Genomic DNA, 67176 nt, shown 5'->3' with positions numbered 1-67176 from the left:
AGCTGCCCCCAGGCTGCAGTGTCTGAGTGGAGGAGGGGGGGGGGGGGCGAGTGCTGCACCCCCCCAACGAGGAGGTGACCAGATAGGAGAGGAGCTGCTGGAGGGGAAGGGCCACGATGCCTTGGCCGAGCAGGTGGCTGATCGGGTGAGGAGGGGAGTGCTGGGCCGCCGGGCACCCCCGCCCGACAGGGGCTCATACACATGCACAGAGGCTGGGGGGTTGGGGAGCGAAGGTCCGACGGCGGCCGGAGATCAGGGAGACGACAGGGCGTGTCCTGAGGGTCAGGCCAGTGCCAGCACTGCAGGGAGGAGACAGAGGGTCAGACCACAGGTACACGGCTCTCAGCCCCCAAGAACACCCCCACCTCCCCGGGCTAAAATCCTAGAGCCCAGCTGGGGGGGAGGGCAAAGCAGCCCCTTGGGAGCCCAGCAGCCCCTCCCCCCCAACACAGCCCTAGACTTGCCTGCCATGGGGGGGCAGAGCCCACTCAGTGGGGGGCAGACACTGGTGGGAGGAGAGAGCATCCAGAACCTCCCCTTTGAACTCTGACCCCTTGGGGTCTCCCCTGCTCTGGTCACCCCACCGTGCACAGCAGAGGGGGCCTTTGACCGAGACACCCCCGAACAGCATCACCCGCCCAGCAGACGTGAGTCCCCCCACAGCTGGGGGAGAGAATCGCTCCAGACCTCAGCTACCACCCCCACCCCAGACCGGGCCCGAGCTGGATCAGCCGGGCAGGGCCCAGTGAGCCCCCCCAGCAGGGAGCCCCCAACCCCGTCCCAGCCTCTCCCCGTACCAGTCAGGGCCTCCTGTGCGAAGTATTTGACGTCAACGTCCTGGTCCTGCGTGAGCTTCTCCAGCACCGGCTTCACCTCGTTCTGCAGGGTGCTGCGGGGGGCAGGGGGTTAGCGGGACCCACGAAGGGGGCAGGAGCAGAAGAGACTGGAGCCCTGGCCCAGGGAACCCCTTCTCCCCCCCCCTTCACAGCTGCTCGGGTGGGGACAGCTGCAACTGGGAGCCCCACCTCCCTCTGCCCCGCCCCCAGGACTCCAGCCTCCTCCCAAGCTCAGCCCCGCCCCTTGGCAGTACCTGTTGTCCAGGATTGGTCCTATTTTCTGCAGGGACTTGGCCACGTTGAAGCGGACGTTGGCCACGGCGTCGCCCGCCATGCGCAGCACAGTGGGCAGCATGTGCTTGGTGGTGATCTCCTGCCCGCACACCTCCGAAAGCACCTGGGGGAGGCGGGGAGGGGACGTTACGCCGGCGCTGAACCTGAGCCCACGGCGCAAATCAGGACCCAGGCGTCCTGGCTCCCAGCCCCCACCCCTACGCCCCCGCCACGCCCAGAGCCACGGCAGAGCCCAGCCCCCACCCCTATAGCACCCGCCACGCCTAGAGCCACGGCAGAGCCCAGCCCCCACCCCTACGCCCCCGCCATGCCTAGAGCCACGGCAGAGCCCAGCCCCCACCCCTACGGCCCCGCCACGCCCAGAGCCACGGCAGAGCCCAGCCCCCACCCCTACGGCCCCCGCCACGCCCAGAGCCACGGCAGAGCCCAGCCCCCACCCCTACGCCCCCGCCACGCCCAGAGCCACGGCAGAGCCCAGCCCCCACCCCTACGGCCCCGCCACGCCCAGAGCCACGGCAGAGCCCAGCCCCCACCCCTACGCCCCCACCATGCCCAGAGCCACAGCAGAGCCCAGCCCCCACCCCTATGGCCCCCACCACGCCCAGAGCCACAGCAGAGCCCAGCCCCCACCCCTATGGCCGCCGCCACGCCCAGAGCCACGGCAGAGCCCAGCCCCCACCCCTATGGCCGCCGCCACGCCCAGAGCCACGGCAGAGCCCAGCCCCCACCCCTATGGCCCCCGCCACGGCCAGAGCCACGGCAGAGCCCAGCCCCCACCCCTACGCCCCCGCCACGCCCAGAGCCGCAACAGAGCCCAGCCCCCACCCCTACGCCCCCGCCACACCCAGAGCCACAGCAGAGCCCAGCCCCCACTGCTCCCACCCCTACGCCCCCGCCACGCCCAGAGCCGCAACAGAGCCCAGCCCCCTCTGCTCCCACCCCTACGCCCCCGCCACGCCCAGAGCCACGGCACAGCCCAGGCCCACTCACGTTGATGCAGAAGAGCGTGGTCATGCGGTGCAGGTAGTTGGGGTCGTTGGACATGGCCAGCACTTTGGGGATGATGGTGGCGTGGGCCCAATCTTTGCCGAATTTCTCCACCAGTTTCTTCAGGTTGCTGGTGGCTGCCTCCCGGATGGCGTAGACTGGGGAGGGGGAGAAAACACATCGCCGGGGTCACCGGGGCTCCGTGCCAGCCCTGACTGACCCCCCCACTCTCCACCCTGGGAGCTGGGCCAGGTGCTGTCACCCTCCGGATTCTGAGCCTTCAGAGACTCCTGCCCCTCCCCAGCCCCTTTAGAGAGATCCCGGTCAGTCCCCTCAGGGCTTTGCTCCCCCAAAGGGCCCGTTCTCAGCGGCGCTCGTCGGGCGCCCCACAAAGCACTGGAGGAACACACAGTGCGGGTCAGGATTTTGCCCTGATGCTTTTGGGAATTAACACGCAGGTGCCTACTGCCGCGGTGACTTGCTGATTGTCCATAATAGCCCATCAGACACTATTAAAAATCCCCACCAGCCCCAGGGGTCGGGTTTGCGGCCAAGAGGGCTTGGAACTGGCTGCTCATTTCAACAAGAGCTGAGCAATTTACACCGTCGGCATCCAGAAGGGTCCAATTAGATCCCCAGCGCGGCCTCGGCTCAGCACAGGCTGTTCCATGTCCTCCAGCTCCCCCTGGACTGAGCCCGGCCACTGGAGGGAGGCTGGGACTCTGCCTGCTGCTCCCTCTGCCTGCTGGCCCAGCGCTCTGCAACCTTGGGGTGCGTGTGGAGCCCCGACGAGTTTCAAATGCAGGCGCAGAGCCCCTGGGAAATCTACGACGCGGGCGGCAGACCCACCAGGCCACCGGGCTAGACTGAAACGCCCTTTGCTCATCAAGACTGGCGCCCCGCAGATGCTCCAGGCCCCCATTGGCTTTGCCTCTAAGCCCTCCGCCTCCCCGGGAGTGGGAAACATGGGCGCATTAACCACCCACCTGGGGGAAACAGGGCTGGGGAGGCGAGAGGGGAGCGCGGCAAAGTCCTATGTAATGCCACACCCACAAGGGGGTGCCCCCCCATTTCCAACCCTGCTCCGGAAAAGCAAAGGCAGGTCTAATGCTACTCTCTAGCCCTCTTTCCCACCCGCTGTGGGGGGGAATCCTCACCCCTGCCCCCAGTCACACCTTCCAGGAGCATTTTCCCCCACAAACTGGCCCCCTCTCCAGCACAGCGGCAGACAAACAGACAAGGTTTGGGGCCCACAGCACTGAGCCAGACACAGAGCTGAAGAGGCTAGTCAATTGCAAAGCTGCCCTGAAACTGACCAGCTTCTTGTGAACCGGATGCCCTGGGAGAAGGGATCTAGATCGTCCTGGCCATGACAACGAGGACCAATTGGAAGGGGCCATAAAGCCCCAAGCGGAGGATCTGGGAGCCCTTCTGCTTGGACAGGCCAAAGGGTGATCACTGGCAATCAGTTACAGCTAAATGGCTTGTATTAGAGTAGGAGCCAGCCTCTGTAGTGCCAGGCCCTGTCCAGCCGGGGTCAGGGCCCATTCGGCCGGGTGCTGCAGTCAGCGAGGCAGGCCTAGCCCTGAAGAGCACAGTCTAAAGGGAGGAGTCGGAGCCCCGATTTCTAAGCACAGACCCACACGGGGTCACAGCCAGCCACAGAACCCAGGCCTCCTGCACCCTTAGAGCCCACGTCCCGCCACGGCTCAGAGGGGGCAGCTCTGCCCGCTGGTCACTTGGGACGGCTCCACCCTGCAGCCCCCCACGGCTCCATTCCTGCTCAAACCCAGGCGCCCTGAGCCACTCACCGTGATCCACCAGCCACGCCATGCACAGGGAGTTCAGCTTCTCGTCAAAGAACTCCACGCCCTGCCAAGGAAGAGCCGGTCAGTCTGGGCCCTGGGAAACCAGCTCCAGCCTCGTTCGGAGCCCAGGGCTCCCTGCAGCCCAGCGTCCCACAGGGCCACCTTGGCCCGCTCTGACCTGGCAGGAAGCCTGGATTCTCTCACCGAGCCCTCCCCAGACCCGTCCCTGCTTAGCGAGACAGGTCGTCACCCTCTGGGCCTGCCCCCAAGCCTGGCTCCCAAAGCCGGCGCGCTGCCCACAGCCCCTTACCAGCTGCCCGGCCAGCAGGGGCATGTACTCGATGATGGCCAGCCGCACGCGCCACTTGGCGTCCTCGGCCAGCTCCACGATGGCCGGCAGCAGGGACTGCGAGAGCTGCCGGATGCCGATCACCTCGTTGACGCAGTCCAGGTTGGAGATGATGTTGAGCCGAACCTCGGGGCACTGCGGGGGGAGCAGAGCTGAGTGAGGGAACCCGGAGCCCCCACCGGAAACGGCCCCCCCCTCCCCGAGACAGGCCCGGCAGGCAGCCCACAGCTGCAGCTGGCTCTGGGGCGGGGCGCTCACCTCGTCCTTGAGCTGGGCCAGGAAGAGCGGCAGCAGGTGCTCAATGGTGTTGTCCTTGCCCAGGATGGGCGAGAGCCCCATGATGACGGAGGCCAGCGCCGACTTGACGTGCTGATTGGCGTCCGACACCAGCTCCTGTTGGGGGGGGGGGGTGTTAACGCCGACGGGCCGATGCCTCCCTCAAACCCCCAGCCCAGCTGGTCTCTTCACCCCCGTTCCCCCTCCAGCCATCTCCTTACTCCCCGGCCCAGCCTCCTGAACCACCCCCGGCCTCCCAGGTCACCCCCATGTACCCCTGCCCTTGCCCCCAACCTGTGCGCCTCCCCCGTTCTCACACCCTGCCCCCACCCCGCCATGCCCTACACGGCCCCACCCTTCCCAGAGCTCCTACCCCCTCGCCCCACCCCAAACACACTCACTGCCCCGGCCAGCAGCAAGCGCTCCACGCTGAGCCCCGCCCCGCCCCACCCCGCTGCCCCCAGGCCATACCTTGATGCAGGGCAGGATCTGGGTCATGATGACGTTCTCGCGGCAGTCGGCCGAGAGGTTCTCGCAGAACTCTGGGGAGGGCAGATGGTTAATGGGCCGTGGGGTTAACGAGGCAGGAGCAGCTCCCGGGGGGCTGGGCCAGCTGCTTCCAAAGCACGACGCAGGGCACAGGGGACCCGAGTTCTGACATGCGGCAAGGGACCTGGGCTCCCCCCGCCACTCCCCTCCAGCAGCGGAGAGGGCAGGTCCTACCCCCTATTTATACCCCTCCCCCAACACTCCTCCACGGGCCAGGGCCAGGCTCAGAGACCGACACCCCACCCAGCATGGCAGGACCCTCCCCCATCTATTCCATCCACCAGCCAATCACCCAGGGCTCTGGGCACGGGGAGCCCAGCCAGTGCCCACCCCCCCCCAGACGCACAGCTACGTGTCCTCCCCCCCCCCCCCCCCAAGAGTCCAGCTCCTGCTGTGGGGACCGTCCTGATCCTTCCCAATCCCCCACTTGGACCCAGGACCCAGGGCTGACCTTTGACCTTGTGGGAGGCTGCAGCCCGCACCTCCGCCTCGCAGTCCTTCATGAGGTTCTGGAAAGCCGGCACCAGGTCTGTCTTGGTGATCTCAGGCCCCACGGCTTTCTGGAGCTGTGGGGGGGGGGGGGGGGGGGGGCAGGGGGTCAGTAGGTCAGAGTTCAGATCAATAACCAGTCAATTTCAGCACAGGACAAACCGGCAGGCACCCCCCCGCCCCACTGCCCCCCCAGCCCTGTCAGTGCCCCTCACTCCCGCCCCACAGCCCCTGCCCCCCCGTCCCCCCAGTGCCCCTCACTCCCGACCCACAGCCCCTGCCCCCCCCGTCCCCCCAGTGCCCCTCACTCCCGACCCACAGCCCCTGCCAACCCAGCCCTGCCGGTGCCCCTCACTCCCGCCCCACAGCCCCTGCCCCCCCCGTCCCCCCAGTGCCCCTCACTCCCGACCCACAGCCCCTGCCAACCCAGCCCTGCCGGTGCCCCTCACTCCCGCCCCGCAGCCCCAGCTGCTCCCCCAGCCCTGCCCGTGCCCCTCACTCCCGCCCTGCAGCCCCTGCTGCTCCCCCAGCCCTGCCCGTGCCCCTCACTCCCGCCCTGCAGCCCCTGCAAGATTAGGTCACCACAGATGGCTGACCTGAGGAGGAAGCAGCATTTACCTCTGTGAATTTATCAGCCACCATGTACCGGACCCGCCACGATTTGTCCTCGGCCGCTTGCCGTAGCGTGGGCATCACCAAGGACTCCAGGTCCTCCTGGGGCAGGAGCTGAGCGATATTGACGCAAGCCTCCACGGCCAGCAAGCGCACTGAGTCCTGCGGGAGAGCGGCAGGGACGGGGTTAATACCAGACCTGGCTCCCCTCCCAGAGCCAGGGAGAGAACCCAGGAGCTCCGGGCCCCAGCCCCCGTGGCTCACCTGCTCGTCCGAGGCCAGGTTGGAGAACATGGGGATAATCTCGCCCTTCACGTGCTCCAGCTCCAGGACCTTGGCGAACTCGCCCAGCTTGGAGGCCGCCGCCCGCCTCACCATGGGGGTGTCGTCGGAGCACAGGTTCCGGAAGTACCTGTCGGGGACGGGGAGTGAGATGCCTGTAGGGGCCCCTCCCTGCTGCCCCGCCTCACTCCCTTGGGCCCATCAAACCTGGGATCCCGCCCTCTCTGCCGCACTGGGGCATCGCCACGAGCCCTGCTAGCCCCATGTCCCGCCCCCTCCTTCTCTCCACCCCCTGGGACCACCTCACCCAGCACCCCGCCCCTCAGATGGCACCCAGCACAGGTGGGTGAATCTCAGATGCCTCCAATAAGAAGATGGAGATTGATCCATTTATGGAGACGGATTATGACATAACGGGAGTTAGTCCCAAAGAGCCGACAAACAGAGCCCCGCATGGATACAAAATCTGTACCCACACCTACGAAAGCGACCCGCGGATATCCATGGGCAGGGCTTGCCAAGCCGCAGCGAGCCCCGCTCACCAGCCGCGCGATTCAGCACGCTGTGCATGCGCAGACCACGCTGTGCAAGCGCTGATCACGCTGCGGTGCTGTGCCAGGCTATAATCTACTTGCCTGTGACGAGTAGATTACCTAAATCAGTGGTTCCCAACCTTTCGTGGCTGCCCAGGAGCAGGGCCGCTCACATGCCAGCCGTCCGGGGGCAGGGCTGCTCAGGCGCTGCACTTCTGGGGTTAGGGCTACGCACGTGCGGCACGCCCAGGGATGGGGGCCACCCACGCACCCTGGGCCCAGGGCCGGCACCACGCACGTGCCACGGACAGGGGCGGGGCCAGCCCAGATGTTTCGGCGGGCGCACATAAGTGTCCCGGCAGGCACCGCGTTGGGGACCACTGACCTAAAACGTCAAGCCGTATCCATGGGTATAAAGCAAGGATCTGCAAATCAGCAGGGCTCTAGCTACAGAAGTCGCATCCACGTCCACAACCACAAAAGCGACCTGCGGCTACCGGGGGACGTCCACAGATTTGCAGGGGTCTGCCTCCCAGCCCCACCCGCCCCAGGGCTCTCAGCCCCACAACCCTCCCTCCAACCCAGGCACTCCCCCTCCCAGCCCCACAAGGCCTCACTCACTGCCGCAGCTCCGCCTTGACCGAGCTGGACACGCGAGGGTAGCAGACGCTGAAGAGGCCGCAGGCCGAGGTGCGGGAGGTGAACCAGTCCCCCCCTGCCAGGCGCTTCACCAGGGGCACGAAGTGGCCTTCCAGGTCCGAGGGCGAGTGCTCGTGGGAGATGGCGCGCAGCGACTCCACCGCCTTGTCCCGCACAACCGTCTCCTCCACCGTGGCCAGGCTCTCCAGGGGGGGCTGCGGGGTAGGGAGAGGGAGGCTGGAATGATTCCCCTTCCTGTTTGGGAGGGGGAGAATCCCAGAGTCCTAGCCCCCAGCCCCTCCCATCCAAACCCACTGGACCCCACTGAGAGCTGGGGAGAGAATCCTAGAACACCAGGCTCAGTGTTTCTCAATGGGTGCTCTGCAGAACCCCGGGTTTCCACAAAACGAAAGTAAGGGTTCCGCGAGAACCCAGCACTCCCCCGCCCCCTTCTTAAAGAGACAGACAACTTGTGGCAGGACTCGGCGTGGGGGATTTTTTTTTTTTGCTCGACAAATCATGGTGGGTCGTATTTTGGCTCGGAACCTTGAAATTCTTACAAGCTAAAAAGGGTTTCGCAGCCAAATAAAATTGGGAAACACTGGACTAGCTCACCCCTGACAGATTCAGAGAAGGGCAACTAAAATGATTAAGGGTTTCGAACGGGTCCCATATGAGGAGAGATTAAAAAGACGGGGATTTTTCAGCTTGGAAAAGGGGAGACTAAGGGGGACAGGACAGAGGTCTATAAAATCATGAGTGGGGTGGAGAAAGTGAATAAGGAAACGTTATTTACTTGTTCCCGTCATAGAAAAACTAGGGGCCACCAAATGAAACTAATGGGCAGCATATTTCAAACAAATAAAAAGAAGTTTTATTTGAGCATCGTTAATCTGCGGAACTCCTTGCCTGAGGAGGTTGTGAAGGCTATGACTATCGCAGGATTTAAGAGAGAACTAGATAAATTCATGGAGGTTAGGTCCATAAATGGCTATTAACCAGTCTGGGGAAGAAACCGTGTCCCTGGCCACTGTTTGTCAGAGGATGGAGATGGATGGCAGGAGAGAGATCGCTTGATCATTACCTGTTCGATCCACTCCGTCTGGGACACCTGGCATTGGCCACTGTGGGCAGACAGGGTACTGGGCTGGATTGACCTTTGGTCTGACCCAGCCTGGCCGTTCTTATCTAACCTGCTCTTAAATATCTCCAGGGATGGAGATCCCAACCGCCCCCGTCCCCCCCAGACAACTTACTCCAGTGTTTAACCACCCGACCAGCAGGAAGCTTTTCCTAATGTCCAACCTCAAGCTCCCTTGCTGCAGTTTAAGCCCATTGCTTCTTATCCTGGTTTTTCTTGTCCACCCAGGTGTCCTGACCCCCAGTCCCCTATAACGAGGCCCCATGCCCTAGGGGGCAGGGATCTGACCTACCAGTAGGCAATGCACATATTCGGGCCCCCCGACCAGAGTGGTGAAGGTCCCCAGCTGTTCAGCCAAAGCCAGCAGCACCTCGTCCTCATCGTAAATCGTATCTGCAAGAGACATGGCGAGTGAGCAGGGAGAGGAAGGGGCAACAGACGCCCTGGAAAGGGGCCGGGCCAGACGCCTGGGTTAGAGGGGAACCGAGAGCTGGCAGGTGCCTCCAGACTCACCAGGGCGCAGGGATCACCAGTAACATTCCAGAGCCTGCTCTTGTCCTGACGGGGGCAGAGCCCCCCCTCCTGCCCCGCCCATAGCCCTGCTCTCTGCCACCAATACTGGCTATTGCTATGCTCTTCTTAAGCAGCACAGATCAGCTGTGCTTTACTGAAGGGCAAAGTGAAGGGGGAACCCAGAAGTCCCGGATCCCAGAGCCCCCTGATCCAACCTACTTGCCCGACTGCCCTCCCAGCCCCGAGGGGAGAACCCAGGAGTCTGGGAGCCCTCTGGCTACCTGTGAGGAAAGGCAGGAGCTCGCTCCGGGTCCTCTCCACGCCGAGGGCCAAGGCGATGGTCGAGAGTTTCTTGATGCTGTTGAGACGTAGCTGTGGAGAGGGGAGAGTGGGTGAGACCCAGGCGACCGGCGCGGATGGGGAAGGGGGCGCTAGGCTAAAACCTAAGTCAGACCCCAGAACACGGCGATTTCAACCAATATTTAAATCCCCAAGCAGGAAGCCTCCATTTCAACCACCAAATTAAAGCAACTTTCCACGTGGACTGCTGGCACTTTCTAAAGAAAGGTGCCTTCTCGCTGGGCCATTAAAACACAGATTGCAGCTTAATGGATCTTTTTGCTGCTTCAGAGGGGACGTCAGCCATATACACGGATATCAGCAACTCCAGAGCACAGTATTTTCAGAAACTTATTAATTGCACATGCAATGTGTTAGAAAAGGTGACTGAGCAAGGCACATTCACCAGCTAAGCCACTTCTGGCTGCATCAGGATGGCGCCTGGAATTTAATTACTCACACAAAACAGCATGTGCATTTGTATTAAATAATCCCTCACACAGAAGTGCAAGTTCTCCGTCCCCGCAGCAGCCAGTCCTTAATACAGTACGTGACCTACTGAGGCATATTTCCAGAGCTTAACCTCAGATGTTAGATTTTTTTTTTCCTCCTGATTTTTTTTTCTTTGCAGGGACAAGCAGCCTCTTAGTCAAAGTTTGAAATAGAACACAAAAGCTGAATCTGTCAAAGTTTTCAGAAACTCCTAAGTGCAGGCCTGAACACACCGTATTCAACTCAGCTTTCCTTTTAAACGGGCTATTCAAAAAGCACTTGGGAACCCAACCACTCAACCTGTAAGAAGCCTCCAATTACTCTTCTGGACAAATGTTTCCCCCTTGTCTCCCTTTGCTTCCCTTATCAATTTTCTACAGTTCACTTTTCATCCTCCAACGTGTAATTTTCATTTTTGATAGCTGCCTTCATTTTCCTTTTACACCACATGAGGTTTTATGTGTTTAAACAAATACGGCCTTCTTCCTTTATTGGGGCTTTTGAGGCATCAAAGAGTTCTTAAACAGTGCCCAATTATCAGTTACATTTCCCGATTTAATCCCCCCCTCCCCCCCCCAGTTGATTTGGCTTGTTATTGTTTTCAGCTTTGTGAAACCGGCTCTCAAAGCACCAAGTAAAACCCGTCTCTCAGTGACGTGGGTTTTATTCTGTCTGTAGACTATAAATGTGGCCAAGTCACGATCACCAGCACTTAAGTTACAAATAGTTTTCAGGTCTGTGATCAGTTCCCCTTGAATGAGAAGGGCTAATACAGAATCCCCCCACGTTCGATGCAACCCGTTTTGAGTTAGAAAGCTGCCTCTAGCACTTCAATTCCAGCGATGCTTTAGACCCAGCAGCCTGAATGACGCAGCGTATAATCGAACTGAAGCCCCCGTGGGAAAGCAATGTCTTTTCCCCTGGACATTCCAGATTCTGTTCACCAGTGTGGTCTGGTGGCCAACAGCCAACCTCAACTACTTTCCTATCTTGCACTGCCTCTGCTGATCCCTTCAAGAGCTTTTTCTTACAGTGACTCTGAACAGGCAATGGCATTTCTGAGTGCCCTTCTGATCCTTCCTAAATCATTTATAAATGAGGTTTTCAGCCTCTTTCATTCGCAGACCCCTAAACAATTTCACACGGAGGTGAAAAATCTGAGCTGTTGTCTGGGGGACCTCATGGACCTGTGGAGCACAAGCTGGAAACCATCATTCTGTGGTAACCACCGCTTTCTGCAGATCTTTCATACAGTGTGGGGACTCCAGCAGCGCAAGGGCCTGTCACATTACCGAATTGGAGGGAAGCAGCCAGATCGCTGCTGCACCCCTAGGTGGGGGTGCTGGCCCCAGAAATCTGTATGAAAGGGAGCCATGTGGGGTATTGAATGGGAGCTTGTTGTTTTCTGATCCTGTGTACACTGTTTATGTGAGTATATAATGTCTGTGTGTGTAGATCTGTAATCTGTGTGGAAACTGAAGATTTCCCTGCATGTGGTTAAGCATTGGGCAGGGCCGAGCCTGTGGAGCCTGTGAACATGCTAATTACCTGTGGAACAATGGTTCTCAATGGGCCAAAGACACACCCAAAGAATGGGGGCTGTCCTGAGAGCAGCCAGCAGGGAACACAGAGAGGCTGAGGACCAGGTGACCTGCTACATACTAGAAGAGGCCAGGAAGGAGTATAAAGAGGCCATGCGGTCGATGCCATTTTGTTCTCAGCTCAGCACTTCATCCCAGAGGCAGCACTGCAGGGATTGAAGAGCCCGGAAGACCTGTGAACCCATCCTGGTCGCAGGATGTGCAATAAGAACTTTTAAACCAGCAGCTGCAACATCTCTGCTAGAGCCTGCATCGAGAACTGGGAGATTCGGTGCATGTAACGTACTGTACTTTAATAACCTTACTCTCATGCTTTTCTTTCTTGTAATAATAAACCTTTAGATATAGATTCTAAAGGATTGGCCCAGCGTGATTTGTGGGTAAGGTCCAGAGGGTAAATTGACCAGGGATCTGTGGCTGGTTTCTTGGAACCGGACAGAACTTGTTCGGGGTAGGTGGGATTGGGTGCTAGGACCCCTCACCTGTGTATGAGGCCCGGGGCCATCTGGGGCACGGATATTGCTGGGGTGTCGGAGGGATTTTGCTCGGGAGGCTTCAAGCAGGTTGCTGAAGCGCTCTGTGAAACTGGTTTTTGGCCTGTGTGGAGAGGTCGCCAGTCGGGGGCTGTAAGGAGCCCCGGATTTGAGCAATTCGCCCTGAGCGGACGCACTCAGCTGTGCCCAGACACGGCCCGGTCCGCCACAGGGCCTCAGGCTGAGAAATACTGGGTTGTGACATTCCAGGTGTGCAACTCATCCCGGGGGGTTTCAGTAATCGAGTGTATGCTCAGAAACGCGTCATTCCAGCTCCCTTGGTTTGTAACCCGAGCACCTGGAGTTAGAGCAACGACAAGTCAAGAATTTCTTCGCTTCACATCCTTTCGTTCCTCGATTTTGTTCTCAGCATCTCAAGTCTGGGCTCAGTGCCTGTATCTTCCCTCTTTCTATCCGCCCCTTTCCTTGTTAATTTAACGCCCTCCTGCCTACTCCAGAGAAGGTTGGGCTCTCTTCCAAGCTACGCAGCCAACAAGCCCATAGACAGTGGACAAATGTTTGCATTCAGAAGGGAAAAGAACTGGAGTCCTCTGCTCTAATGCCCAACACCCTATCCCCCTCCCAAAGCTGTAGCTAGAACCCAGGAGTCCCAGCTCCCAGTTTGTCCTAATCTACCATCTAGACCCACACAACCAATGATCCCTTAGAGGGAAAAAAATGGTGCACATGACAAAATGTATTCTGCACAAGGCATGTGCAGATATGCACCACCAGTAGAAACACACGCTGGCGGCTGTGGGCGCTCTGCTACTCAGCTGCATGGCATCTGAATCTGTTCTTGAGCTTACAGGGAATACTGTTCACAACCTTTCCCAGCATTGGGAAGGGAACCCAGGAATCCTGCACTTTGGGTCTCCTTCTTCTCTAACCAATAAATCATACTCCCTATCCCAATCCTACATGCAGCCCAGAGGCCTTCCCCTTTGCAGGGTGTACTCCCACTCCCTTTCACTATGTCACCACCGGGGCATCCTGTCTGGCCAGTTCTGATCTTCCTGACACACCCACCCTGGGAGTGACTCCCTGGAGATAGCCAGGGAGAGAAGGGATTGGGAGAAGACAGACTGCTCGCCCCTAGGTATGTGCTTAAACCCTCAATGAGGTCCTAAAAAGTCATATGTGGATCTAACACCCTCCCCCATTAGCTCCACTCACCCAACAGGCAACCCCCTTCCCTACTGGGAAACTTCTGCTCTGCTCCCATGTCCTCCATCTCCCACCACCCTCAGCCTCAGCTCACAAACTACCTGATCCCACAGGCACCCCCTGCAACAAGCCCCTAGTCTGGAACCCAAGCCCCCTCTCCCCCAAACAGGAAGTGACCACAGGACTGTGCCCTCTCCATATGTACCATGGTTATAAAGCAGAAACTTTTCCAATCAGGCAGCTACTTACGGGCTAGTCCCAGGACATGTTCCCGCGGGGGAAGTGCCCTCATCACACCAAAGCCTTCCCCAGCCAATTGACCGCAGCAGCTCACCAGTGGCGGGGGGGGGGGGGGGAGGAGAGCGCGGGGCACAGGTTTTTGCAAACTTGGGACACAAGTCATGGTGGCACGTAGTAAGGTGCTGATGGGGAGGACGCCCCTGCGATTGGCTATAGGGAGCCAACCTGTCCTGGGGTGCGCCAGCACCAGCCACATTCAGCATCTCCTTGAGGAGACCCGGGATTGGCTCCCACAGGGACAGGCGCCTCGTGACAGACACTTCCCCCAGCCAATCACAGAGTGTGCAAGGATGAGTGCCCCCCCCCCCACTAGACCACAGGGAGCCCCCCAGGGAGAACCCCATTTGTCAGGGTACACCCTGCAGCGGTCTCTGTGATTGGCCAGACTTGGGGCGGGGCATGGTATATTGTGGGGTCAGGGAGCCAATTATCAACCTCCTGCCACCCACCCAACCCTGGAGGGGAGGAGTCAGAGCCTGTGATTGGCTAGGTTGGGAGAATATACCCGGGAAGGGGCCAATCAGACACCCCCTCGCGCCACACCCTAGGTCACGTGAACCAAGGACCAGGAGTGATTCCACCCCCCCCCCCCCCCCCGACACCGCGCGGCCAATCAGGGCTCAGCGATCCGGGGTAAATGAAAAGAGCCTGGAATGAAAGGAGCAGCTCAGCCAATCACGGGGCTTCTCTCATCTGACCCTTGGAGCTGGGGGGGATCAGACGCCCCCCTCATTGGCCCCCCCATGCAGCGCGATGCGACGCTCCCACCCAATCAGGCGCCGCCTCTCAAGGCGCAGAGCGGGGCATGGGAGGCGGACAGTGATTGGGCGCCGGCCGCGCGCTCCGCTCGCCCCGCGGCTGCCCGCCGCCTCCCCCGCCTCGGCTGGCACCTGCACGTCCTCGTTGCGCAGCTCGTCGATCAGCACCGCGATGGGGTAGAGTGAGTCGTCTCCGTCGGCGGCCGCCATCTTAGCTCCCGGCTCTAGCTCTAAGGACGGCGCGGGGTGGCCTCGGCCGCTTTGCAGGGGCGGCTGCGCACTCATTGGCTGACGGCGACTGTAGTCCCGCCTGCCTCTCAGCTCATTGGCTATTCCGGCACCAGCCTCGCCTGTCGTATCATGCCATTGGTTGGTACCTGTATTGGAGCTGGAATCCCATTGGTAGAGTGAGCTGAACCATCTGAATTATTATTGGCTATTGCTGTGTCTTTCTCCCGCCCACTTTCCGTACTCATTGACTCTAGATGCGCTAACCCCGCGCCTCCCGGAACCCCATTGGCTAAAACCCCAACATAATCCCACCCTAGCTAATACCCAATCAGCGGAGTAGAATCCAGCGCCGCCTTCACTACACTTCAATTGGGTAAAGCGCCTGTCAATCATACCGTCTTCTAAGCTATTATTCATGAACAGTTCCTTAAACCCGCCTCCTCCCTTAAACTATTGGCTGCGGCCTCCAGTCGTCCCGCAACTTCTCGCAGTTTATTGGCTGCTTTTCCTGAGTGACAAGGAGCAAGAACCTTCGCGATGAATGGGCAGGAGGGCAACTAAACTTGATGTTGAGGGCGGGACCCCGAGGGGCTTGCAGATGTGTTGCCCAGAGCAACAGTGGCGTCGGCCATCTTGGATTCGTCCCCATGGCAACAGCACTCACCGTACAAACACAACAATGAGGTCGGCCAATTGGAGTGTGCTAAGGCCCCCCACAGTGATGTCACAGAGCTGCTGAGATGTCACAACACCCATTGTGATGTCACAACACAATAATACCACAGCTTGCACCATAACGTCATGCCTCACCTATGAAGTCATGGAAATGTAGCCGTGTTAGTCTGGTGTAGCTGAAACAAAAGACAGGACTATGTAGCACTATAAAGACTAACAAGATGGTTTATTAGATGATGAGCTTTCGTGGGCCAGACCCACTTCCTCAGATCAAATAGTGGAAGAAAATTGTCACAACCATATATACCAAAGGATACAGTTAAAAAAATGAACACATATGAAAAGGACAAATCACATTTCAGAACAGAAGGGGGATGTAGGGGGGGGGGGGAAGGAAGGTGAATGCCAGTGAGTTAATGATATTAGAGGTGGGGAAGGGTAGATGATTGTGAGTTAATAGTATTAGAGGTGATAATTGGGGAAGCTATCTTTGTAATGGGTAAGATAGCTTGAGTGTTTGTTAAGTCCCCTGCGGAGAGTGTCGAATTTTAGCATGAATGCCAGTTCAGAGGATTCCCTTTCAAGTGCAGATTTGAATGTCTTCTGAAGTAGGAAGCAGGTTAGCTTCCCCAAACCTCCTCTGCACCCCAATCTCCTGCCCCAGCCCAGAAATGTTTGGGTCACAATGAGGTGTGGGGTAAATCAACTTGTGTTAAACCGAAAACAAAACAATGTCAACATTTTCAAAGATCCAAAAACTTGGGGGAAAATTGTTTTGGCTCAAAGTAAATGTTTCATTTAATTGTTAAGCACTTTTAAAAACATTTTGCCAGGCCTTAAAAATAAATTACATTTCCGAGCAAAAAGCAGCTTCACACAGAAACATCAAAACATTTCTATTGGCAAACGTTGTAATGGAACATTTTGACTCTTTCCCAGAATTTGAGGAGGTTTTTTTCCTTCAACGTTTAAACAATTCAGAAAAATCAGCACAAATTCAGGAAAGTTTTCGTGTCATTTTGAACTGGTGTTTTTCAACTGAACAAAGATTTTCCCAGTGCTAGGTGGGAACGATCTTCAAAGTTATTGGGTTTTGAGGTCTGTTGTGAAGATCGGAAAATACGGGTATTATAGTCAATTGTGTACTCTCTATGACCTAATACCATGTTCGTCCTTGGAGTGTCAGAGCTCCTATCAGTCATCATAAACATAAAGCAAACAACATCATAACTATCAGAAAAACACACACAATCTATAATAAAATCTCAGAAGGGGAGTTGTGTTTGTTTTTAAAGTTACAGACTATGAGCAGTCCTGTGGCACTGTAAAGACTAACAACTATATTATATCATGAGCTTACTAACTGATCTGATGAAGTGGATTTTATCCATGAAAGCTCATGATTTATTTGTTAGTCTCTACGGTGCCACAGAACTGTTAGCTGTTTCCCAATATATAATAGTCATCAAAATATTACAAGCAGCTTCCATGTGCTTCCAGGTGCATGTGACAGATCTGGGGCAGCAGGGAGGCAGCTGCGCATTCAGCTATATGGGCCCATAGGTAGTGCCCTGCAAATCTGTAGCTATCCGTCTCCTAGACACTAATGCAGATGTGGATACAAATTCCATATCCATGTAGGGCTGTGCCCATGGGTCTGATGCAGGACGGCTGTCCAGCAGATGAAGTCTCGGTTCTCATTTCCCCATTCCAGTGAGAGTCTTTGTTTTCCTCTGCTCTTCCCGCAGCAGAGCAACAGCCCCATCTACATGCCTGAGTTAGTAACCACAGATTTCCTGGCATCTGGTCTGTCCTTCCATTTGCTTCCACCACAGGAGTAGGGTGATCTGGGTGAGAGAGACAAATAGAGCTAGAGAGGGCATTTGGGGATAGATAGAATCATAGAACTCTAGAACTGGAAGGGACTTCGAGAGGTCATCGACTCCAGTCCCCTGCCCTCAAAGCAGGACCCAGCACCGTCTAGACCAGGGGCTGCCAACCCATTTAACAAAGAGAACCGAAACAACGGCGGAAGAAATGCGAAAAGCCGCACCAGAATTGTCAAGCACAAAGAAAAAAAAGGAGGCTGCTTCTTTAAGAAACAAGCTTGGGCTTTTTGGCCATACCAGGCTCCCGTGGATGGAGGCCGGAGCCATTGCAGGAGGCGCAGGAGCGGCTTTGCAAGCTGCGCCTTTGGGGGAGAAGAGCCGCATGCGGCTCATGAGCCGTGGGTTGGCCACCCCTGGTCTACACCATCCCTGATAGCTGTCTGTCGAACGTACGCTTAAATATCTCCAGTGATGGAGAGTCCACAACCTCCCTAGGCAACTTATTCCAGTGTTTTATCACCCTGACAGTTAGGAAGTTTTTCCAAATGTCCAACCTAAACCTCCCTGGCTGCAGTTTAAGCCCATTGCTTCTTGTCCTATCCTCAGAGGCCAAGGAGAACAATTTTTCTCCCTCATCCTCGTGACGCCCTTTTAGATAACTGAAAACTGCCATCATGTCCCCTCTCAGTCTTCTGCTTTCCAAACTAAAGAAGCCCAGTTCTTTCAGTCTTCCCTCATAGGTCATGTTCTCTAGACCTTTAATCTAGACCTCTAATCCTTCTCCAATTTCTCCACATCTTCCTTGAAATGTGGTGCCCAGAACTGGACACAATACTCCAACTGCGGCCTAATCAGCGCAGAGCAGAGCGCAAGAATGACTGCTCGTGTCTTGCTCACAACACTCCTGTTAATGCAGCCCACAATCATGTTTTCTTTTTTTGCAACAGCGTCACACTGTTGAATCATATTTAGCTTGTGGTTCACTATAACCCTAGATCCCTTTCTGCAGGACTCCTTCGACAGTCGCTTCCCATTCTGTGTGTGTGAAACTGATGGTTCCTTCCTAAGTGGAGCACTTTGCATTTCTCCTTATTCAACTTCATCCTATTTACCTCAGACTATTTCTCCACATTGTCCACATCATTTTGCATCATGGATGCTGTAGGTATAATACTGTTACAGGTAGCGGGCAAAGGAACATTTCTCCCTGTATCATAGCCCACAAGAGCAGCAAACTATTTTTCCATTGCAACTAAGAAATAACCTCAGCTCATTTAGCATTTAGCAAGGGGAAGAATCGCTGTCCTGTTGAAACTGCAGAGGGGAAGCACAGGGAGGCCAGAAAGAAACGCCCAGTAACAGAATTCAGCTGGAGTACCAGGGCTTGCAGCTGATTCTTGGGGGAAGTACCATTGGCTCTACCATCAGCTTGAGCAGTCAAGGCCTCTTACCCTAATTGTCCCTCTATGGACGCAGAGCTGTACTGGAGCGTTGGGGTTTACACCGATCTGGAGGGGAAAGGACCCTCTACTGCACCCCCTAGCACAGGCACTGGCTATGAGGTGGGGACACCCCTGATAAGTCACCCAACCGGCTGCCTGCATCACAGCACCCCCTAGCACTGCTCAGGCATAACCACCCATAAAGAATCAAACCCCAGATCCCAAAGTGCTCTGGGCTAGTGATGTTAAATATCAGTCAATTGAATAGTCGAGTAACCCTTTCCCCCCCCTTCCTCTTCCCACTAGGCACCCAGGCTCCTGGCAGGACGGGAAGAGGCTTCGCACAGCTCCCGCACTCCCAGGCTAAATAGGGCTTGGGGGCAAGGCAGCGTGCAAAGCCTCCTCCAGCCCCACCCCCACCAGAAGCACGCGGTACTTCCATGCTCCTTGCAGGGCGGGAGGAGGCTTTCCGCGCTCCCCTGCCCCCAGGCCAATCGGAGCCTGGGGAGCTGCACGAAGCATCCTTCGCCCTTCTCCCACCCTGCGCAAGCGTACGGCACTTTGAAGTGCCACGGGCGCCTCACAGGGTGGGGGGAGGAAACTTCGCGCAGCTCCCCCGCCCCCAGGCCAATCAAGCTAATCAGACCTCGGGGGCGGAGGAGTGCGTGACATCTCCTCCTGCCCCGCGAGCAGCACATGGCCGCATGCTCTTGGCACGGCAGGAAGAAGCTTTGCATGCTCCCCCACCTCCAGACCCTAATTGGCCTGGAGGTTGGGGGAGCGGCAGGGCCTCCTTGGCCGAGATCAACCCGCCTGGCAGGCCGGATCCTGCCCACGGATGCCCTTTTCCCAACCCCTGCCCTAAGGCCAGATTCACAGACAGACTTCCCCTTCCTGTCTTGAAATCTCACCCCAGCCCTCGCCCTCACACCCATGTCTGCTGCCTGCCAGGCTGGACTCCAGACACACCCAGCTACCTATCCTCACCTGGCCCTGACTGTTCCAGTGCACTGTTCCCAGCTGCCACACCCCAGCCGCGGACGCATCTCAGTGCCAAGTGGACCAACCTCTGGGCTGCGTCGCTGTGAGGCTGTTTCCAGCTGCCCAGCCCCAGAGGCATCTCAGCTCAGGGTGAGTGATTGGTGTCTGCAGCATGTACAAAAGCAAAAGAGGTTACTGGAAAAGCCATTAATAAAGAGAGCAGGGGTGGGAGGGAGCTGGGAGCAAGGAATCCTGGGCTCCATCCCCAGCTCTGGGAGGGAAGTGGAGTCTAGTGGTCAGAGTGGGGAGACAGGCATTCAGGACTGCTCTGGGGAAAGAGTGGGGCGCACAGGAGCTCAGAGCCAGGATACCTGGGTTCTGACCCTGCCTCTGGGAGGGGAGAAGGGTCTTGTGGCTTTGAGTGGGTGAAGGAGGCAGGACTCCTGGTTTCTGTCCCAGAGCGGGAGGTGAGTGGGGTGTCGAGGGGCTGAGAGCCAGGACTCCTCAGTTCTCTTTCCAGCCCCACAAGCAAGCTACAGCCTGCCCCCATTGCAGGGAAGCTTCAGGCAGCCTGGCGAGAGGAAGGAGAAGTTGGCAGGATGCTGGTGTTGAGGTTTCTGAGACAGCATCTTTGCTCCCCGGACGCCAGCACCCACTTCTGCTTTCGGGTTCCTGTGCATTCTGCTTTACCAGACTCCGAGGAGTCTGACTCTGAGGAGCCCGGCTGCAGGGTCGCAGGCCAGGGCTGGGCCCCTCGCTGCAGCGACAGGGATGAGTGGGTCTGCAGAGACTGGGTGCCCCTCAATCCCGACCCGCAGCCCCCTCCGAGCCCAGATCCCTACAGCTCTGCCAGGGCCCCTCCAGCCTGAGCCAGGCCCCGACTTGAGGTGTTGGGTCAGGGGCCGAGGAGGGCAGGGAGCTCCCCAGGTTTCCTCTCCAATGGGGGTGGCACTTCCACAGGGGGTAGGTTTGGGAGGGGCAGGCACTGGTTGGGGGCTGGTTCATGGGCTATGGGGGATCTGGGCTGAGGACCACCTAGCTACTGCCAAGGCATGTCACAGTTGCCCACTCCCCGGGGGGGGGGGGTCTCTGGGGGAACGGGAGCAAAGCAGGCCCTGAGCAACATTGCCAGCCCACCAACTTCCTGCACCTCCTCCGGGTCCCGCCGAGATCATGAGTCAGAGAAAGTCTCTGGAGTTTCGCCAACTGAAAGATTTTTTTTATAGCCCATGATCTGTGGGGACCGTTGGGGATCTGGGGGGTCACTGCCAGCAGTCCTAGAGCAGCCCCTGCAGAGCTCAGCTGCACTGACAGTCCCCAAAGCAGAGCTGGGCCCCAAAACAGCCTCCGCTCTCACACTGCACTCCGTCTGTCCCTAGGTCCAGGACAGCCCCGCGCCCAAGCACAGCAGGACACCAAGGACTGGGAGCTGATGGCTCAGGGGCGCCCCCAGAGAGCAGGGAGTCCTGCCCCCCCTGTGGCCATGCTAAGGGCCCTGATCCTCGCTCTGCTCTGGAGGGGTAAGTAGGCAGCACCTGCCGCCCCAGCCAGGGGGAGGGGCAGAACCCCCAGCTGGAGAGAAGTAGGGGGCTTAGTGAATGGATGGAAATGGAGTGCAATTGGGTTGGGGACCTGGGCTGGAAGGGGATGCAGGGCAGGAGTGAGGGGAATCGGCAGGGCTGGGGGGACAGAACTCTGTTCCCCATGGCGGTGGTTCCCAATCTTTTATACCGGGCACCAGCAAACCCATTCACAAACTTTTGGCACACTGATAACACTCTATTTGCGTATTTAATTATGCAAATAATGAACATGCAAATATGTAAATAAAACATTACCCGTCTGCCAAAAGCACAGCCCCCAGGGCCAGCCCCACCCCCTGGAGCCCTCGACCCCTCCATGCACCCCACTGCCAGCCCTGACCCCTGGAGCCCCCACCCCTCCATGAACCCCAGTGCCAGCCCCACCCCCTGGAGCCCTCTACCCCTCCATGAACCCCAGTGCCAGCCCCACCCCCTGGAGCCCTCTACCCCTCCATGAACCCCAGTGCCAGCTGCTGACCCCAGAGTCCCCTGCACACAACCCCCCAGTGCCAGCTCCCAACCCCTTAGAGCCTCCCCCAACCAGACCCCCAGAGCCCCACTGCTCCCACGCCCCCCAGAGCCAGGCCCCCATCCCAAATATCTCAGTGTCAGTCCCCCCAACAGATCCCCAGTACCAGCCTCCTGTCTGTGAGCCCCACTGCACCCACTCCCCCCAATGCCAGCCCCAGCCCCGCTCCCAGCGCCTCCCTAACCCGCCTACGCCTAGCTCAGCCTCAGAGCCCCCCGCACTAGCCCCGCCCCTCACCTGCCCTGCGCTGCGCTGCGCTGCTACCAGCGCCGCGGGGCTGTGGGGGTGGGCTGGAGCACTCCGCTCTCGCCGCTCCTGTTGGGAGAGGCGTGTACTGCCCCTGTTCTCAGCCAATCAGCGCCGTGCAGGGGCGGGGCTTCCCTGTGTTCTCTCCGCCCCCTGCAGGGTCCCTGTCCCAGCCGCCCGGATTCGAGCTGAAGGCGCTGCGGTCGGTGTCGGTGCAGGCGGGTCTGTGCGCGCTGGTCCCCTGCAGCTTCACCTTCAGCTACCCGGCCGGGTTCGCTGGGGATCGGTCGGCCCCGCTCTACGGACACTGGTTCAGGGCTGGTGCATATCCGGACAATGCCCCGCCCGTGGCCAGCAGTGACCCCCGCCGGCCGGTGTCGCCGGACACTCGGGGCCGGTTCCGGCTGGCGGGGGATCCAGCGCGGGGCGACTGCTCCCTGCAAATCAGCGACGCCCGAGGGGCGGACACAGGGAGATATTTCTTTAGAATGGAGAAAGGGGATTTGAAATACAGTTACACCTACAACAGCGATGGCACCGACGCTCTGCTCAGCATCTCCGAGCCAGGTAATCGCAGCGCACGCACCGCCCTGCAGCCCCTGCTATTTACCCTGCCCCTGCCCAGCCAGCCCCTGCCCGACCCCCGGTGACTCTCTCCCCTGTCGCAGACCTGACGGCGCAGCCAGAGATCCGGACCTCGCCGGCGGGGGGGCGGCCAGAGGAGCTGCTGGCCGGGGAGCTGGTGAACGTGACCTGCACAGCCCCCGGGCGCTGCGCCGGGACCCCGCCTCGCATCACCTGGACGGGGCCGTTCAGCGACACGGCCAGGGACGTCTCCGCCCGGCTGGAGAACGGCTCCTGGGCCCACGGCTCCGCGCTCAGCTTCACACCCGCCCCGGGGGACGATGGCAAAGAGCTCGGCTGCACCGTGACGTACCCTGCAGCCGGGGTGTCCACCCGCCGAGTCCTCCGGCTCCACGTTGTCTGTGAGTGACCCCGGCCCTCCACCGATCCCCAGGTTCCTCCCGGTCCCCAGCCCTGCCCCAGCCCCTCCACTGCTCTCCACCCAGCACTGAGCCTCGGCCACAGGACTGACAGCGGCCAGGAGGGACCCTGCCAGGCCCAGCCAGCGGGTACCAGCATCAGGCTGCTCTGGGTGTTGCTTTTGGCTGCCCTTGTGGTGCAGACGTGTCCCTGCTGCACAGCACATGGGCCTGGCCCGTGGAGCCTGGGACAAGAGAGGAGGGCCTGCGAGAAAGGGACCAAGGCGGGAGGCCATGGAGCTCGGAGACGGTGTCTGGCATCCCTAGCAGGAGCTGCCGTTCAGCTGGAGCTGGCACGGGGGGAGGGGTTAGACTAGAGGACCCAGGACATGTTTGGGGAGCAAGCTGCTGGTTTGGTCCCTTGGGCTGGGTTTCCCATTGTTCTGGTTCCTGGTGTGACCCCGTCACGTCAGGCGCCTCTCGGGCCAGGCACAGGCGGGTCTGTCGCTGCCCTTTGCCGCCCATGGGGCTGTGCATGTAGAGAACGGTCCCTGCCTAGCAGAGCTTGTGTGAGTGGGGTTTACCCCTGGGACTCCCTGAAACTGGGTGTGAATGGGGTTAGCCCATGGGATTCCCTGCCACAGGTAGCTGGATGGGTTTACCCACAAGATCCCCTGTGGGTGCAGTAAGCCTGTGGGGCAGCCTGCGACAAGCTACTAGTAGGGTTAACCAGCAGAACTCTCTGCAACAGGGTATTAATTTAGTTAACCCATGGGACTCCCTGCCCTTGGGAATCTCTCTGACTATTGTCACTGTGACTCCTGTTCTCCCCAGATGGCCCCCAGCTTGGGACTGGCCAGAAGTCATTCTGTCAGCACCGGGGGCCCAACATCACCTGCACCTGCTCCCTGCGCTCCCGGCCCCTGCCCCAGCTTCAGTGGCAGGTGGACGAGCAGCCCTTGGCTGGGAACGGCTCATGGGGGGCCCTGCAGGTCAGCTCCTGGGCCCAGGGGGACGAGGCCGTCAGCACCCTAACCTGGGCGGGGAGTAGGGGTGGGGGACCCCAGATCTTCTGCCTTGGCTCCAACCACCACGGGATGTACGCCGCCCTGCTGAGCTCACCGAAGACAGGTGAGAGCCCAGCCCTGGGGGTTGCTGGCTGTGAGCCGGCTCCAGGCGGGGGCTGGCTGGCTCGGGGCAGGGGTCCCAGAGTCTCAGAGGGTTCCTGTTCCCACAGGTGACCACACTCGGACACTGACCGAAATCATCTGCAAATTCATCTTCATGGTGACTGGATTGTTCCTGGCCTATTACCTCACCTGGCTCTATTACAGACGGTAAATCCGCCGCTGGCCCCTTCCGACCTATCGACCCATCAGCCCACCCCTCTATCCAAACACCCAGTTCCCTACACACCTACGTGCTCACTCATCTACCCACCCACTGATCCACCCACCCACTGATCCACCCACCTACCTAGCCACCTCCCTATCATCTATCTACGCACCTACCCCACCAACGATCTAACCCAGCCCTGTACGGGCCATCCCCAGACACCCACCTCTCTCTGTCCACACTGCCCGCCACATACATACCCCGGAATCTCTTTCTCTCCCAGGACACCCTGCTGCTGTCATGGAAGCAGGAGGAAGGACAGGCCGGCGGGCAGAGGATCCCCAGTGCACAGGTCCAGTGTGTAGCTCCGGCAGATCCTCAGACATCAAAGAGCCAACAAGGAATCGGAATCTCACCGCTCTGAGGAACAAGACCTCAGCTGGGGGACTGCTGCTCGGGGTGAGGACAATGGGCCCATCTAGCCTGGTATCCCGCCTACTCCTGGCCCCTCGAGAACAAAACGTTTATGGGCCCATCTAGCCTAGTATCTTGCCTCTCCCTCTCCCCCCACCTCAGAGCCATGGCCCACGATGCACATGGGCGCTGCCTGCCCTATTTTATGATTAGCAGATGATCTGTTTGTTGCCCTGATGCTTGTGACTTTGCTCTGTGATGCCTGCAAGGGCCCAGCTACCCCCATGGCGAGCGCAGGGCCAGACCCTCTAGAACAGACCAGACCAGCTGATGCTACTCACCGACCCCTGCCAGACGCCATCCAGTCCAGCGGCTCTAAGGCCCCTTCCCAGCCACCTCGGGGCCAAAGTGTCACAGAAGCGTTTTTGTGGTGCAAAATCAGCAACACCAAAACTTTGTGTGAGTCCCGCTTGACTTCACTCAGTTGTTCATTTGGCGACAAACAATCCCCAAATTCCACAAACCAGGAACCCCGATGTTTCCTTTAGGGATTTCCAAAAAGGAAATGTTTCACTTTATTGATCCAATGCCGTGCTATGGTTTGACATTTTCCCTTTACCTTTTGAATTAAAAACTGTTTAAAATGCTTGACAGAAACCAAATTTATTTCTGACTTTCTGGTTCCCTGAACCTTTTCATAATGACATGATATAATTTCAGCCCTCACCCCACCTTCCAGTTTCCCCAAAGTATTTTCAAGTTGTATTTTCAGATTGACCCCACACTATTTTTTTCAAATATTTGGTTCACCAAAAAAACAACCATTTCTCTTTTGTTTCAACCCAAAATTACTGGTTTTTTTTCTTTTCGCTTCACTGAAATTTTCAGAAAACTGTATATTTGGTTTGACTGCAAGAGATTTTTTCTTCTACTTTTAAGGTGAAAATGTTCATTTTTGGCTTTACCTCCAATTTAAAAAAATCTTTTTCATGAGCTAAATATTTTGGCAAGTTCTTGGTTTTCTAACCCGGGTGAATGAGACACTGGGGCCTTTTCCCTTCGGGGGCGATCACTCTGACCCAGCTCCGGAGTAGAGGACTGGCTGACTCTGGTGTTAGCAGTAGGATACTTGTGAAGAGGAGTGCAGGCTGTGTTCCTTGTTAGCTGTGTCAGAACAAATTTCCCATGGCTATGTGCAGATAAGAGATGTGCCCATCCTCTGGTCTCATGTCCACCAGATGGCGCAGTTACACAAAGACAGCAAGATGTTAACATGTGAGCAAGTGTTCAGTCTTTGGAGAAATGCTTAATCGATGGTGGTCAATATTTGTATGTAGCTATAAACCTAACTCTGTGGGTTCATCTGTATGTATATTTATTGTTGTGTTGTTATATATTGACACCTATAGATACACGTTGTATAGAGAGTCGTTTTGACAGATCAGATTATGCTCACTTTTATTAAATGTCTAGCAACTGTTACACAAATTAATTGTTGATTATTGACATGATGAATTGCACTATTGAACAACAGAGTAGTGTTTCTTTCAATATTTTGGATGTTTTCTACATTTTCATCTATATTGATTTCAGTAACAACACAGGATACAAAGTCTACAATACTCACTTTATAGTGATTTTAAATCACAAATATTTCCACTGTAAAAAACCACAGAAGTCGAATATTTCAGTTCAGCTCATACACCAAAATGCAATCTCTCTAGCAAGAAAGTCGAGGTTAAAAATGTAGAATGATGTACAGAAAGGAACTGCATTCAGAAATGAAACTCCGTTAAAATTTAGAGCCCACTCAGTCCTTCATTTTGTTCAGCCAATTGCTCCGAAACACCAGTCTGGTTATATTGACAGGAGATAATGCTGTCTGTGTCTTATCTACAATGGCACCTAAAAGTGAGGATGGGCATTCGCATGGTACTTTTCTTGCTGGCATCACAAGGTCCAGATCTGCTACACATTAGTATACCCTTTTCTGCTTCGACCACTGTTCCAGAGGACGTGGTTCCATGCTGATGACAGGTTCTGCTTGATAACAACCCAAAGCAGAGAGGCTGCATCATCTGAGTCTGATACCGCCAGCAGAAGATGGATCTTTTCTGAACGGTTTAGGTTCTGTAGTTTCTGCATTGGAGTCCTGCTCCTTTAAGACATCTGACAGCATGTTCTATACCCCCTCCCTCCCCAACGAAGGACAGCGAGGGACCGGGGACACAGCACATACACTGTATTCTGTGTTGTAATCGAATCCATGCACTCCAAATGTCAAAAACTCCATCATAGACAATACATTCCAATCACGAGTTTGTTGTTTACCGGTGTGATGGGGATTGTTTAATCACAACTCATGTTTCAGTTCATTGAGTGCGTTAGCTGTGATTAATCGACACCCTAGTGTGCTTGTCCAGAGCGAGAGGCCGTCTCTGGGGGTGCATCCATGTATCCCGGACACAGACAGATGGTGGCTCGGATTTGAGAAGGGATTGTATAAAACGATGCTAATTGTGGTTTGTTTGTTGCATTAAAATGGCTGCACCAGCTGTGGGTTGTGTCACCGACTCACAGGCCCTGGGGTCCCTCAGCTCCACACGGCTCCTGGGAGGAACCCCGGGGCACCGAATGCAGGGGCAGTGAAAGGCGGTCTGACACCAAACGGGGAGCAAGCGCCGGCAGAAGGGAACTCGCCAAAGCAGGGGCCGGCCTGGCTAGGGGGACCCTATATCGTATCTCAGCCCAAGGTGCAGGGCTCTGCCTGGATCCAGCCAGCCAGGGGCCCCCTACTAATCATTGGGGCACCAAATTTCTCCAGCCCTGGGTCCCGGGGCCAGGAAGAGAGACTCCTCCGAAGGCCTGGGAAGGGGCAGCACCAGGTTCTCAGGGGAGGGGGCAAAGAGCAAATGCCCAGATTTCAATTCCTGCTTCCACCCTGCACCCAACACGCGAGTTATAACCACTAGGCCTGGCAGCCCCAGTCCCAGCAGGGGTCTGCCCCGGGCTGTCTCCCTCCACGTCTACGGGCCACGCTCACCTGCTCTCTGCAGCTCCCGCATGGCCGGGAACTGAGGCCAAGGCCGGAGATGGCGCAAACTCACCAACTGGAAACTTCCTCTTGTGCAAGATCAACCCGCTTCCCAGCAGCCTGCCTGTGCACATGTCTGGGGGCCAGAGCCAAAGGTCTTGGGCAGGGCCAGGGGAACTGAGTTTCCTTTAGTTCCAGGGGTTTTCCAAGCCCTTGTTTCTCAACTCTGGGCAAGGAGCCTTGGATAAACTGCCCCCGCCCCACCCCAGAGCCAGCCGCATCTCAGCACTGGAGGGAGCCCGTGTGTAAATCTCCATGGCCCAAGCCACATTCAGCTGCGGCTCCCCTCCAAAGGCCAGGCCAGGCCTGTGCTGGGCCAGGGAACCCAGCTGCCTCACCTCATCGAGCCAGCGACCTGAGTCACACCCCTGGGACCCCCAGGCTCACTGCCCCGGGGACCTGGGAGGCTTTTGAGGAACCGAGAGACAGAAACAAACATCTGTGCTCCATGGCCCGGTTCCCACCTGCCGATGTCTCCCCTGCTCAGAGCCCCCCCGGGGGTGGGCACCGGGCCCATCCCCTCCCCAGAGCCAGCCTGTCCCAGGCCCGACAGCATAGGGGCCGGTGCCCCCTGGAGGGGAAATGCCCGGCCCCTGCTCCTCTCCCCAGCCAGTCCCCATCACACGTGGGCAGAAGCTGGCTGTCCGTGGGCACTGACCTGTATTTGTGACTCTCTCTCGTTTGTGTTGATGGCACCGAGACCTCCAGCCACTGGAACCGGGTTGTGCAACACGTCCTAGCACCAGACTCACCCGCTGACTTCCCCTTTCTGCCTTAAAATCTCACGCCTCACTCAGCTCCTGCCCGACACTCACGCCTGCTCCCGCCAGTCCGATCTCCACACGCGCCCAGCTCGCTCCACCGGATCGGGATTCGCCACCCGGCCTCAGCTGGCCACGGCTGTTCCAGGGCGCTGTTCTCCCCTGCTCCGGCCCAGAGGCAGCTGCATCTCAGCTCCGGGTGAGTGACTGGGGCCTGCAGCCTGAACAATACACAGGAGGTGTGAGCTGCTGGTGTGAAATTTGGGTTGTGCCACCGGAAAAAGAGCAATAAAGGGAGAGAGTCGGGTGGGGAGCAGGGTTGTTGGGGTCTGTCCCAGCTCTGGGGAGAGAGTGCGGTGTAGTGGTTAGAGCGCTGTGGTTAAGACCCAGGCCTCCTGGATTGTTTCCCAGCTCGGGGTGGCGAAGCCTCTGAGCCGTGACTCCCAGGTTCGTTGTCCAGCCCCACGCACACTGCGTAGCCTGCCCCAGCTGCAGGGAGGCCGCCAGCAGCCCCGGCCGGAGGGAGGGGAAGGCAGCAGGATGCCGGGGCTGGGTTTCCAAGACAGAATCCCCCCCGCCCAAGAACTGCGGTGTCGGGTGAGGGCCACAGAGTGCAGGGGACTCCCCAGCTCTCCTCTCTGAGCCCCCTTCCCACTAATGCCCGGGGGGCAGCAGAGGGAAGGTGGGAAGTGGAGCTTCCCTAGTGGGTGGACTTGGGAGGGGCAGGCACAGCAAGGGGCAGATATAGATACCCAGGGGGCACATACTGTAAACTTCACCCCTCTCCCGCGGCTGGGCTCACCCCACGGATGTGGGTCAGTGCGAAGGGGGCGGGCGGGACACAGACCCGGCAGGGGGGAGCAGCTCCCCAGTGTCCGGCCCATTGGCCTGTGACACTCCCGGCCGCGGTGTCTGTCCCGAGAGCCCGTCTCGCTCTGCTCCGCTGCACTTTGAACCCGGGGCCCTCGCGGCGAAGGGACCAGCCCGTCTCCCTCTGTCCGGCCTCTTCAAAAGCGCCTGCAGGCCACGGCTCCGCCCCAGCTCCTCTTTCCCCCACTGGCCACCCCCACGTCCTGGCCCCTCGCCTCCGGATCCTTTCCAGTCGCCTCCGTCCTTCCTGGGCCTCCCGGACCCGCCCTGCTCCCGGCCTGCAGCTCTGGCCTCACTGCCCCGAGCCCCAGACTCTGCTCTTGTCCTTCTTGAACCTCTTCAGATTTCTTCGGGCCCCGTCTCCCAGTTTCCCTACGTCACTCTGGGCCCTGGCCCTGCCCCCGGCCTCGCTCCCTCTCCCCCAGCTCAGTGTCACCCGTGAACTTGGGGAGAGTGAAAACCATCCCCTCAGCCAGGCCAGTAATAAACCCGCCCTAGACCCGACCCCCGGGGCATCCGCCTCACACCCACCGCCAGCCAGACATCAAGGGCTTGATCCCTCCCCAGCCGCCTTCCAGCCCGTGTGTCCAAGCCGGACGGCATCACTCGCTGGCAAGAACACTGTGGATCACGACCACCGACTTCCCACCTCCACAGAGCCAGTTACCTCCTCACAGAAGGCAGCCAGGTCGGCCAGGCAGGACTTGCCCTGGGGGAATCCATGTTGATGGTTCCTGATCACTTTCCCCTCTTCCAAGGGCTTCCAAATGTGTCCCCTGAGGTTCCCCTCCAGGATTTTCCGGGGACTGAGGTGAGGCTGACCGGGCTGTAGTTCCCTGGATTTAAAGACGGGCCCTGCATTTGCCTTGTTCCAATTGTCCAGACCTCCCCGATCGCCGCGAGTTTTCAAAGATTTTGGCCAAAGGCTCCGCAGTGACATCAGCCAACAACCTCAGCACCGCGGATCCCTCAGCTCTGGCCCCAGGGATCTGTGTCTGGCCAGCCCCGAACCTCTTCTTTCTCCAGCGAGGGCTGCCCCCTTCCTCCCCACACCGTGCTGCCCAGTGCAGCAGTCTGGGCCAAGCTGGACAAGATGCACCCCGGGGGCCAGCTGTGGCCCAGCTAACACTGTGATCTGGCTGTAGCCCGGGGCTGGCTGTGACCCACCTAACACTGTGATCTGGCTGTAGCCCGGGGCCGGCTGTGACCCACCTAACACTGTGATCTGGCTGCAGCCCGGGGCCGGCTGTGGCCCACCTAACACTGTGATCTGGCTGTAGCCCGGGGCCGACTGGCCCACCTAACCCTGTGATCCGGCTGTAGCCCAGGGGCCGGCTGTGACCCACCTAACACTGTGATCCGGCTGTAGCCCAGGGGCCGGCTGTGACCCACCTAACACTGTGATCTGGCTGTAGCCCGGGGCCGACTGTGGCCCACCTAACACTGTGATCTGGCTGTGGGCTGCAGCTGGCGGCTTCTCCAGGCAGCGGCTCAGGCAGCCGAATCCTGTTTAAATGGCTCGTGGCTGCGGGTCGTGGGGCTCCTCTGGCAGGGGCCGGGGCCACGAGCCCTTTGCTGTTTCCAGTTCACAGCCCTGAGCCCAGACAACTCTGAAGGGAGTCCAGTCCCCAGCCCCGCCCCCTCTGCCTCAGGCCCCGCCCCTTCCAGGAATTCACAAAATTCATTCAGTGACACCCAACCCCCCCTGGAAAAACGGTTGCCCACGGCTGGTCTGGGACCGACTGTGTGAAGACTGAGTTGGGTGGGTCCTGCTTTGGGCAGGGGGCAGGACTCGATGCCTCCGGAGGTCTCTAGGATTCTAGGACAGAGGCAAAAAGGCCTTGAGTCCGTCAGCTTCTCCCACACCGGCTGCCACTAGGTCACCTCCCTCATGCAGTAAGGGCCCCACCCCCGCCCTGACCCCCCTCCTAGTGCTCCCAGGCCTGTAGAAACCCTTCTTGTTCCCGTCACATCCCTGGCCAGGGCAATTCCAATTGTGCTTTGGCCTCCCGGCCTGCTCCCCTGCCTGTCCCAGCAAGAGATTCCTCCTCCTCCCTGGTCCCCTGGCCACCTCTCCCCTGCTTGGGAGCTTCCCTTGCGCGTCTGAGCTCGCTTTTGCGCAAGAGGGCCAGTGTAGACAACGCCGTATTGTCTTGCGCAAGAAAGCCCTGATGGCGAACATGGCGATCGGGGCTTTCTTGCACAAAACTGCATCTAGATTGGCACGGACGCTTTTCTGCAAAAAGTGCTTTTGAGGAAAAGCGTCCTGCCAATCTAGACGCGCTTTTCCGCAAATGCTTTTAAGGGAAAACTTTTCCGTTAAAAGCATTTGCGGAAAATCATGCCAGTCTAGACGTAGCCTGGAGATTTCTCTGCAGTTTCCCACTGGGGATGCGAGCGAGCGTAAGCTAGAAGACTCAGGAGGCGTGTGCACCCACCTTTTATTAAGCTTGTACAGACACCCCAATAGCCAACCATCTGTACCCCACGTTCCCCCACGCTGTGGCCTCTGATGTCTGAGTCTTAGACTCCCCTCCAGTTTCCCTCACAGTCCCTCAATTGTTCAACCTCAGCCCCTACTTTCTACCTATAGCAGCCTCCTCAACCTCCCAAGTATGGGTGACATGGCAGAGGGAGCTGGGCCCACCCTCTCTCCTGGGTCTCAGCCCAGGGCCCTAAGGAAGGGACACTGGCTTCCCGTGCATAGCTGTCGGGGGCATTCCCCTAAACTCATCAGCCCACAGGCTCCACCACTCTGCGCTGGGCCACTTCCTACCCGCCGCCCGGGGTCATCATACCTGCACCAGGTGCTGCTTGCCGTACGGCCGTGCCTCCAACTCTCTCATTCCCTATTGCCAGGGGCCTGTCTCACCCAGCCTCATCCACAGGCTGGTAGTCCTTCTGCCCCCAAGGCCTCCCTTTAAATGTCCCAACTATGGACGTGCCCACCTGCGGCCGGCACCCTGCCAGTCTGCAGCTCACTTTCACCACCCCGCTGAGTCATGTCACCTCTCCGCACCATCTGAGCGGGTGACATCACTTGCCTGTGCTGCTCTGGCGGGCAACATCCTCCGCCCAAGTCAGGCATTGCATCGCCGTCGCTCCCCACACAGCGCTGACTGGAGTGCGGGGCGCATCAGCCCTGTCACAGCGAGCATAACGCCCTGGCAGGCAGAATCGAACCCGAGGCCTCTGGGACTGAAGGCAGGAGCCTCTTGCGCCGGAGCACAAAGCCAGCCAGCCGCCTTGGGACATGGAGCAGACTCGCTGTTCTCCCTGGCCGTGGTCTCGGTGCCAGGGGACGGGGCAGGGCAGTACCCCGGTCGGCGTGTGGGCTGCACACTCACCCTGCTCTCTGACACCATGCGGCTCCCCCACCTGCCCTCCCCACCCAGCCTCCCTGAGCAGCGTCTGCCCCTCCGTGCCAGGCGCCCGTGGGGTGACTCATCCCACCAAGTCTCTGCTGCTCCAATCGCATCCGCCTTGGGTCCCCCCTCCCTCTGATCTCCCCCCTCACCTCCAAGCTCCATCCCCCGGAGATCCCAGCTTTGTGTCAGCTGCCACAGGTCAGCCGCTCCCAGCTCTGCCTCCACCTCCCGGGTGTTTTACCGGGTCATGGCAGCTCTGGGGGGCCCATTTCTCCAGCTCACCCAATGGCTTTTTCTATGAGGTGGGGTCAGAGCCAGGCCGGAGCCCTGAGATACGATGAGCCCCCCAGACCAGAAACCAATGTTCCCGCTAAGCTTTTTCATCCATGTGCAGAATACATTTTATCATGTGCACCAAGGCATGTGCTCCCGGCTCTGGGCACTGTGGGTGGCATTTGAATCTCTCGTGGGCGCCCACACAAGCGCTCAGCTCACAGGGGACCCTGCCATGGGGCGGGGGAGTCTGGCTGGTTTGGCAGGCCCAGGCTGGCTGTCAGTGTCGCCCTGTCCCACCCGGGCATCGTGAGACGTTACTCCAGGAGCGTCCCCGGGAGTGAGGCCAGGCTGGCCGGTCTCCAGTCCCTGGCAACTCCCTATTCCCCGGTTAAAGCTGAGCGCTGCCCCAGCCCTTCTCTGGCCTGCAGGTACCCTCTGCCCCCCGCCTCCCCCCCAGCCATGCGCCTGGAAATATTATTGCCAGGGGCTGCAGGGTTTCCTCCCCTGGTTCTGCCAGCCCCTGGGCTGCCCAGCGCCGGCCCTGCTGCTTTGCATTCATTCAAATAGGTCTCTGACGGGCCCTTCCCTTAGCCCGGCCTGCTCCCATGTGGGATCGGGGGCAGCGGGAACAGAGCAGGCCCCGGGCAGCCCCATCGGCTTCCCGCACTGTGGGGTCCTGCCAAGCGCGCGAGTCAGAGAAAGTCTCCGATTTTCGGCAACTGAAGGATTTTTTAGCCCTCGATCTCTGGGAACACTGGGGGGATTTGTGGGGTCCCACCCTGGCCAGCAGTCCCAGAGCAGCCCCGGCAGAGCCCGGCAGCACCGATGATCCCCAAGGCAGAGCTGTGCCGCCAAACAGCCTGCGCTCTCACACTGACCCGCCCCGGCTGTCCCTAGGTCTGGGCCAGCCCCTCACCCCAGCCATGGCAGGAGCCCTGCCCCCGCAGCAGGACAGTAGGGACCAGGAGCTGCCGGCTGCCAGAGCAGGGGGTCCTGCCTCCCCCGTGGCCATGCTGAGGGCCCTGATCCTCACCCTGCTCTGGAGGGGTAAGTAAGTGGCACCTGCAGCCCCAGCCAGGGGGAGGGGCAGAACCCATGGCAGGGGCGGCGGAGGGCAGGGGAGGGGCTCAGTGAATGGCTGGAAATGGAGTGAGATCGGGTTGGGGGCCTGGGGCGGGGCTGGAAGGGGATGCAGGGCAGGAGTGAGGGGCACTGGCAGGGCTCAGGGGACAAGACTCTGTTCCCCAGGGCGGTGGTTCCCGATCGTTTTGATACCGGGGACCAGGACCATTCACAAACTTTTGGCACGCTGATAACGTTCTATTTGCATATTTCATTATGCAAATGACGATTATGCAAATATGTAAATAAAACATGACTGGTCCCCCAAAAGCGCAGTCCCCAGGGCCAGCCCTGCCCGCATAGCCCGCCCACGGCTAGCTCAGCCTCCAGAGCCCCCCCGCACTAGTCCCGCCCCCTCACCTGCCCTGCTGCCCGCATCACCACGGCTATTGGCAGAAGCGTGTCCCACCCCGCTTCTCAGCCAATCAGCGCTGGGCAGGGGCGGGGTCTCCTCCAGCCACGGAAAAGCGCTTCTCCGGGAGGCAGGAGGAGACCCCGCCCCTACCCGGCACTGATTGGCTGAGAGGTGGGCAACACACGCCTCTCCCAATATCCAGAGGGGGAGGGGTGTGTTCCAGTCCCGCCCCCAGAGTTACCACGCCGGGCTCTCTCCGCCCCCTGCAGGGTCCCTGTCGCAGCTGCCCAGATTCGAGCTGAGGGCGCCGCGGTCGGTGTCGGTGCAGGCGGGTCTGTGCGCGCTGGTCCCCTGCAGCTTCACCTTCAGCTACTCGCCCTTTTTCCCCACTGGGGATCGCCGGGCCCCGCTCAACGGGCACTGGTACAAGGATGGTGCAAATCCGAACTCGGACCCGCCCGTGGCCAGCAGTGACCCCCGCCGGCCGGTGTCGCCGGACACTCGGGGCCGGTTCCGGCTGGCGGGGGATCCAGCGCGGGGCGACTGCTCCCTGCAAATCAGCGACGCCCGAGGGGCGGACACAGGGAGCTATTACTATAGAATGGAGAAAGGGGATTTGAAATACAGCTACTGCTCCAACGGCGATGGCACCAGCGCTGTGCTCAGCATCTCCGTGCCAGGTAATCGCAGCGCACGCACCGCCCTGCAGCCCCTGCTATTTACCCTGCCCCTGCCCAGCCAGCCCTGCCCGGGGGCACATTGGGTCTGGTGTTCCCAAGGGGGCCAGGCTCCAAGCCCTCGGTGACTCTCTCCCCTGTCGCAGGCCTGACGGCGCAGCCAGAGATCCGGACCTCGCCGGTGCGGGGGCTCCCAGGGAAGCTGCTGGCCGGGGAGCCGCTGAACGTGACCTGCACGGCCCCCGGGCGCTGCGCCGGGACCCCGCCCCGCGTCACCTGGACGGGGCCGTTCAGCGACACGGCCAGGGACGTCTCCGCCCGGCTGGAGAACGGCTCCTGGGCCCACGGCTCCGCGCTCAGCTTCACGCCCGCCCCGGGGGACGATGGCAAAGAGCTCGGCTGCACCGTGACGTACCCTGCAGCTGGGGTGTCCACACGCCGAGTCCTCCGGCTCCACGTTGTCTGTGAGTGACCCCGGCCCGCCACCGATCCCCAGCCCAGCGCAGGCCCCTCCGCAGCACTGAGCCTCGGCCACAGGACTATGACAGCAGCCAGGAGGGACCCTGCCAGGCCCAGCCAGCGGGTACCAGCATCAGGCTGCTCTGGGCGCTGCTTTCAGCCGCCCTTGTGGTGCAGACGTGTCCCTGCTGCACAGCACATGGGCCTGGCCGGTGGAGCCTGGGACAAGAGATGAGGGCCTGTGAGAAAGGGACCAAGGCGGGAGGCCATGGAGCTAGGAGGGGGTGTCTGGTGTCCCTGGCGGGAGCTGCCGTTCAGCTGGAGCTGGCCCTGGGGGAGGGGTTAGAGGAGCCCGGCAGGACATGTCTGGGGAGCAGGCCGCTGGTTTGATCCCTTGGGCTGGGTCTCCCAGGTTTCTGGTTCCCGGTGTGACCCCAACGCGGCCCCTGGATCAGGTCAGGTGCCTCCTGGGCCAGGCGCAGGCGGGTCTGTCGCTGCCCTTTGCTGCCCACAGGGCCATGGGAGCATGAGCAGGGACCCTTCCCGCTACTGAGAGGAACTATTCTGGCTCCTCCACCACCCCGGGGAAATGGGCCAGCGAAGGGCTCCGAGTCCCCGCTCCCACGGCCAGTACCCAGAGGCCTCCCTGCCCTAAGGGATCTCCTACCGCTCCCCTGCGTGGCAGAGCCCCGGGAACCCCAACAAGGCTGGGCCCAGGGTTCCTGGGGCTCACCCCCAACCTTGGTGCGTCACCGGGGCAGGGCCGGGTGTCCCCAATGTGGGGCAGGGATGTTCCACTGGGTGTCATTGGGGAAGCCTGGAACGGTGGAAAATTCCAGCATCACCCGGCTACTCGGGGGTAAGAGCCGGGCCCTGGGAGCCGACCAGGGGCCACGTGTGACCGATAAGCTCTCGTGTATCCGGTACCCGTTTAAAGGGCTCCGCTCTTACACCCAAACGCGGGGGGCGGCTCTTCACACGGACGCTTCCCTGGCCCACTGCGGTTACACCCGGCCCAAGGCAAACGCCATGTATGCAACTGTCACCTGTGTACACAGAGAAGAGGAAACACGGGGAACTCTGGCAAGACGCCAGCCGCTCTGGGCCTGGCGACTCTCAGGCTGCGTCTGTGGGGTGTCAGGGCAGGTCCCACTCTGCTCCTGGGAGGTCCCAGGCCTCCCCCCACAGGCCCTGGCTGCTGCAGGGAGGCTGCAGGTCGGACACTTGCTCTGGGCAGCAGGGCCCCTTCCCCCAGGGCCAGCTGCCCGCCCCCGTTGGGGTTATGATCCCCTCTGCCTGCGGGAGTCACCCTGCACTGGGCCCTGACCCTGCAGCCCCCTGCTGCCCCTGCACCCAGCTCCAGCCCCGGCTCTGTTCTCTGCTGCGTCGCCTCCAGCTCCCGGGTTGCTTCTCTGGCCCCTCCGGCTGCACCCCCACTGCCAGCAGGGCCCTGACGCTGGCCGTGTCCCTGACCGGCCCTGTCCCAGCTCGGCCCAGGCCCCTGCTGTCTCCTTAACTCTGCCCCACTCAGCCTGTCCCAGGCAAGCCCAGCCCACAGGGAGGAGGGGCTCGTCTCCAACCCCTCACTCCCTCATTGGCCCGGCAGACCCGTCTATCAGGCTGACCTGCAGCGCTGGCCTCTCCCCATTGGTCCTGGGGGCTGCCAGTGTCTGGGCCCTGATCTCTTAAAGACTTTCCTGGTCTTCATGGTGCTGGAGCTGCCCCCCCTCCGGGCTCACTAGGAACCCCTCCCTCCAGGTTGCCCAACCCCCCCGACCTCTGTCTGGTTTGCGTTGCAGACCCGCCCGGGCCCCCCAGTATCACGCTGACCAGGAACGGACGCACCGGTGAGAGGCCGCGAGCCCGGGAATCAGCCAGCGCCTGGGGCCCCCTCTGCCCTCAGGGCCCTTCTGCTTGGCCCATGGCCAGGCTGGCGCTGGGGTTAGGCCATGCCCACCTCCCGCTGGGCACCAGGCACTCAGGCAGCCTGGGGCTGGGGGACCATCCACCAAAGTGGGGCGTGGGGTTCTGGGGTCTGGTGGGGGTGGGGCCTCAGGCAGAAGGGGCGGGGCCAGAGGCTGCCTCTCCAAGCAACTGATTCACACGTGGCCCGTGGCCAGGCCAGTCTGGGCCCACAGCAGAGACCCCGAGGACACAGCAGGGAGGGAGGTGGGACAAGCAGGCCCAGCTCCCTCTGTCTGCAGAGCCTGGGGCATCACCAGGGGGCGCTGGTAGCGGGGAGGAGAAGGGGTAGGGACTGATCTCTGCAACAGAGATCCCTGCCATAGAAAGGTACCGAGACTGTGCGGCACCCCAGAGGTGGCTGCATCCCAGCACCAGGTGAGGGGTCCCCATATAACTGGCCCCCTCATCCCACCCTGGAGGTGGCTGCATCCCAGTGCCAGGTGAGGTGATCCCATAAAACCAGCCCTGTGCCCTGCTCCAGAGGTGGCTGCATCTCAGCTCCTGGGCTGGGGTCTCTGGTGGGGTCAAACCCGCCTGCTCGTCTCTTCCAGAGCTGCTCGCATGGGGAGCTGAAGGCGATGTCGTTTCTCTGGAGACCTGCGAGGGCGACTCCCTGAGCCTGGGCTGTGCTGCTAAGAGCAGCCCCCAGGCCACCCTGAGCTGGACCAATGGGAATGAGTCCCTGAGCCCCGGCCAAGGAGGGGCCGGGTGGCTGGAGCTGCCGAGTCTCAGCCCAGAGGACGCTGGGGAGTATCGGTGCCGGGCGGAGAATCCCTACGGCTCGGCCAGCCGGGCCCTGCGTGTGCTCGTGCAGTGTAAGTTGCTGGGAGCATGGGGACGCAGGGAGTGGGGAAGGGGGTGTTTGCGGGTTCTGGGCTGCAGGGATTGGGACAGGGTGGGTGTCAGTGGGTCCTGGGCTGCAGGGAGCAGGGTGGAGGGATCAGTGGGGGAGTTTCTGGGCTGCGGGGAGCGGAGCAGGTTGGTTAGTGGAGATACTGGTCTGCAGGAAGCAGGGCGGGGGCGTTGTGGGGCGCTGGGCTGCAGGGAGCTGGATGGCGGTGTCAGTGGGGATACAGATTAAAGCACAAAGAATTTCTTCTTCCCTGGGACTCAGCTTTAAAGTTACAGTGGATGGGGGACATGGACTTAGCACAGAGGAGTTAAACGAAACAACAAAACAATGAAAGTAACCTGGTGTCTAAATAAACATTCCCCATCTACTCACGTATCCTTACTTCAAGGTCCAGGCCATTTTTATACCCAGTGTTCTTGTAGGCATGGTATCCCTGCCAGTTCAATTTATCTTTTTCGCCCCCCCCCCCCCCTCCCTGCTTCCTGGTTTTAACTCACACCAAGACAGACAGCCAGCAGGGTCCCTTTCTGTTCAAATCTCAGCACCTTTTCCCATGGGCTCTCCTGCCAACCTGCCAACACCTTTCACCAACTGCTAGGATGCCCAGAAAAGGATAACACTCCTCCTATCCATCACATCGAAGAGGCTCTAACCTGGCTCCAGGCGGGGGCTGGCTGGCTCGGGGCAGGGGTCCCAGAGTCTCAGTGGGTTCCTGTTCCCACAGGTGACCGCACTCGGACACTGATCGAAATGAGCTGCAAATTCGTCTTCATGGGGACTGGATTCTTCCTGGCCTATTACCTCACCTGGCTCTATTACAGACGGTAAATCCGCCGCTGGCCCCATCCGACCTATCGACCCATCAGCCCACCCCTCTACCCAAACACCCAGTTCCCTGCCCACCGACCTACACATCTATATACCCACCCATCTACGCACCCATCTACATACCCGCTGACCTCCCCACCTACCAATAGCCACCTCCCTATCATCTATCTACACACCTACCCCACTAACAAACTAACCCAGCCCTGTACCAGTGGGACACCCACCTCCCTCTGTCCAGACTGCCCACCACATACCTACCCCGGAATCTCTTTCTCTCTCAGAACACCCTGCTGCTGCCATCGAAGCAGGAGGAAGGACAGGTCAGGGGGCAGAGGATCCTCAGTGTCCCGGTCCACTGTGTAGCTCTGGCCAATCCTCAGCCATCAAAGAGCCGACACGGAATTGGAATCTCATCAGTCTGAGGAAACAGAGAACAAGACTTCAGCTGGGGGCTGCTGCCTGGGGTGAGGCCAATGGACCCATCTCACCTGGTATCGCGCCCCCTCCCTCCCTGCCCCTTGGGCGCCAAACATTAATGGGCCCCTCTAGCCTGGTATCCCGTCTCCTCCTGGCCCCTTGGGATCAAACCAATAATGCTACCCCTCCATGACAAGTGCAGTGCCAGGCCCTCTAGAACAGACCAGACCAGCTGATCCTACTCACCGACCCCTGCCAGAGGGCATTCAGCCCAGCGGCTCTGACGCCCCTGCCCAGGCACCTCGGGGCTAAAGTGTCACAGAGAAGCGTTTTTGTGGTGCACAGTGAAAAATCACCAACACCAAAAGTTTGTTTGAATCCCGCTTGACTTCGCTCAGTTGTTCATTTGGGGCCAAACAGTCCCCAAATTCCACAAACCAGGAACCCCAACGTTTCCTTTAAGGGGGATCCAAAAAAGAAATGTTTCACTGTCGTGATTCGACACCATGATATGGTTGGACATTTTCTCTTTTACCTTTTGAATTAAAAACTGTTTAAAATGCTTGACAGCAGAACAAAACGTCTCATCCAGACACCAAATTATTTTTGACTTTGTGCTTCACTGAACCTTTTCATATTGACATGATCCAATTTCAACCTTCACCCCAACGTTTAGTTCCCCCAAAGTGTTTTCAAGTTCTGTTTTTAGATTGACTCCACACTATGTTTTCAAATATTTGGTTCACCAATAAAATCAACCATTTCTCTTTCGTTTTGACCGAAAATTACTGGTTTTTTTCTTTTCAGTTTACAGAATTTTTCAGAAAACTGTATATTTGGTTTGACTGCAAATTATTTTTTTCTTCTACTTTTAAGTTGAAAATATTAATTTTTGGTTCTACCCCCAATGTTTTAAAAATGTTTTCCATAAGCTAAATATTTTGACAAGTTCTTGGTTTTGATTTATTCTTCTAGCTAGGGTGGGAATGGGACAATGAGCCTTTTCCCTTCAGGGGATGATCACTTTGATCCAGCCCCAGCGTTGAGGTCTGGCTGACTCTGGTGTCAGCGGTGGGATAGTTGTGATGATGAGTGTAGGCTATGTTGTTCGGTAGCTGTATCAGAACAAATTTCTGGTGGCTGTGGGCAGATAACAGATATGCCCATTCTCATGGCCTCAATACCTAAAGGCTGCGTCTAGACTGGCATGATTTTGCGCAAATGCTTTTAACGGAAAAGTTTTTCCGTTAAAAGCATTTGCGGAAAAGAGCGTTTAGATTGGCACAGATGCTTTTGCGCAAAAAGTGCTTTTGCACAAAAGCATCCGTGGCCAGTCTAGATGCGATTTTGCGCAAGAAAGCCCCAATCGCCATTTTCACCATCGGGGCTTTTTTGCGCAAACCAGTTCTTCCCTGTCTACACGGGTCCTCTTGCGCAAAAACATTTGCACAAGTGGGCTTATCCCTGAGCTGGGGCATCATAGTATGTGTGCAAGAACACTGACAATCTTACATTAGATCGTCAGCGTTCTTGCGCAAATTCAAGCGGCCAGTGTAGACAGCTGGCAAGTTTTTGCCAGTCTAGATGCAACCAAAGAGCATCCCCCCACATTCAGGTCGCCCGATATATGGAACTGTTCCCATGCGTCCTTTGACAGTGCTCAGGAGAGGAAGCTGGCAGCATGTGGTTTCCTGCAGAAGACGCCCACTTGCTCTATGAATTAAGACTTATAGGGCCCTCTGTCTGATCAGCGTTCCATTGGTGGTCTCAATGTGCAGGGGATAACGATGGAGAGACCTGTCCAGGCTCGCACCAATTCTCAGACCTCCAGGCCTAAGTCTTGGCCAGGAATCCAGTACGGGAGAGATGGGGCAGAAGAAACCAGCTGTTCTGGAAGGAACCACCAGATGGTGCAGTTACACAAAGACAGACAAGATCTCAGCCTATGAGCAAGTGTTCAGTCTCTGGAGAAATGCTGAATTGATGGTGTTCAAGATTTCTATGTAGCTATAAACATAACTTTGAGGGTGCATTTATATATTTATTATTATATATCTACACATGTAGATACACATACGTTGTATAAAGACATATCGAATAATGCTCACTTTTATGATAGTGTAATATGTGTGTAATAGAACTGTCTAACAATTTCAACAATTAATTGTGATTACTGACACGATGAATCGCACTGTTGAACAACAGAGTACTGTTTCGTTCAGTATTTTGGATGTATTCTATCTGTTCATATATATTGGTTTCAGTAAGAACATACAATTCACAGTCTACAGTGCTCACTTTATAGTGATTTTAAATCGCAAATATTTGCACTGTAAAAAACAACAGAAGTTGAATATTTCAGTTCAGTTCCTACACACACCGAAGTGCAATCTCTCTAGCATGAAAGTAGAGCTTACCAATGTAGAATGATGCATAGAAAGGAACTGCATTCAAAAATGAAACTCTGTTAAACTTTAGAGGCCACAAGTCCACTCAGTCCTACTTCTTCTTCAGCCAATCGCTCAGACAGCCCAGTCTGGTTACACTGACGGGAGATAATGCTGCCTCAGTCTTACGTACAATGGCACCTAAAAATGAGGACAGGCATTCTCATGGCACGTCTATTGCTGGCATCACAAGGTATTTGCGTTCAATACCCGCTACATATTTGTATGCCCCTTTGTGACAGTGCTGAGATGTGGCCCCCTCTGGGGAGGGGCACAGGAGCTGTGTGGAGCCGAGAGACCCGGGGCCTATGAGTCGGTGACACAACCCACGGCTGGTGCAGCCATTTTAATGCAACAAACAAACCTGCTTGAAAGAGGATCCCTGGGATGCAGCCCCCCCCCCCGGGTGGAACAGCAATGTGTGGGGGGGATCGTCACAAGCAGTGAACTCCAGAGAGTCGGACACCCAATGGGGATTAAGTGGCAGCAGAAGGGAACTCGCCAAAGCAGGGGCTGGCCTGGCTGGGGGGGCCCTACCCCGTATCTCAGCCCCAGGTGCAGGGCTCTGCCTGGATCCAGACAGCCAGGAGCCCCCAACTAATCATTGGGGCACCAAATTTCTCCAGCCCTGGGGTCCCGGGGCCAGGGAGAGAGACCCCTCCGAAGGCCTGGGAAGAGGCAGCGTCTGGTTCTCAGGGAGGGGGCACCGAGTGGCTCCTCCAAAATGCCCAGATTCCAATTTCTGCTCCCACCCTGCACCCAACACGCTAGTTATAACCACTAGGCCTGGCTGCCGCAGTCCCAGCAGGGGTCTGCCCTGGGCTGTCTCCCTCCACGTCTTGTGACCACGCTCACCTGCTCTCTGCGGCTCCCGCCCGGCTGGGAACGGGGGCCGGGGCCGGAGGTGGCGCAAACTCACCAACTGGAAACTTCCTCTTGTGCAAGATCGGCTCAGCAAGCTGCTTCCCAGCAGCCCGACGGCGCGGGGTCCAGAGCCCAGAGCCATGGGCAGGGCCAGGGGATCTGAGCTTCATTTAGTTCCAGGGTTTTTCCAAGCCCTTGTTTCTCAACTCTGGGCAAGGAGCCTTGGATAAACTGCCCCCGCCCCACCCCAGAGCCAGCCGCATCTCAGCACTGGAGGGAGCCCATGTGTAAATCTCCATGGCCCAAGCCAGATTCAGCTGTGGCTCCCCTCCAAGGATCCCCTCCAAAGGCTGCAGGGAACCCAGCTGCCTCACCTCCCCCAGCCAGCGACCTGAGTCACACCCCTGGGGCCCCCCCAGGCTCACTGCCCCGGGACCTGGGAGGCTTTTGAGGAACTGAGAGACAGAAACAAACATCTGTGCTCAATGGCCCGGTTCCCACCTGCCGACGTCTTCCCTGCTCAGAGCTCCCCCGGGGGTGGGCACCGGGCCCATCCCTTCCCCAGAGCCGGCCAGGCCCAGGCCCGATGGCATCGGGGCCAGTGCCCCCTGGAGGGGAAATGCCCGGGCCCTGCTCCTCTCCCCCAGCCAGTCCCCATCACAGGTGGGCAGAAGCCGGCTGTCCGCAGGAGCTGGCCCATATTTGTGACTTTCTCTCACTTCCGGTGAAGGCACCGAGATCTCCAGCCACTGGAACTGGGTTGTGCAACACGTCCTAGCACCAGAGTCACCCGCTGACTTCCCCTTCCTGCCTAGAAATCTCTCGCCTCACCCCAGCCCCCGCCCGACACTCATGCCTGCTCCCCACCAGCCCGATCTCCACACGCGCCCGGCTCGCTCCACCGGATCGGGATTCGCCACCCGGCCTCAGCTGGCCCCTGCTGTTCCAGGGCGCTGTTCCCCCCTGCTCCGGCCCAGAAGCAGCTGCATCTCAGCTCCAGGTGAGTGACTGGGGCCTGCAGCCTGAACAATACACAGGAGGTGTGAGCTGCTGGTGTGAAATTTGGGTTGTGCCACCGGAAAAAGAGCAATAAAGGGAGAGAGTCGGGTGGGGAGCGGGGTTGTTGGGGTCTGTCCCAGCTCTGGGGAGAGAGTGCAGTGTAGTGGCTAGAGCAGAGTAGTTCAGACTCGTGATGCTTGGCTTCTGTCTTTGGCTCTGGGAGGGGAGTGTGGTGTAGTGGTTAGAGCGGTGTGGTTCAGACCCAGGACTCCTGGTTCTGTCCGAGCTGGGGGTGTCGAGGGGCTCTGAGCCGGGACTCCTGGGTTCTATGTCCAGCCCCACACACACTGCGTAGCCTGCCCCTGCTGCAGGGAGGCCGCCAGCAGCCCCGGCCGGAGGGAGGGGAAGGCGGCAGGATGCCGGGGCTGGGTTTCCAAGACAGCCTCCCCCCCGCCCACGAAGTGCAAACTTCTGCTTTCTGTGTCTGACGCTTCCCCAGACACCGAGTCGCTGACTCTGAGGAGCCCGGCTGTAGGATCGCAGGCCAGAGCCAGGCCCCTCGCTGCAGCCACAGGGGTGAGTGGGTCTGCAGAGACTGGGTGGCCCTCAACCCCAACCCACAGTCGCCTGCGAGCCCAGCCCTCGGCTTCTCCCCCACGGCTCTGCCAGGGCCCCTCCAGCCCGAGCCGGCTCAGACCTGGTTTGTCGGGTGAGGAGTCATAGAGGGCAGGGGGCCCCCAGCTCTCCTCTCTGAGCCCCCTGCCCGCTATGGGCAGCTGTGGGAAGTGGAACTGCCAGGGGTGCCCTTCCCCAGGGGCCGGCTTGGGAGGGGCAGTCACTGCAGGGGGGCAGATACAGAGACCCCGGGGGGGCACATACTGCGAACTTATCCCGCGGCTGGGCTCACCCCACGGATGTGGGTCAGTGCAAAGGGGGCGGGCGGGACACAGACCCGGCAGGGGGAGCAGCTCCCCTGCGTCTGGCCCATTGGCCTGTGACACTCCCGGCCGCGGCGTCTGTCCCGAGAGCCCGTCTCGCTCTGCTCCGCTGCACTTTGAACCTGGGCCCCTCGCGGCGAAGGGACCAGCCCGTCTCCCTCTGTCCGGCCACGTCGGAAGTGTCTGCAGCCCGTGGCCTGACCCAGCTCCTCTTTCCCCCACTGGCCACCCCACCACGTCCTGGCCCCTCGCCTCCAGATCCCTTCCAGTCACCTCCGTCCTTCCTGGGCCTCACGGACCCGCCCTGCCCCCGGCCTGCAGCTCTGGTGTGGTCACACCGAGCCCGGGGCTCTGCACTTGTCCTTCTTAAACCTCTTCAGATTCCCCCAGGCCAAATCCCCCCATTTTGCTACGTCCCTCTGGGCCCTGGCCCTGCCCCCGGCCTCGCTCCCTCTCCCCCAGCTCAGTGTCATCGGTGACGTTGCAGAGAGTGAAAACCATCACAGAAGGCAGCCAGGTCGGCCAGGCAGGACTTGCCCTGGGGGAATCCATGTTGATGGTTCCTGATCACTTTCCCCTCTTCCAAGGGCTTCCAAATGTGTCCCCTGAGGTTCCCCTCCAGGATTTTCCGGGGACTGAGGTGAGGCTGACCGGGCTGTAGTTCCCTGGATTTAAAGATGGGCCCTGCATTTGCCTTGTTCCAATTGTCCAGACCTCCCCGATCGCCGCGAGTTTTCAAAGATATTGGCCAAAGGCTCCGCAGTGACATCAGCCAACAACCTCAGCACCGCGGATCCCTCAGCTCTGGCCCCAGGGATTTGTGTCTGGCCAGCCCCGAACCTCTTCTTTCTCCAGCAAGGGCTGCCCCCTTCCTCCCCACACCGTGCTGCCCAGTGCAGCAGTCTGGGCCTGAGCTGAGCAAGATGCATCCTGAGGGCCGGCTGTGGCCCCCCTAATCCTGTGATCTGGCTGTAGCCCGGGGCCGACTGTGGCCCACCTAACAGTGTGATCTGGCTGTAGCCCGGGGCCGGCTGTACCCCAGCTAACACTGTGATCTGCACCTAACACTGTGGGCTGCATCTGGCTGTTTTTCCAGGCGGTGGCTCAGGCAGCCGGATCCTGTTTAAATGGCTCGTGGCTGCGGGTCGTGGGGCTCCTCTGGCAGGGGCTGGGGCCATGAGCCCTTTGCTGTTTCCAGTTCACAGCCCCGAGGCCAGACAATTGTGATGGAAGGCCAGAACCCCACCCCACCCACTCTGTCCCGGCCTCACCCCTTACAGGAGCGGGGGTGGGGTGGAGCTGGCCTGTGATCACAAAATTCACTAAGCGGCCCCCCCGGTAAACGGTTGCCCACAGCTGCTCTGGGATCCGACTCTGAGCAGGTTCACTTGGGATTGGTCCTGTTTTGGGGGCTGGACTCGACGCCACCTGGGTCTCTGCCAGCCCTGGGTCTTGGATTCAAGGACGGAGGCAAAAAGGCCTCGAGTCCTTCAGCTTTTCTCACCTCATCTCTCACTAGGTCACCTCCCTCATGCAGTAAGGGCCCCACCCCCGCCCTGACCCCCCTCCTAGTGCTCCCAGGCCTGTAGAAACCCTTCTTGTTCCCGTCACATCCCTGGCCAGGGCAATTCCAATTGCGCTTTGGCCTCCCTGCCTGCTCCCCTGCCTGTCCCAGCAAGAGATTTCTCCTCCTCCCTGGTCGCCTGGCCACCTCTCCCCTGCTTGGGAGCTTCCCTTGCGCGTTTGAGCTCGCTGAGGATTTCCCTGCCAAGCCAGGCCGGTCGCCTGCCTGTGACGGACCAGGCACCGCTCCGGGCGAATTGCTCAAACCAAGGGCTCTTTACAGCCCCAGACCGGAGACCTTCCCAAACAGGCCACAAAGCAGCCACACTGAGCAAAACCCCTCAGATACCCCAGCCCTCCCTGTGCCACAATCAGCCCCAGGCCTAACACACAGGTGAGGGGTTACAGAACCCAATCTCCTACCCCGAACGGGTCTCTCCAGTCCCAAAGGACCAGTCACAAATCCCCGGTCAATTTACACTTTGGATCTTACCACAGGATCATGCTGGGCCGATCCTTTAGAATCTACAATCTAAAGGTTTATTACTAAAAGAAAGAAAAGCAGGAGAGTGAGGTTGTTAAGGAGAATACATCACATGCATCAAATCACCCAGTTCTCGATGCAGACTCTCAGCAGAGATGTTATAAATTGCTATCTTAAAAGTCTCTGGGGTACGTCCTATGTCAGGACGGGTCCACGGTTCTTCCCGGCTCTCTGTCCCTCGCAAGGCTGCATCTGGGATCAGGAGCAGAATTGCAGACAAAATGGAGTTCGCCACATGGCATTTATATACCTCTCCTGGCATCTTCCGGGCCAGAGCAGGTCACATGGCCCAGTGACCTGTCCCTGTGTCCCATGTCAGCCGTCATCAGATACTGGCTGGTTTGCAGGTATCCAGATTTCCAGGTGTATATCGGCCTCTCTGAGAGCCTTGTCCCTGGAGCCTGGCTAATTAGCACAGTCACTGGCTGAACATTCTTTGCCCATTGCTCTGCCTCAAACATAGGATCTTCCAGCATGAGCACAGTGTACATGTTTATAACTCCACATACAGATATCGCACAAGTACAGGAATAGCCTATTCAGAATCAGTACAACACAAGCTTTCATTTGACACCTCACATGGCCCCCTTTGTACATACTTTGGAGCAAACAGCCTCCCCATGGGTGCAGCAATGATCTTTAAAATCCAATAACGTGACACCCCCAACACAACATTGATGCCAGAAGTGATGCCAGTAACATCACAGAGGGCATCACAGGCCTCCCCATGTTTTGGCTCTGTGTCAGTACAGGTCCTAATCCAATATTAGAAACAAGAGCACAGAACTGGACAAGTGTATGACAACCAGGCTTGCCTACAACAGGCTTCCTCCTTGCAAGGTCTGTCAGAGTGACAACCATGTCCTTGCACCGTTCTGTAAACCCAAGGTAAAACTTGGTAAGAACCACAGCCAATCGGATCTGCTTTTGTAGCATGATCCCCATGTGTGTCAGGTGATCTTGCCGAGAGCTAAAGAAAATAGTAAATGTATCCAGGCCAGCTCTGGCAACGGTCTGAAAGCCAATTAACATCGTGTTAATGTCAGTATTCTCACCCCTCATAGTATAGGCATCTTGGCCCTTAGCCATGAAAACAAAATGGTGGCATGCCTCAGTTTCCTTTTCCACACAGTACCTTATGGCCAGAATCAGTACATTATGGCCGGAAGTTCCAAGACCAGTTACAGGCATTAACCATGAAATATCACCATCACAAAGTCCTTTACCAAAGTCTTTCATTTGGTACATGTCTTGACAGGGTTAATGGCTTTCCAAAACAGCACGCACATGATACATTTTTACAATCTTTGGTAACCAGGGCACATTGGTTACAAATGTTAACATCAGTAACAAGAACAGCTCCATAGCAAGTGTATATTGACAAGACTTTCTGTCATCATGCCGTATCTTTGGCGTCACACCCTTGTAGGTTTGGCCCTTCGGAGTTAAATTGCAATTTTCCTTTGCCAAAGCAAGTTCTGCCCCACCCCTTGTCCTGTGGGTTCAAATCCTGAACTCCCTATCCCAGAGACAAAGGGCTGGCTGGGTGTGTCTTCCCTGTTTACAATGGCCATGGAATCCTCCCTCTCCCCCCAATCCCTGGGGTAACAACAATACGCAGTAGACTCACAAACCTCTTCTCTGTTCACTTCTAACCTCTGCTTCCACGTGGAATCAGATGTTAAGTTCCCTGATCAATTACAAGTGTCCACAGTGTCTAGAGACGGGAGTTTACCTGCCATCTCCTGCTTCCTAGAGAGAGTAACCACACAGCTGTTCTGCTCCACACACTTAGCTACACAGTCCTTCCCCTGAATCTGACACACGCTCCCCACTCTCATCATCGACCTGGACACAATCCTGTCCCACACACACCGACTTCCCAGCAAGCTGGTCACATACAGTCACTTGGGTACCAGACTGCTCCAATTCTCTGACTTTTGCTGCCTCATCTGAAACAATCCTCAGTCCCTTTGAAGCCTCTCGAAACCATCCACTGGTTGGTTCTTTGGGACTGGAAAGACCCATTTGGGGTAGGTGGGATTGGGTTCTATAACCCCTCACCTGTGTGTTAGGCCTGGGGTTGATTGTGGCATAAAGAGGGCGGGGTCTCTGAGGGGTTTTGCTTGGTGTGACCAGTTTATGGCCTGTTTGGGAAGGTCTCCAGTCTGGGGCTGTAAAGAGCCCTTGTTTTGAGCAATTTGCCCTGAGCAGACGCCCTCAACGGTGCCCAGATCCGGCCCAGTCCGTTTCAGTGGCGTAGTCGGCAGGATCCACAGATCTCGGTCAATTAAGCTCTGGATCAGGACCCCACACTGTTCTAAATTTGATTTGTGAGTGTTGAGAGTTTGGTTGGTTAAAGAGCCGCTGCAATGAGTCTGCAACAGTATGAGAGTCTGGACAAAAAGGCTCTAAAAGTTTTGTGTTTGGAGAGAGACATTGAGGTTAGAGAGAAAGCTTCTAAGCCAGAGCTGAGATCTTTGTTAGTGGCCAGAGATGCTGCAGAAGAAATGGGAGTGCAGGATCCAGTGAGGAGATTGCAACTTAAATATAAGCAAGAAGTGGAGGAATTTTGTCTGCTACCTGAGCAGAGAAAGCAGAAGCTAGAAGCTAAACATACAGAGAAGATAGCAGAAGCCGAGGAGAGATCTGCCAGACTTGAACTTCAGCTCAAGAAAATAAAAGAACTCAAGAGACTGTATTCTCCTGGGATTTCAGTATGTAACCGCGTGGGTATGTGGGGTGATTACGACATGGCAGATGTGTTTAACCAGGCTGATGTTGTAACACAGCTCCAAGGCATGTGTAGAGTTTGTGAAGGGGTGAGTGTGACTCTGGGCAGTTGTCTGGGGCTAGTCAGTGCTACTGTGACCAAGTGAAAAGTTTCTCTAGCTGTTTGCCTCAGGCAGATGGCCGTGTGTCTGCAGGGGAGCACTGGGCCTGGGAGGGAGGGTTCTGAGGGCCTGTCTGATGCCTCAGAGGTGAGGCTGGAATCAGAAGCAAGACAGGGGGACCCCAGGGGTCAGGACAATGCTTCTCGGGAGCAGGTTGCCCAGGGGCACCCTCCTCCTCGGGTCCCCCCCACCGTCCCGGCCACCTCTGCGCTCCATCCCCCAGAGATCCCAGATTGTGTCAGCTGCCACAGGTCAGCCACTCCCAGCCCTGCCTCCAACCTCCCGGGTGCTTTACCAGGTCATAGCAGCTCTGTCAGGCCCATTTCTCGAGCTCAGCCATTTGCCTTCTTCCATGGGGCTGGGTCAGAGCCAGGCCGGAGCCCAGGGATATGATGAGCCCCCCAGACCAGCAACCAAGGTTCCCTCTAAGCTTTTTCATCCATGTGCAGGATAAATTTTGTCATGTGCACCAAGGCATGTTCAGACATGCACCCCATTAGAAAAACCTGCTCCTGGCTCTGGACACCGTGGGTGGCATTTGAATCTCTCCTGGGCACCCACACAAGCACTCAGCTCACAGGGGACACTGCCATGACACTGTGGGGGGAGGTCTGGCTGGTTTGGCAGGCCCAGGCTGGCTGCCAGCGTCACCCCCTTTCCCTCAAGCATCATCAGACATTGCTCCAGGAGCATCCCCAGAAGCGAGGCCAGGCTGCAATCCCTGGGGGCTTCCTATTCCCTGGTTAGAGACGGGCACTGCCCCAGCTCTTCTTTGGACAGCTGGGACCCTCTCCCCTGCCCCCCGTGTGCCTGGAAATATTATTGCCAGGGGCTGCTAGGGTTGCCAGGTGTCTGGCAGACAGTCCGGTATTCACCCAGACAGTCTGGTATTTTCGGCTGGTAAAAAAATTCAGAGAATACCTAAATACCTAAAATGTCGGGTGTTTTCTGAATTTTTCCCGGCCAGGAGGTGAAGATGCTGGGCACCTGGCAACCCTATGCACTCAGCACCCGGCCTCCACCCCCAGACCCCACAAGCCTCCCTCTGGCCCCCAACACCCCCAGCCAGCCCCCATGCTTACCTGGTTCCCCAAAGCTGCCAGTACAAAATGGCTGCCGGGCAAAAGACCTATGGCAGTGGTCCCCAACCTTTCGAGGTTGTCGGGCGCCAGGGGGCGTGGCCGTTTGCCCGCCGGGCGCCAGGGGGCAGGGCCCCCCCCCATAGCTGCGCGCCCGGGGGCAGGGCCCCCTCCAAGGGCCGCGCACCCAGGGCCGGCGCTCCCCGCCCCCCCCTGCCGAGTGCCGCGCGCCCGGAGCCGGGGCCGGTGCTCCTCCCCCCCCCGAGCGCCGCGCACCCGGGGCCGGCACTCCCCCCCCCCCGCCGCGCGCCTGGGGCCGGCGCTCCCCCTGCCGAGCGCCGCGTGCCCGGGGCCGGCGCTCCCCCCCGCCCCCTCCCGCCGAGTGCCATGCGCCCGGCGCTCCCCCCGCCAAGCGCGCTCCCCCCGCAAGCGCCCGTGCGCCATGTGCCTGGGGCCAGGCCAGCCCCGAGCACCTGGCAGGCGCATTGAAATGCCCCCGTGTTGGGGACCACGGACCTAGGGGAAGCAAAGCTTTCCCTGGATCTTAGTGCTCAACCGCTCCCCTGTTCCTATCCCTGCACTTAAACGGGACATGCTGTTTTAACGCTGTTTTATTTTAATATTTTTTTGCTCAACAACTTCGGTCTCCCCCCCTTTATTTTTTATCCCTTCAACAGAATTTTTTCCCGGTGGGTTTTTTTTTTGGGGGGGGTCGGTATTTTTCTTTCAACCATCTGGGAACCCTAGGGGCTGCAGAGCTTCCTCCCCCGATAGCGCCAGCGCCTGAGCGGCCCAGCGCCGGCCCTGCTGCTTTGCATTCATTCAAATAGGTCTCTGACGGGCCCTTCCCTTAGCCCAGCCTGCTCCCATGGAGGATCGGGGTAGTGGGAGTAGAGCAGGCCCCAGGCACCCCCACCGGCTTCCCGCACCGCGGGGCCCTCAGAATGCGTGAGTCAGAGAAAGTCTTGAGATTTAGGCAACTGAAGAATTTTTTAGCCCTTGATCTCTGGGGACCGTTGGGGGATTTGGGGGGGGGCATCGCGCTACCAGAAGCCCCAGAGCAGCCCCCACAGAGCCTGGCAGCACTGACAGTCCTCAGGGCAGTACTGTGCCCCCAAACAGCCTCTGCTCTCACACTGACCCACCCCCGTCTGTCTGTAGGTCTGGGTCAGCCCCACACCCCAGCCATGGCCAGAGCCCTGCCCCCGCAGAAGGACACCAGGGACCAGGAGCTGCCAGCTCAGGGGATCCCCCAGAGAGCAGGGGGTGCTACCTCCCCTGTGGCCTTGCTGAGGGCCCTGATCCTGGCCCTGCTCTGGAGGGGTAAGTACACGGCCCCTACAGGGGGAGGGGAGAACCCACAGTCGGAGGGGGGGGCAACTCAGTGAATGGCTGGAAGTGGAGTGAGATTGGGTTGGGGGCCTGGGGCGGGGCTGGAAGGGGATGCAGGAGGGGAGTGAGGGGGGGCACCGGCAGGGCTGGGGGCGGGGGGCAGACCCTGTTCCCTAGGGCGGTGGTTTACTGGCACCAGCAAACCCATTCACAAACTTTTGCCGGACTGGAAACATTTCATTTGCATATTTCATTATGCAAAATGATGAATATGCAAATATGTAAAGAAACCATTACGGGTCCCCAGGGCCAGCCCTGCCCCCATAGCCAGCTCAGCCTACAGAGCCCCGCTCCCAGCCCGCTCACATGCCCCTGCGCTGAAGCCCGCGTCGCCACGGCTGTTGGCAGACTCGTGTCCCGCCCCGTTTCTCAGCCAATCAGCGCCGGGGAGGGGCGGGGTCTCCGGCCGCGGAAAAGCGCTTCTCCGGGCGGCGGGAGGAGACCCCGCCCCTCGCCGGCGCTGATTGGCTGAAGGCGGGGCGGGACACGCCTCTATCACACAGTTACGGGGGGAGGGGTGTGTTCCAGCCCCGCCCCCAGAGCTACTGCGGCCGGGCAGTGCCCGTGAGGACCCGCCGCTCTAGGGCCCCGCTTCGCGCTCTCCGCCCCTGCAGGGTCCCTGTCCCAGGCGTCCGGATTCGAGCTGACGGCGCCGCGGTGGGTGTCGGTGCAGGCGGGTCTGTGCGCGCTGGTCCCCTGCAGCTTCACCTACCCCGCCTGGTACGACACTGAAAATTCCTGGGCCCTGCTCTACGGACACTGGTTCAGGGCTGGTGCAAATCTGAACTCGGACCCGCCCGTGGCCAGCAGTGACCCCCGCCGGCCGGTGTCATCGGACACTCGGGGCCGGTTCCGGCTGGCGGGGGATCTAGCGAGCGGCAACTGCTCCCTGCAAATCAGCGACGCCCGAGGGGCGGACACAGGGAGCTATTACTTTAGAATTGAGAAAGGGCGGTTGAAATACAGCTACGGCTACAACAGCGATGGCACCAGCGCTGTGCTCAGCATCTCCGTGCCAGGTAATCGCAGCGCACGCACCGCCCTGCAGCCCCTGCTATTTACCCTCCCCCTGCCCAGCCAGCCCCTGCCCTGCGGCACATCGGGGCCGGTGTCCCCAGGGGAGCAGACCTCACGACCCCCGGTGACTCTCTCCCTGTCGCAGACCTGAAAGAACAGCCAGAGATCCGGACCTCGCCGGTGCGGGGGCTCCCAGGGGAGCTGCTGGCCGGGGAGCCGGTGAACGTGACCTGCACGGCCCCCGGGCGCTGCGCCGGGACCCCGCCCCACTTCACCTGGACGGGGCCGTTCAGCGACACGGCCAGGGACGTCTCCGCCCGGCTGGAGAACGGCTCCTGGGCCCACGGCTCCGCGCTCAGCTTCACGCCCGGCCCGGGGGACGATGGCAAAGAGCTCGGCTGCACCGTGACGTACCCTGCAGCCGGGGTGTCCACCCGCCGAGTCCTCCGGCTCCACGTTGTCTGTGAGTGACCCCGGCCCGCCACCGATCCCCAGGTTCTTCCCGGTCCCCAGCCCTGCACCAGCCCCTCCACTGCTCTCCACCCAGCACTGAGCCTCGGCCACAGGACTATGACAGCAGCCAGGAGGGACCCTGCCAGGCCCAGCCAGCCGGTACCAGTATCAGGCTGCTCTGGGCGTTGCTTTCAGCCGCCCTTGTGGTGCAGACGTGTCCCTGCTGCACAGCACATGGGCTTGGCCGGGGGAGCCTGGGACAAGAGAGGAGGGCCTGCGAGAAAGGGTCCAAGGCGGGAGGCCATGGAGCTAGGAGGGGGTGTCTGGTGTCCCTGGCGGGAGCTGCCGTTCAGCTGGAGCTGGCACTGGGGGAGTTAGACTAGAGGACATGTCTGGGGAGCAAGCTGCTGGTTTGGTCCTTTGGGCTGAGTTTCCCATTGTTCTAGTTCCCGGTGTGACCCCGTCATGTCAGGCGCCTCTCGGGCCAAGCGCAGGCGGGTCTGTCGCTGCCCTTTGCCGCTCGTGGGGCTGTGCATGTAGAGAACGGTCCCTGCCTAGCAGAGCTTGCAGCCAGGGACCCGGGGAGCGTGAGCAGGGACCCGTCCCACTACTGACTGGAACTTTCCTAGATCCTCCACTGCCCTGGTGAAATGGGCCAGCGAAAGGCTGAGAGTCCCCACTCCCACGGCCTGTACCCAGAGGCCTCCCTGCCCTCAAGGGCTCCCCTGCGTGGCAGAGCCCCGGGAACTCCAATAAGGCTGGGCCCGGGGCTCATCCCCAACCTTGGTGTGTCATCAAGGGCAGGGCCGCGTGTTCCCACTGCGGGGCAGGGATGTTCCACTGGACAGTCAAGACCAAAGCAGGCTGTGAAGAACTTCAAAAAGATCTCACTGAACTGAGTGATTGGGCAACAAAATGGCAAATGAAGTTTAATGTGAAGAAGTGTAAAGTAATGCACATTGGAAAAAATAACCCCAACTATACGTACAATACGATGGGGACTAATTTAGCTACAACTAATCAGGAAAGAGATCTTGGCGGTATCGTGACTAGTTCTCTGAGAACATCCATGCAGTGTGCAGTGGTGGTCAAAAAAGCAAATAGGATGCTAGTAATTATTAAAAAGGGATAGAAAATAAGAATATCTTACTGCCCCTATATACAACTATGGTACGCCCACATCTTGAATTCTGCATACAGATGTGGTCTCCTCACCTCAAAAAAGATACTTTGGCATTTGTGACGGACCGGGCCGTGTCTGGGCACAGCGGAGGGCGTCCGCTCAGGGTGAATTGCTCAAATCCGGGGCTACTTACAGCCCCCGACTGGTGACCTTTCCACACAGGCCACAAACCAGTCCCACAGAGCGCTTCAGCTGCCTGCCTGAAGCCTCCTGAGCAAAACCCCTCCGACACCCCAGCAATATCCGTGCCCCAGATGGCCCCGGGCCTCATACACAGGTCCTAGCACCCAATCCCACCTACCCCGAACAAGTTCTGTCCGGTTCCAAGAAACCAGCCACAGATCCCTGGTCAATTTACCCTCTGGACCTTACCCACAAATCACGCTGGGCCAATCCTTTAGAATCTAACATCTAAAGGTTTATTAACACAAGAAAGAAAAGCCTGAGAGTAAGGTTATTAAAGTACAGTACGTTACATGCACCGAATCTCCCAGTCCTCGATGCAGGCTCTAGCAGAGATGTTGCAGCTGCTGGTTTAAAAGTTCTTGTTGCACATCCTACGATCAGGATGGGTTCACAGGTCTTCCGGGCTCTTCAATCCCTGCAGTGCTGCCTCTGGGATGAAGTGCTGAGCTGAGAACAAAATGGCATCGACCGCATGGCCTCTTTATACCTCCTTCCTGGCCTCTTCTGGTCTCAGCCGGTCACCTGGTCCTCAGCCTCTCTCTGCTGGCAGCTCTTGGGTCTCCGCCTTCCTGCTTTAGGTGTGTCTTTGGGCCATCAAGGGCCATTGTTCCACAGGGCTTCACTACTCAGCCTGTCCATAGCAATGCTCAACCACATTCACAGAAATATTCAGCTTCCACACAGATTACAGATTCCTACCTACACACATAGACATTATACACTCACATAAATAGCGTACATAAGATCAACAAACAATAATCTCCCATTCAATACCCCACATGGCTCCCCCCACACCAATTTCTGGGGCCAACACCTCCACCTAGGGGTGCAGCAGCGATCTGGCTGCTTCCCTCCAATTCAGCAACGTGACAGCATTATAAAAGGTTCAGAAAAGAGCAACTGAAATGCTTTGGGGTTTGGAACAGGTCCCATATAAGAAGAGGCTAAAGAGACTGGGACTTTTCAGTTTAGAAAAGAGGAGACTGAGAGGGGATATGATAGAGGTCTATAAAATCATCAGTGGTATGGAGAGGATGAATAAAGAAAAGTTATTTACTTGTTCCCATAATATAAGAACTAGAGGACGCCCAATGAAATTAATGGGTAGCAAGTTTAAAACTAATTAAAGAAAGTTCTTCACACAGTGAGCAGTCAACTGTGGAACTCCTTGCCAGAGGAGGCTGTGAAGATTAGGACTATAACAAAGTTTTAAAAAGAGCTAGATAAATTCATGGAGGTTAGATCCATAAAAGGCTACTAGCCAGGGGGTAAGGAATGGTGCCCCTGGCCTCTGTTTGTCAAAGGCTGGAGAAGGATGGCAGGAGACAAATTGCTTGATCATTGTCTTTGGTACACCACCTCTGGGGCACCTGGCACTGGCCACTGTCGGCAGACAGGATACTGGGCTAGATGGACCTTTGGTCTGACCCAGTCTGGCCGTTCTTATGTAACTGGGGAATCCTGGAACTGCGGAAAATTCCAGCGGTCACCTGGTTCCTCAGGGGTGGCAGCCGGCTCCCTGGGAGCAGCATGTCACTGATAATCTCATGTTTATCCAGTATCCGTTTAAACAGCTCCGCTCTTACATCCGGATGCTGGGGGGTGGAGAGGGGAGGGGCTCTTCATACGGACGCTTTCCTGGCCCCCTGAGGGCTACACCCGGCTCAAAGCCAATGCCATGTATTCAACACTCAACTGTGTAAAAAGAGAATAAGCAAACATGGGGAAACTCTCTGGCCAGACGCCAGCCGCTCTGTGGCCTGGAGATTCAGGCTGTGTCTACACTGCAGAGTGTTTGTGCAAAAACTCTCAGTGCGTTCTCACCTCCAGCATGTTTTTGCACAAGAAAATGTACAGTGGAGCGAAAGAACAGAGGGTTTTTGCGGTGTAGGTATTCCTCTTTCTGCGAGGAAGAACTCCTTTTTGCACAAGAGCTGTACAGCCTGTGGGAAGAGACACGGGGCCCTGGTGGCCATTCTGTGACTGGCAACCAGAGTTTCCTTGGGAGAGAGCGGCCATGCAGTCTGGACGTTCTCTTGTGCAAAAGCGCATCGTGTTTCCAATGCACTTTTGCACTGCGGACGCTCCCTTGTGCAAGAAGCCTGTAGTGCAGACGCAGCCTCACAAGCAGCATGTCTGGGGCATCAGGGCAGGTCACAGTCTGCTCCTGGGAGGTCCCAGGCCTCCCCCTCAGACTCTGGCTGCCTAGGCCCTTCTCCGGCCTGCTGGGACACTTGCTTTGGGCGGCAGGGCCCTTCCCTCCGGGGTCGGCAGCCCACCCCCCATTGGGGTTATGATCCCCTCCCCTGGCCTGCCAGGCCTGCACTGCTGCTCCCTGCACCCAGCCCCCGCCCCAGCTCCACTCTCTGTTGCGCCGCCTCCAGATCCCGGGCTGCTTCTCTGGCCCCTCTGGCTGCAGCCCCACTGCCAGCAGAGCCCTGTGGCTGAGTCACGTCTGCCTGTCCCTGCCATGGGGCCTTGGCCCTGCCCCTGCCCCAGCTCAGCCCAGGCCCCTGCTGTCTCCTTAGCTCTGCCCCACTCAGTCTGGCCCAGGCAAGCCCAGTCGCTGCGGGGACTCGGCTCTTCTCCAACCCCCCACTCCCTCATTGGCCAGCCAGACTGTGAATGAGGCTGAATCATAGAACCACAGGCTGGAAGAGACCTCAGGAGGCATCGAGTCCAGCCCCCTGCCCCAGGCAGGACCAACCCAACTCAATCAGCCCAGCCAGGGCTTTGTCAAGAGGAGACAAACACCTCGGCTGTGTCTAGACTGCACCCCTTTTCTGTAAAAGGGATGCAAATTAGACACAGCGCAATCGCAAATGAAGCGGGGATTTAAATCTTACCCTCTTCATTTGCATAAACATGGCTGCCGCTTTTTTCCAGCTCGGGGCTTTGCCGGAAAAAAGTGCCAGTCTAGACGGGGATGTTTTGGAAAATAAACCCTTTTCCGAAAGGTCCCTTATTCCTGATTTTAAGAGGAATAAGGGATCTTTTGGAAAAGGCTTTATTTTCCAAAAGATCCCCGTCTAGACTGGCGCTTTTTGCCGGCAAAGCCCCGAGCTGGAAAAAAGCGGCAGCCATGTTTATGCAAATGAAGCGGGGAAGATTTAAATCCCCGCTTCATTTGCAATTGCGCTGTGTCTAATTTGCATCCCTTTTAGGGAAAAGGGGTGCAGTCTAGACACAGCCCGTTAGGCAGGGAGATTCCACCCCCTCCCTAGAGAACCCAGCCCAGCGCTTCCCCACACGCCTAGGGAAACAGTTTTTCCTAATCTCCAACCTAGACCTCCCCACTGTCACTTGAGACTGCCCTGCAGCGCCGGCCTCTCCCCATTGCTCCTGGGGGCTGCCAGTCTCCAGGCTCTGATTTCTCAACGACCTTCCCCAGCCTCATGGTGTTGGGGCTGCTCCCCCCCTCGGGTGTGAATGGCTCCAACTCCCTGGCAACCTCCCCCCCCCAGGCTGCCCAACCCCCTGACCCTCATCTGGTTTGTGTTGCAGACCCGCCCGGGCCCCCCAACATCACGCTGACCAGGAACGGACGCCCCGGTGAGAGGCTGCGAGCCCTGGGAATCAACCAGCACCTGGGGCCCCCTCTGCCCACAGGGCCCTGCTGCCTGCCCCATGGCACCGCTGGTGCTGGGCCTCGGCCATTCCCACCTCCTGCCAGGCACCGGGCAGCCAGGGGGCAGCGACCAGCAGGCACACTGAGGGGTGGGGCTTTGGGGTCCCATGTGGGGGTGGGGCCTCAGGCAGAAGAGGCAGGGCCAGAGGCTACTTCCCCAAGCTACCGATTCACTTGTAGCCCCCGTGGCCAAGCGGATCTGTGCCCAGAGAAGAGACCCCGAGGACGCTGCAGAGAGGGAGGTGGGGGGGGCGGGACCGGCTCCCTCTGTCTGCAACTCCTGGGGCAGCACTAGGGGGCGCTGGGCAGCGGGGAGGAGAGGGGGTGGGGAGCGAGCTCTGCAACAGAGACCCCAGCCATGGAAAGGCACCGACACTGTGTGGTTTCCCAGAGGTGGCTGCATCCCAGCACCGGGTGAGGTGACCCCATGAAACCAGCCCCATGTCCCACCGCAGAGGTGGCTGCATCTCAGCTCCTGGGCTGGGGTCTCTGGTGGGGTCAAACCCGCCTGCTCGTCTCTTCCAGAGCCGCTCGCATGGGGAGCCGAGGGCGACGTCGTGTCTCTGGAGCCCTGCGAGGGCGACTCCCTGAGCCTGGGCTGTGCCGCTGAGAGCAACCCCCAGGCCACCCTGAGCTGGGCCAAGGGGAACGAGTCCCTGAGCCCCGGCCAGGAAAGAGCCGGGTGGATGGAGCTGCCGAATCTCAGCCCGGGGGACACTGGGGAGTATCAGTGCCGGGCGGTGAATATCTACGGCTCAGCCAACCGGTCCCTGCGTGTGCTCGTGCAGTGTAAGGTGCTGGGGGCCCGGGGATGCAGGGAGCAGGGTGGGGGGTCCATGGGGAGCAGTGGGCTGCAAGGATTGGGGTGGGAGGGTTCAGTGTGGGGAGGTGTGCTGTAAAGATTGTGGTGGGAGGTCAGTGGGGGGCATTTGGTTGCAAGGATCAGCGTGGACAGTCAATGGGGGGCTGTGGGCTGCAGGGCGCAGAGGGTGAGTGGGGGGCACTGGGCTGCAGGGAGTGTGGCAGGGGGGTCAGTGCCAGGTGCTAAGCTGTAGGGATCAGGGCAGGGAGAGTAGCAGGGTGGGGGGCTCTGGGCTGCAGGGATTGGGGGGGCTAGTGGGGGGCTCTCTCCAATCTAACACGTGGCTGTGGTTTTTCAGCCCCACTGAGGTCTCTGCAAATCTCCGTGTCCCGAGCTAACAGCAGCGGCCCCCAGCAGTTCCCAGGTACCACTGGGTTGGAGATTGGGACCCGGGGCCTGTCCCCTTCACGGGGCACCGGCTCTGATCCGGGTCCGGGCAGGGCCTGGTTGGTTCGGGGTGTAAGTGGTTCCGTGTTCTCCTGTTCCCAGACCCCGGCACCCTGGTGACGAATGGCTCCCAGCTCTCGGCGCAGGTGGGCGACTCCCTGCGGTTCCTCTGCTCCCTCCCCAGCTGCTCCCCTGCCAACCTGAGCTGGGAGCGGTTAGGGTTAGACATCGAGGGCACCCACCGTGGGAGGGAGAATCCGCTGTGGCTGGAGCTGCCCAATGTAACGGCAGAGGACGGGGGCCTGTACCGGTGCCGGGCCCAGAGTGAGGAGAGCTCGGACTATGGGACGTTCCAGCTGCTCATTGAGTGTGAGTGGGGGTAACCTGTGGGACCCCCTATGAGTGGGATGAACCCATGGGACTCTCTGCCACTGGATATTTCTGAAGTTTGCTTGCAGGGCCCCTGTGAGTGGGATTAATCCACGGGACTCCCTGCAACAGGGTATTAGTAGGGTTAACGCGCAGGACTCCCTGCCCTTGGGAATCTCTCTGACTATTGTTGCTGTGTCTCCTGCTCTCCCCAGACAGCCCCCGCCCTGGGACTGGCCAGAACTCATCCTGCCAGCACCGGGGGCCCAACATCACCTGCACCTGCTCCCTGCGCTCCCAGCCCCCGCCCCAGCTCCAGTGGCAGGTGAATGGGCAGTTCCTGGCTGGGAACAGCTCAAGGGGGGCCCTGCAGGTCAGCTCCTGGGCCCAAAGGGACGAGGCCGTCAGCACCCTGAGCTGGGCGGGGAGCGGAGCCAGGGGCTCTGCCTCGATCTTCTGCCTCGGCTCCAACCGCCACGGGATGTACGCCGCCCTGCACTTTGAACTCAGCCCCCCGCAGGGAGGTGAGCCGCTCGCACACCTGGGCTCTCGCCTGGGAGCGCCGTGGGGGCTGGGAGCCAGACGCCTGGATTCGTACCCAGCTGCGGGGGGGCTGCGGGGGCTGGGCGGCTGACTCCTGGCTTCTCGCCTAGCTGTGCCCCATGCTGTGTGTTGTCACAGGTGCGAAGGACCCTGGCAATCTGCTGGGTGTCGGGGTGGCCTGTGGGCTGGGGGTCGCCCTCGGCCTCTTCTTTCTTGGGCTCTGTGTGATCAGGTGAGTCTGATGCCCCTCACCCCCTCCCCAGCTGCCCCACTGAGATCCCCTGCCACCTCCTCACCCCGGCCTGTCCCAGTCCCCTGCACTCCCCCTCCCCCAGCAATGCCTCCTTCTCTGCCCCTTCCAACAGAGTATCCCTCCCTCCCCCCCATCCCGTGTGTCTGTCCTGATCCATTTCCCTGCAGGCTGCGGAGCCGGAGGCCAGCGCCCCCCATTACCGAGACTGAGGAGATGGCCAACGGCAACCAGGGGGAGCACACGGCCGACAACACCAGCCTGATCTACAGTAACATCGCCACCATCCCCATGGTACGTCCCTGGGGGCAGCGGGGGCTAAGCCCACCTGCCCTTCCCTTCCACCTGTCTCCGCCCCTCCTTTCCAGCCCCCCTTCTGCCCCCGAACCAATGCATGGCTGCATGCCAGCCTTCCCCAGAGCACCCAACCCCTGCTGCGTGCCCAGTGCAAGAAATGCACTACCTGGGATCAGCTCCTGCAGCAAACAGTGCTTGTCCCACGGGCCTCGCCGCGAGGGGAGGAAACACAGCGGACGCATTTGGGGTGGCCCCCGAGTGCACCGACTGGGCAAGGCATGCATTCCTGCAGCTGCCTGTGGCGGTGTGGGGTGCATGAGATCAGCCAAGGCATGCGGGGCCAGCGTGTCTGTTGCAAACCTATGCATCGTGCAGCAGCAGGGACCGGGCAGCCAGAAGATCAAATCCCATGTACGCATCTCCGAATGTGCATCCACCCCCTGCCTCTTGTTAAGTGTGGTCAGTGCAGGAAATGCAGCTGAGGCTTTTATAATAATGGAGATTGCCTATCTCCTAGAGCTGCAAGGGATCTTGAAAGGTCATTGAGTCCAGGCCCCTGCCTTCATAGCAGGACCAAGTACCCTCCCTGACACATTTTTGCCCTACATCCCTAAATGGCCTCCACAAGGATTGAACTCTCAACCCTGGGTTTAGCAAGCTAATGCTCAAACCACTGAGCTATCCCTCCCCTGAGTATTTTATCCCAAGCTGCATGGGAGTCATTCACGCCCCGGTGTGTGAAATCCAGTCAGTACATTTCCTGCCCTGGGCTGTAGGGAGATCCCATAGCGCTTGCTAACGCGTGGCTGTGGGGGAGGCAGCGGATGCCACGTGCTAGCCCGCCCCATGCAGGAAACACAGTTGAATGGAGGTAGGGAAAGCCCAGGCAGTCAGCTCAGCAAAATGGCTGCCAACCTCTGCCTTGCTTCTCCCTCAGCATCACAAGGCTCCAGCCGCCCACCGCAGCAAAGGCGTCCAGGGCGCCCCGCCGAGCCCTGCAGAGCCGGACGAGCTGAACTACGCCAGCATCGACTTCTCCAGGCTGCACCGCAAAGAGGGGGAGCCCCCGGAGGCGCCCGCCACGGAATATTCCGAGATCCGGTTGAAGTAACCCCCTGGTGCTGGAGGCCCGGACTGAGCATCTCTGGCCTGGCTGGTTTCAGCGAGGAGGGAAAGGACCAGGGGGCCGGGCCTAGGGCTGGACCCCGGATGTGGGAAAACAGGGTGCAAATCCCTGTTCTGCCCCTGCCTCAGGGTGGAGTCAGCTAGGCCTCGAAGGCTGGAGTGTTGCATCGTGGGGAGACCTCCCAGAATCCTCTGCAGCTGGGTTCCAAAAGCCTGACTCCCCCATAATCCGCCCCCCCCAAACTATAGTGCCCCAGGCACAAAGAGTCTCTCGCCCCTCAGCCAGTCTCCCTGTTACCCCACCTGAGCCCTCACAAACTCGGGGCATGGATGGACACTCTCAGCACAGCAACTGGCAGGAGAGGAGGGTTGGGCTGAGGTGCTGCTGGATGCTTGTGGGGCTTCCTGGTTCTAGTCCCTGCACCACTGTACAGGCTGTAGGCGAGGTCAGCCCTATTGCTGCAGCTGGCCTCAGTTTCCCCACCTTTAAAATGAGGATTTTAATGTGCTGAACTACTTAGGTGATAAACTCCTAGGGACAGGGCCTGTCTCTGGCTGTCTTTCAAGAGCACGTTGCAATACAAATAACTGCTCCCCGCCCCCCCTTTCTGCCCCTCCGGCCCTTGCTCATCCGCACCTGATGCCCACACCGCTGCTGCGGGCGCGGCGTTGATGTGATTCACGTCGCCCTCCGTAAGGCGCTTCACCCACCCTGCGACACGGTGACTCAAAACCGAAGCGGATGCGAAATTGCTGAGGCTCCAATTCAAATCGGGTGACCTGAGGGGAATCAGCAGCCAGCGAATGTTTCCAGGGGGATCCGCAGGGGTCTGGGCTTGGCTTCTGGAATGGCCTGGAAGACAAACTCAGCCTGGATGACGTCTACAGACGAGGGGGGGGCGAGTGGCGGGTAATGGAGCGGCCGGGTCGGTGCCACCGAGCCCTGCGGGTCGCTGGTGAACTGGGTGCAAGCAAACACTGAACGTTTTAACGGGGCCGCATGTCAGCTCGGGACAGAGGAGTCGGCCGGACTGGCAGGCTGGAGGGGGGTGTCGTGGGGAGCAGGGACTCTGATATTGGGGGGTAGGGTTGGATAATTAGCTTCCCATGAGCTCCCAGCGCCTTGCTGCACCCAAAGGGCTCCGGCCGTGCTGGGGTGCGATGGGGGAACCTCGCACAGACGCAGGGAGGGGATCTCCCCTCTGGCCCCAGGGCGACGCTGCTGTGCAGGGGGAGGGGCGCCGGTTTGTGCATCCGCCATTTTGTGTTTCTCTGAGGCGCTGGTCAGCCGCCCTGTCGCCGACCCCGGCCTGGAAAAAGCGGGAGAAGGAAAAAGGCGGGAAAAGTGACGCAATCAGCTGGGCCACGAGGGCTGACAAGGGCGCTCCCCTGCCCTCAGGGCTCTGCGCGACACGGGGGCCGGAGCCACAGCCCGTCTGAGCCCCCAGGCCGTGGGGGCAGGAGCCTGGTTGCTGGCCCCACAGAGTGTCTGGGGCAGGCTGCTGTGGGGGGGCAGCCCCCGCCTGTGGCGCTGGCCGGGCGCAGCGTGTTCGTTGTTAGTAGTATCAGTCGTTCTGTGAAGCCGTCGCCCCTCCTGTCTGTCTGCCACGGGACCGGCCGCCTCTGCGCACCCCACGCAGCCGCCCCCACCGGCTCCTGCCCTGCTCTGCCGCCTGGCTCCCGCTGTGGCCAACACTACCGGCCGCTCCCCCCCCAGCTTATACCTGCGTCTGGGCCTCACCGCATGGCTCCCGCCCCCCCCAGCAGGCCGCCAAAGTGGCAAGTCACCCCCACCAGATCTGCCCCCCCGGCAGACTGCCCCCACCACCTCCAGCAGGTGGCTCGCGTGCCTCTAGGTCATGGGGCTCCCAGCTCCCCCCAGCAGGCCACCCCTGCCAGTTTCTGCAGGTGGCCCGCCTGCCTCTGGGCTGCACTGCACAGCTCCCAGCCCCCCAGCAGCAGCCCAGGACCAAAGGGGGGCAGCGGCCCCAGAGCTGGGGAGAGGGCAGCAGCCCCAGAGCCAGTGGGGGCGGCAGCCCCAGTGTGTGTGTGGGGGGGCAGCAATACCGGGGGAGGGTGAGAACAGGGGGCAGCAGGCCCAGAGTGTGTGTGTGGGGGGGAGCAATTCGGGGGGAGGGTGAGAACAGGGCAGGTGTGTGTGTGGAAAGACCAAAAAGCCAAAAAATAATATATTAAAAACTTTTTTAAAAGACCATCTTTCTAAAAACGCACCAAAAGAGTACAAATAAAGTTTTCAGCTACCAGTGTAGGAGACAGGTTGAATGGCTAACATTTAGCAACTACCTTGAATCTATTTAGCCGTCCAGTCTGTCTCCTATATTGGGAGGTGAAAACATTATTTTTACTCTTTTGGTGCGCTTTTAGAAAGCTTGCCTTTTTAAACAGTTGATAGATTGATAGATTAAGTGAGGCCAATCAGCCAGATCTGCGGCCATGCACACACTCACATTCCCCCACTTGCCTTCCTGCCCACACACCACACACAGGGGGCTGTGTCACAAAAAGAAGATTCAAGACAGACCAAGAGACCAGCCATCTTCCTGAGCCTCTGCAGCAGCGATCTGTCCCGTTCAGTTCCCTTTTCTCCATCCTGAAACATCCCCTATTATTTTTGTTGCCTCACGTTGGTGGTTGGTGTTTTGGGTCTTGGCTTCACACCACTGTTTGGTTAGGGCACCCAGATTTCGTATTTTGTTCTTTAAGTTCAATGTTGTATTAATAAAGTCGTTATTTCAGCCATTTTGTGGTACTTGACTAACAATCTGGTGCTAGAGAGACAGCCAGGGTGGAGAGCCTGGGCGTACACAGACAAGATTAAGTCCATGTCTAATAGCTGGAAGCGGGCTCAGAGACGCGGCATGACAATGATTGATCCTGCCTCAAAATGAGAGATTCCCAGAGCTGCAGCTGTTTGTTGGCCTAACACTGAGGAGGTGCAGGAATGACATGATCCCCCATCTATAAGTATCCACCGGGGGGGGGGGGGCAAATATTTACTAACAGGCTCTTCCCTCCGGCGGAGGCAGGTCTAACAGGATCCAACAGCTGGGAGGATTCAGAGAGGAACCAGGGAGGAAATTTTCACAGTGAGTAGTTAACCATTGGGACAGCTTACCAAGGCCCCAGCGGATTCTCCATCGCTGACAATTGCTAAACCAAGATGAGCTGAAGCAAAATGCAGGACAATGTAGCACTTTAAAGACTAACAAGATGGTTTATTAGATGATGAGCTTTCGTGGGCCAGACCCACTTCCTCAGATCAAATAGTGGAAGAAAATAGTCACAACCATATATAGCAAAGGATACAATTAAAAAAATGAACAAATATGAAAAGGACAATATGAGCTGTTTGTCTGTTTGTCTGCTCTGGGAATCCCCTCAAAAGGCTGCAGTGAGCCCGAGGAACCCGGAGAGGAAGCCAAAGGAAATATTTTGGGGCAAAGTCCTGTCAGCAAGCAGGCTTGGATTTCAGAGGAAGGAAACTTCCCCCTGCAGTTTGTTCCCCCTGGGTACGTCTAGTCCACAAGCCTCTTTTGCAAGAGATCGTCTGGACCAGTGGTTCCCAAACTTTTCGGCATCACGCACCCTTTCTGATTTTTGAGAAACTCTGGTGCCCCCTCCCAGGGGCAGATGACCGTTTTGCGGGGCCTCGGGCAGTATAATTCCGCGGGGCCCCCCCTTTGCCATGGCGCATGCGCGGGGCTTTTTGAAGCGCGGGGCCCGGGGCAGCCGCCCTGTTCACCCTGCCCTATATCTGCCCCTGCCCCCTCCCCACATAGCAGCAAAACTTGTTGAGGAAAAAAAAAAGGAACTGACTGGGGCCGAAAAACAAAAATAGCAGCAAAACTTGGGGGAGGGGAGGCTGGGTTGCCTCGTGTCCCCCCTGGAATTTCTTCACACACACCCCAGTTTGGGAACCCATGGTATAGATAGTCACAGCTTTTTCGAAAGAGCATCCAGGCAATCTGGATGCTCTCTTTCGAAAAAATCCTTGTGTGCATTCAAGAACACCTTTTTTTCGAAAGACCTCTTTTGAAAAAAGGCCTTCTTCATAAAATGAGGTTTACCGCTGTCAAAAAAGCCGCCGCGTTCTTTCGATTTAATTTCAGAAGAATGCGGCAGCAATCTAGACACTGGTGAAGTTTTTTTCGAAAAAACTCTGTAGTCTAGACATACCCCCACTGTGCTGAGGGAAGACAGCTGTGCCTCCATTCTTGGGAGATAAGCAGGATTGTGCCAAAGCAACACCTGGCCCGGAGCCACAATTCCCCAGCCTGGGAATGACCGGCAGGGCTCTGAACGCTGCCTGAATCGGTGGGAAGGAGCCACATACGGAGACAGAAC

General features: G+C 58.6%; 4 protein-coding genes across 12 annotated transcripts in view; 3 read left to right on the top strand and 1 right to left on the bottom strand.

Moving 5' to 3' along the window:
• Positions 1-14798, bottom strand: part of PPP2R1A (protein phosphatase 2 scaffold subunit Aalpha) — a 16044-nt gene extending 1246 nt beyond the window's left edge. The window contains exons 1-15 of the mRNA XM_075906911.2: positions 14631-14798; positions 9590-9680; positions 9088-9188; positions 7637-7869; positions 6465-6612; positions 6207-6362; positions 5551-5665; positions 5022-5092; positions 4533-4667; positions 4236-4409; positions 3929-3989; positions 2121-2275; positions 1091-1233; positions 798-889; positions 1-299 (exon numbers count right to left, since the gene is read on the bottom strand). The exon at positions 1-299 is cut by the window's left edge and continues 1246 nt beyond it. Of these exons, the coding sequence (XP_075763026.2) occupies positions 283-299; positions 798-889; positions 1091-1233; positions 2121-2275; positions 3929-3989; positions 4236-4409; positions 4533-4667; positions 5022-5092; positions 5551-5665; positions 6207-6362; positions 6465-6612; positions 7637-7869; positions 9088-9188; positions 9590-9680; positions 14631-14783 (1845 nt within the window). The 5' untranslated portion in view covers positions 14784-14798 and the 3' untranslated portion in view covers positions 1-282. The remainder of the gene's footprint in view (positions 300-797; positions 890-1090; positions 1234-2120; positions 2276-3928; positions 3990-4235; positions 4410-4532; positions 4668-5021; positions 5093-5550; positions 5666-6206; positions 6363-6464; positions 6613-7636; positions 7870-9087; positions 9189-9589; positions 9681-14630) is intronic.
• A 6218-nt stretch (positions 14799-21016) lies between these two features.
• LOC142819619 (sialic acid-binding Ig-like lectin 14) lies at positions 21017-26183 on the top strand. The gene is made up of 6 exons (XM_089772745.1): positions 21017-21176; positions 22174-22581; positions 22683-23000; positions 23832-24128; positions 24235-24334; positions 24616-26183. The coding sequence occupies exons 1-6, from the start codon at positions 21089-21091 to the stop codon at positions 24695-24697; spliced, it is 1293 nt and encodes a 430-aa protein (XP_089628871.1). The 5' UTR covers positions 21017-21088; the 3' UTR covers positions 24698-26183.
• Positions 26184-28628: 2445 nt separating this feature from the next.
• On the top strand, positions 28629-41947 carry LOC142819620 (sialic acid-binding Ig-like lectin 13). 3 transcript variants are annotated; one of them, XM_075907881.2, is made up of 8 exons: positions 28629-28800; positions 34013-34162; positions 34862-35272; positions 35416-35733; positions 37528-37575; positions 38245-38508; positions 39271-39370; positions 39656-40561. In XM_075907881.2, the coding sequence occupies exons 2-8, from the start codon at positions 34039-34041 to the stop codon at positions 39735-39737; spliced, it is 1347 nt and encodes a 448-aa protein (XP_075763996.2). In that variant the 5' UTR covers positions 28629-28800; positions 34013-34038; the 3' UTR covers positions 39738-40561. The 3 variants fall into 3 exon arrangements, 2 of the variants coding, with proteins under 2 accessions (XP_075763996.2, XP_089628947.1); XR_016347760.1 differs by lacking the exon at positions 28629-28800 and adding an exon at positions 41570-41947 and having other exon boundaries at positions 31717-34162; positions 39656-39838; XM_089772821.1 differs by lacking the exon at positions 28629-28800 and having other exon boundaries at positions 31718-34162.
• A 1723-nt stretch (positions 41948-43670) lies between these two features.
• On the top strand, positions 43671-65571 carry LOC102446180 (sialic acid-binding Ig-like lectin 16). 7 transcript variants are annotated; one of them, XM_089772814.1, is made up of 14 exons: positions 43964-44102; positions 44601-44677; positions 45627-49879; positions 52281-52442; positions 53126-53530; positions 53674-53991; positions 58855-58902; positions 59504-59767; positions 60139-60204; positions 60330-60596; positions 60812-61120; positions 61278-61371; positions 61560-61683; positions 62624-65571. In XM_089772814.1, exons 3-14 carry the CDS (start codon positions 49519-49521, stop codon positions 62795-62797), a joined length of 2592 nt encoding a protein of 863 aa, XP_089628940.1. In that variant the 5' UTR covers positions 43964-44102; positions 44601-44677; positions 45627-49518; the 3' UTR covers positions 62798-65571. The 7 variants fall into 7 exon arrangements, with proteins under 7 accessions (XP_089628941.1, XP_089628940.1, XP_089628946.1 ...); XM_089772820.1 differs by lacking the exon at positions 53126-53530; XM_089772817.1 differs by lacking the exon at positions 60812-61120.
• The last annotated feature ends 1605 nt before the right edge of the window (positions 65572-67176 follow it).

This window comes from Pelodiscus sinensis, chromosome 22, assembly GCF_052426305.1.
Source record: "Pelodiscus sinensis isolate ZL-2025 chromosome 22, ASM5242630v1, whole genome shotgun sequence".
NCBI classification, from domain to species: Eukaryota; Metazoa; Chordata; order Testudines; family Trionychidae; genus Pelodiscus; species Pelodiscus sinensis.
The sequence above is the reverse complement of the archived record's forward strand: the minus strand, read 5'-3'. Positions and strand labels throughout refer to the sequence as shown.

Bases quoted from the DNA above. Each gene is read 5' to 3' on its own strand.
- LOC142819619 (XM_089772745.1), top strand. From the start codon at position 21,089: ATGGCTCAGGGGCGCCCCCAGAGAGCAGGGAGTCCTGCCCCCCCTGTG. The intron at 23,001-23,831 runs GTGAGTGACCCC...TGTTCTCCCCAG, and splicing joins CCTCCGGCTCCACGTTGTCT to ATGGCCCCCAGCTTGGGACT. The intron at 24,129-24,234 runs GTGAGAGCCCAG...CTGTTCCCACAG, and splicing joins GCTGAGCTCACCGAAGACAG to GTGACCACACTCGGACACTG.
- LOC102446180 (XM_089772814.1), top strand. From the start codon at position 49,519: ATGAGTCTGCAACAGTATGAGAGTCTGGACAAAAAGGCTCTAAAAGTT. The intron at 49,880-52,280 runs GTATGTGGGGTG...GTCTGTCTGTAG, and splicing joins TTCAGTATGTAACCGCGTGG to GTCTGGGTCAGCCCCACACC. The intron at 61,684-62,623 runs GTACGTCCCTGG...CTTCTCCCTCAG, and splicing joins ACATCGCCACCATCCCCATG to CATCACAAGGCTCCAGCCGC.
- LOC142819620 (XM_089772821.1), top strand. From the start codon at position 33,721: ATGTGGGATCGGGGGCAGCGGGAACAGAGCAGGCCCCGGGCAGCCCCA. The intron at 34,163-34,861 runs GTAAGTAAGTGG...CGCCCCCTGCAG, and splicing joins CCTCACCCTGCTCTGGAGGG to GGTCCCTGTCGCAGCTGCCC. The intron at 35,273-35,415 runs GTAATCGCAGCG...CCCCTGTCGCAG, and splicing joins GCTCAGCATCTCCGTGCCAG to GCCTGACGGCGCAGCCAGAG.